Raw genomic sequence first — 68,429 nt, 5'->3', positions numbered from 1 at the left:
TAAAGGCCTTAGAGACCAGCTTGGTGAAGGTCACACTGCCAGGGGGCCCCCTAATCTCCAGTCCTCTTTATTTCTGGCGGGGGGGCGGGGACCACCAGGGAAAGAAAAAGTGACTTGTCATGAAGTTATGTGAGCCATGGGTGGTGGTAAATACATTTTTAATCTCTGGAAGTTGAAATTGAATGGAAGAGGCCGGCATTGGCTTTAAACGGTAACCTTCATGGGGCGCCTGCATGGCTCAGTCGGTTGAGCATTGGACTTCGGCTCAGGTCATGATCTCTCAGGTCGTGAGTTCAAGCCCCGCGTCCGGCTGTGCGCTGACCGCTTGGAGCCTGGAGCCTGCCTCAGATTCTGTGTCTCCCTCCCTCTCTGCCCCTCCCCTGCTCATACGCTCTCTGTGTCTCTCAAAAGTGAATAAATGTTAAAAAGAAAAAATTTTCAATGGTAACCTTTACATGTACGTCACACCTTAAACCCACACCGCCCAGCCTCCACTCTGCACGATGGGGGCAAAGTTTCCTAATGGTCAATCCTGGGTGTTCCGTGTCGCAAGAGGACTGCAGAACAGGTCCCTGCCGTTTTCCAGAAAAAAAAGCGACACTCCCTTACCACCCCTATGGACAGATTCTACCACCATTTCTCCCATAGTGTTTGTCCTGGCTGTATCGTTTTCTTTCTTTCTTTTTTTTTTTAATTTTTTTTTAATGTTTATTTACTTCTGGGACAGAGAGAGACAGAGCATGAGTGGGGGAGGGGCAGAGAGAGGGAAACACAGAATCCAAAACGTGCTCCAGGCTCCGAGCTGTCAGCACAGAGCCCGACACGGGGCTCGAACTCACAGACCGCGAGATCATGACCTGAGCCGAAGTCGGACGCTCAACCGACTGAACCACCCGGGCGCCCCCCAGTTGCCCATTTTCTGACTCCCCACCTGGATGGTCTGATGGCACCTCAGGTGGCCTGTGGCTCAGCAACTTTCCACCTCCTTCTTGATCCTGCTCTCTGCCCAATGCTTTGTTGAGTCCTGGTGGTTCCCTGCTTACAAGACCCCCACTGGCTCCCTCTGCTGTTACTGTGGTGCCAGCCACAACTTTCCACTTGGTGTCTCCACTCTCCCACCAGATAACGCTTCCTGAAGCCAATCCACTTTTTTTTTTTTTTTTATAATGTTTCTTTTTGAGAGAAGAGAGAGCGAGAGAGACAGAGCGTGAGCGGAGGAGGGGCGCAGAGAGAGGGAGACACAGCATCAGAAGCAGGCTCCAGGCTCCGACCTGTCAGCACAGAGCCTGATGTGGGGCTCGAACCCATGAGCCGTGAGATCATAACCTGAGCCGAAGTCGGACACTTAACCGACTGAGCCACCCTGGTGCCTCGCAATCCGCTTTTTAAATTCTGTTTCCCTTCGTGCATCTTCCAGTACTTGGCTCTCGAGCCACTGTTCACCTTACACAGCCCTCACTTTCTTGCCTCCAGTCCTTTGCTCATGCCATCTCCTCGCCCGGAAGGTTCTCTCCCACGACGCTCATCTCCACATGCCAATGTTCTGCTGAAGCCCGTGCTCAAACCACCGTCTGTGGAACTCTTAAAACCCTTAAAATTCTCAGTTTTCAAGTATAGGAACTGGGATCAGGAAAAAAAGTGAAATCCTCGCTCCGCGATCCACGTATCTCCATTACTTGTGGCAGGAGAGAGAGCTCATTCGCATTTCCGCTGGGCTTGGGGCGACAGCTCAAGGCAACGCTCCATCCAGCGCAACGTCTCTTTGCAGTTTCATGCTTGATCTTGCACATGTGTGTGTGTCATTCCATTTCGTAATACGTTTATGTTAGCATTAAAACATTTGGTATTATTTACCAGCTAAATGTTCCCCCCCCCCGAACTTTTTTTTTAATTTATTTTTTATTTTTACATTTATTTATTTTTGAGAGACAGAGAGAGCGTGAGCAGGGGAGGGGCAGAGAGAGAGGGAGACACAGAATCTGAAACGGGCTCCAGGCTCTGAGCTGTCAGCACAGAGCCCGACGCGGGGCTCGAACTCACGGACCGTGAGATCATGACCTGAGCCGAAGTCGGACGCTTAACCGACCGAGCCACCCAGGCGCCCCAAAATTGTATGATTTCTCTATGTGTGTCATGACAGGAGAAAGTTTCCAAAGCACCGTTCTGGCAAACTCTAAGTTCTGATCCATGCTTCATCCTTTTGGCCAGCCTCTAATTTTTGGTGCCTTAGAAAACAAAAAACAGGAGCGTCTGGGTGGCTCAGTTGGTTAAGCATCCGACTCTTGATTTCAGCTCAGGTCATGATCTCGCAAACTGTGAGCCCTGAGTCGGGCTCTGGGCTGACAACATGGAGCCTGCTCAGGATTCTTTCTCCCTGTCTCTCAAATAAATAAACTTAAAAAAAAAAAGTAATAGAATAAATGTTTGGTGGGTGAGTGAGTGAAAGACAGAACAGATCTTCTGGAAGCTGTGGAGACCAGCTCTAGGGTGATGAAAAAGCCGTGACAGCCGAAGAATGTGAGGAAAACATTGTGTATGTTCCGGCTATCTGTGTGGATTCCCTTTGGCCTAAAGAATGATACAAGGGCTCCACAGAAGGAGTCAACACCTTGAACTTGTCTGTGCTCGCAGAGACTGAAGAAATGATCCTGCATCAACTCCCGCCTCCGTGAGACACCTGGCGTGGGGGGAGGGAGCTTTCTGGGACACTCTACCCACTGTTACACTTCTTTGTCCACTGGCCCTAAAGAAAAATAGTTTTCAGCATGTTTAGAATACTTCCATCAAAGTTGGTCAGACTCCCCACGCTTCACCTATAAAGTTACATACTCAACAATCCCTCAGGGAATACTTTACACACGAGCGTGGAGTTAACCTCCAGCAGTGGCATCATCATTTCTGAATCTCGAAAATAATATGTGCTATTTGAACACGACATTGGTCGTTCGGTCTATTCAGCTTGCCCAGTGGACACCGGGAGCCTGATTGATCCAACCACTTTTAGCCATGTAAATGGCCCACTCAGCCTCTCTCTGGTCCAAATGGGGCAAGAGAAAGGGAGGCGAGAGCATGAATTCATCACAGGCAAGACCCACCCACTGAAGTTTAAAGAATACCACTGTCATGTAGTTTCAAAGTCAAGCCAGGAGAGGGCACAGAAAACTTCTGCTTGGTCGGCTAATAAGGAAGAGGAGTTTTAGCAAATGGACAGAGTGCTCCTTCAATCTTCTATCATGTGACGCATAGTTTAGGTCATTTAGTCTGATTTCATCAGCCCACAACGATTTTATTATGCAGTAGGCCACCTTAATGTGATCTTTGCACCGTTTAATTCTCTCTTGCAGAAAATGTTCAGATTTCTTTAAGGCCCCGGCAGTTTCCCCTGATTTCTTTCAGATGGCAGTCCTCTTTGCCTCTCGCAGGAAGTCAGCTGCTTCCGAATAGCACCTCTTCCCCTGCAATAGCTAACCTCTCCTGACTTCTTGGTGCTGACGCACAGCTGAAAGTACATCGTCAACCTGCTCCCGATGGTGCAAACGGTGTTAGACAAATGCGGGGCTGATTATTAACTATAAACTATATACCCTGAGTAAGTAGATCTGACTCAAGTTACTAGTGAGACTGAATGCTCAGTAATTGAGGACTAAAGGGGCTGAGGCTTAAAACCCAGGTTCCAGAATGATGGAAAGCTCAGGGACACGTGGGAAAATGCTATGGAGACAAACCCATCTGCGAACCAACTCATGCTAGGCAGTTCAGACCAGGAGAAGGTCATCATACATGTTTGGAGGAGAAGGATGGAAGCTTGAAGTACAGATAAGATCTCATACAACAAAGCATGTATGATACAATGTTTCCTGCAGTATCATAAAGTCAATGGCATGAGAAAGTATTTGTTCTGTTTCATTACGACTTACTTTTACATCCCAATTTCTGTCTGAACACTCCATGTATATTACCTCGTTTGTCTTTCCAATTACCCTACAGATAAAACATATTATCTATATTTGATAAGGAAACTGAAGTGCTCAGCCAGTGATGTCACAGTATAGTGCAAGGCCATTTCCTCCCCGGGATCCAGGATTAGAAATGGCCTTACCTGTTAAAGGTTTCAGTCAGAGTGGTTGGGAAAGAGTGAGTCTCACCATTTTTGGACAGTTAAGAGGATAAAAAAACAAAAACAAAAACAAAAAAAACCTCCCCTGAATTGACATCCTTCCACAGTTGCTATCAAAACTATTTCCAAGTTCCACTTTTGACACTGAAGATCCAGGCTCCAAATATTCACTTCATGACTCAAACCTGGTTTCTGGAATGATAGCCATCAGCTAAATAATTTGTTTTAGCTCAGAGTTCAAAAACCAGAATGAGAACAGAATTCGGGCTTTCTGATTTCTAATATCCTGTCCACTGCCTTGTGGATGGGTCAAATCGAACTTTTTTCTTTTGGTGTCACCCTTGGCTTGATTTTCTCTCTCTTTTAAAGTTTAATCTTGGGGGCCCTGGGTGGCTCAGTCGGTTAAGTGTGTGACTTTGGCTCAGGTCATGATCTCACGGTTCGTGGGTTCGAGCCCCGCGTGGGGCTCTGTGCTGACAGCTCGGAGCCTGGAACCTGCTTCAGATTCTGTGTCTCTCTCTCTCTCTGCCCCTTCCCTGCTTGCACTGTCTCTCTCAAAAATAAATAAACATTAAAAAAATAAATTTTAATCTTCCTTTTAAAATCTTTACTTCTTCTGATTACAAAATTCATACATGTGTATTGTACAAAGTGAGAGTCCATCATTGCCTACCCCTACCCAAGCAAGGTTGTATTTCATAGCATATAAGGCTTTTGAAAAAAATCAAAACTGGGCTTAGCTTATATAAAGTGGTTGGCAACTTCCTTTGTTTCACCTTAAAATGCCTTGGAAATCTTCACAATAAGCTTTTTTTTTTTTTTTTTTAAACCGCCTTATTTAGGTATAATTTATATATCACAAAATTCACCTATTTTTAAGTGTACAATTCAATGATTTTTTTGTAAACCTGTGCAACCATCACCACAACCCAGTTTTAGAACATTTCCCCCATCCCTAAAAGTTTTCTCGTGCCTGTAAATAAGCTTTTTTAGAGGGTGCATTTTTGTGGATAATTACAATCATGAATAACAAGTCCCAGAAATTTCCATTTTGCCTAGCTTTCACTTGCTGCTGGCAGGCAAGAAGAAAATTGCAAAAGCCCATCAACAAATGTTGGAAGAAAACACCATAAGCTGACCGACAGCTGTTTGCTCAAAATAGTTTATTCATCCACTCCAGCTTTTACAGAGTGTCAGCCAAGTATCAGGCTATTGGTTAAGTCTGTAGGGACATAACGACGGATAATAGCTGTCTTCTCCTGGAATAAATTGGGTGTGAGTTCAATAGCATGCAACCTAAGAGTTTCAAGATTCAATGGTTTTGAATCATAAGTGTTCCCGATGGGTGTGGTATTTGGATTTCCACTTCCAGAAGTCAAGAGAGAGAAACAGAGATGATTTCCTTTCCCACCTCAACCAACCAAACGAGGACAAAAAATACGAAAACAGTGTTTTTTTTTCAATACACCGAACGTATGGCCACAGCGGATAGTCATCCCGAGCAAGAACAACCAAATGGGGTGAGCCTTGGTACTTGCCCTGGTTTTTTACCGCGAGCTTATGGGCTCCGGTGCAGGGAATGAAAACTGAGGCAGAGCTCAGTGGAGTCCCCGAGTTGTGAAGGCAGAGCTGGGAGCCCAGGGTGACCAAAGCAGCTGGAGCTCACAGGCCAGAGTCACAGAGAGGAGAGCTACACACACACACACACACACACACACACACACACACACACAGCAGAGAGAGAGAGAGAGAGAGAGAGAGAGAGAGGAAAGGAGAAAGAGAGAGAAACCCAGAGATCTGTAGATGGCCCTAGTCTGGTATTCAACAAGTTCTGCTTTGCACGTTTATGTAAGAAAATTACCCAAGGTTGGGAAAAGAACCGCTTGAAAGGCTTAGAGGGAAAGGTGCTCACCAGGGTAGGAATAGTGCCTATTCCCACTAGCCAAATAAGAAAAACTTGTATAATTTATGGGGCATTGAGAATATTCATGAAAGTCTTGCCTCAGAAGGAATAATCAGCCCTAGAACTAGCACTGCTCCGGTCCTAACAAATCTGAAAAGCAAGACTCCAGGGGCGCCTGGGTGGCTCAGGCGGTTTAGTGTTGACCCTTGATTTTGGCTCAGGTCACGATCTCAAGATTTGTGAGTTTGAGCCCCGCCCGTTATCAGCTCAGAACCTGCCTGGGATTCTCTGTCTCCTTCTCTCAAAGTGAAGAAATAAACTTAAAAAAAAAAAAAAAAAAGCAAGACCCCGAAGAATCAATCTATTCCCAAGTAACTTCACTGCACCTCAGAACAAAGTTTAAGATGTAAAGGAACACAAAAATATCCAGCACGAAACACGGTAACACTCACGATACCTGGCACCCAAGCATAAAATCCCAGGCATGGAAAGAGACAGGTAAATGTGGCCCATAACGAGGACACAAACCAACCAATAAAAACTGACCCAGAAGTGACACAGATGTTAGAATTAGCCAAGATGGGGCGCCTGGGTGGCTCAGTCGGTTAAGCCTCCGACTTGATCTCGTGGTTCATGGGTCCACCAGTTCCAGCCCCGGGTGGGGCTCCGAGCTGACAGCTCAGAGCCTGGAGCCTGTTTCAAATTCTGTGCTTCCCTCTCTCTCTGCCCCTCCCCAGCGTGCACCCTGTCTCTCTCTCTCTCTGTCAAAAATAAACATTTTACAAAATTAGCAAAAACATTAAAACTATTAAAACTGTATTCCCTATCTTCAAAATATTGAGTAGCACCATGGGAAATTAAAAAAAAAAGATTATAACTGAAATTTTAGAGCTGAGCTACATACAACTCCCAAGCCCACGGCAAGTATATATAAACATTTTTTTTTTTTTAAACTATTTGACTCTTCACTTCGGGGAATATTTTTTTTTTTAATGGAAATCTGTTATCCTCTGGTCTGCAACTATTCAAGACACAATCTTCTCACCCAAGACGCATTAGCAGCGCACAGAGTCCCCACTGCCCATTTCCTTTCTGTGACCAAGGCAACAAGCCTAAGCCCTGACATAAGGCGCAAGGAAGCTTCGGGAAGCCACCCACGCCTGGGACTTGCACCAGGCCCCAGTTTCTCGGCTCGCCACGGCCTCGGTCACACCTCCGCCCCGAGCTGGAGTCTGAGCCAGTTCTCCCGAGCCGCGCTGGCCAAGGCGAGTTCACTGGCCTAACCCGGCGCGGCCCCGCGGCGCCTCGGCCGCCCCCTCGGTCTCACGGGACCACGAGCCCGCCCGACCGCAGGTCGCACGGGGGTGGGGATCGCCACCCGGGCTTCCGCCACAGAGGTGGCAACAGCCGCGAAAAGCCCCCGCAGGTCGCGGCACATCCAAAGCCCTAGCCGGGTCTGAAGCGCTGGACTCTACCTCCCGGGATAAACCCAGACCGCGGGAGGGTCGCCTAGCAACCAGGAGCCCAGAGCGCAGGACGCCAGGCATTGGCCTGCGCGTGTCACGTGACGAGGCGCCCCTGCCCACTGGGAGATTACGCTGCAGCCACGTGATGCGGCGCAGGTACGTTTCCGCAAGGCTCTGGGACCACGGTGGTGGTGGTTTCGCGGGAGGACCTCTTGGGGTTTCCTTCCCGGTGTCGCTCGAAGTCCTGGCCTTGCACGGCGTGGCCAGAGAGTGACCAAGCACGTAAGGGGCAGCAGGGACCTTTCCGCACCGGCGACGGTGAAGCGATAAAACGGTGCTAACTGCGCTCGTGAGGCTCCTTTGGTCGTGCAGGAGCATGTCCTGAGAGTAAGACTGGTCAGGTGCTGAAGTCCGCCTCCTGTGGGCACAGAAAAAGTTCTGTGAAGTTTGTAACATTTAAGAAGGGGTGACATGTAGGGATATCAAAGCTATTGAGTTGGACGATAGACGCAGCACTGGCTGGAAGAGAGATCTTGCATCTGGAGTAAGAGGACTTTCTTGGGGTGGAGGGTACGGTCTTGTTGAGGTAGTTATTGGAAAGGTACAACTTCAACTGAATTTAGAGAACTAATCCAGCTTCTCAGAACGAGGGGGCAGAGCCTCAGTATCCACGTCAGTTCCTAAAATCTAGGGCATGGGGGGAACCCCGTCGCAGGCTACTTCCGTGATCCGCACCCCGCCCCCCCACACCCCGTCCCTTGCACCAGGCGAGGCCTGGGGGAAAAATACATACATGTATCTCGAATACGAAGGGGGTTTAAGGAGATGACTGGGAGGGCCCAGATCTTTTTAAAACTGCCAGGGGGTTGGGGCGCTTGGGGGGCCCAGTGGGCCCAGTCGGTCTTCTGCTCGGGTCATGATCTCTCGGGACATGAGTTCATGAGCTCTGGGCCCCGAGTTAGGCTCTGTGCTGACAGCTCAGAGCCTGGAGCCTGCTTCCGATTCTGTGTCGCCCTCTCTCTTTGCCCCTCCCCTGCTCATGCTCTGTCTCTCAAAAAAAAAAAAAAAAAAAAAAAAAAAAAAAAAAAAAAAAAAAAAAAGATTTAAAGCCGCAGTGAGGTTTGGGAAGACCATTCTTTCCTTCTAACATTTCAAGCTAGCAAGCAGAAGACTTTAAGATACTATATATACTCTGGAACACTGACACATGTCTTGTGGCCATGCTTGATTCCTCTTTTCTTCCATACCTTGTGTTCAACTCCTATTGGATCTCCATCAAAATGAATTCAGAGTCTGACAGCTTCTCACGACCACTTCAGTTACCACTGTGGTCAGATTTCCCACGGTCTGTCCCTTGTCACCTGGGGATCTTTTTGCTGGATCTTTTTTTTTTTTAAGTTTTTATTTTCAAGTAATCTGTACACCCAGCCTGGGGCTTGAACTCACAACCCCGAGATCAAGAGTTGCACGCTCCACCCACTGAGCCAGCCAGGCGCCCCTGTTGCTGGTTCTCATAGTCTCCTCATGCCTTCCTCCACGAGTCAGCTAAACTGATTTTTTTTTTTTTTTTTTTTTTTTTTTTTTACAGTAAGCTCTGTGCCCAACTGGGACTCAAACTCAGGAGTCCCGAAATAAAGAGTCGCATGCTCCACCGACTGAACCAACCAGGTGCCTCAGTCAAAGCGATCCTTTTTTTTTCAATTTTTCAAATTATTTTTTTTATTTTAGCGCGAGCAGGGGAGAGGGGCAGAAGGGAGAAAGAGAACCTCAAGCAGCCTTCATGTTCAGCGTGGAGCCCAACGCAGGGCTCGATCCCACAACCCTAGGATCATGACCTGAACCGAAATCAAGAGTCGGACACTCAACCGAGCCAACCAGGCGCCCCCAAAGTGATCTCCTAACACACGCATTACGTCATGTCACTTTGCTCAAAACCCTTCAGTGGCTTCCTGTTTTCAGTGAAAGCCAAGGTCCTTACAATCTCTTGCCCCATAATGTGGTCCTGTGGGTTCCTGTCTACTTTCCTCCTCATTCATTGATTTCCAGAAGTGCTTTTCTTCATTCTGTTTCTTGAGCGGGGCCGGTATGCTTCCATATTTAGGTCTTTATACTTGCTTTTACCCTGTGCTGAGTATCCTTGCATTGTCCACATGATTTACTCCATTCCGCTTCATCCTGCTTGGATGTTACCTTATAAGACAGACCGCCCCCTGTGAAGTAGCAGCCACTGAATGCTCAAACTGCTCCCCCCAGTTACCAACACTCCCTACCCTCTGCTTCCTTTTTTTCCTTCTAGAGCGTTTATCACCAACTGACGCATCCTATATGTTCTCCATAGAATGAAAGCTCCATGTGGGGGCGCCTGGGTGGCTCAATCGGCTAAGCGTCCAGCTTCGGCTCAGGTCACGATCTCACAGTTTGTGAGTTTCAGCCCCGCGTCGGGGGGCTCACGGGCTGGATTCTGCTTCAGATTCTGTGTCTCCCTCTCTCTGCCCTCCCCCCCCCCCCCATTCACGCTCTGTCTCTCTCAAAAATGAATAAACGTTAAAAAAATTAAAAAAAAAAAATAAAAGCTCCATGTGGATAGGGTCTTTGCCTTGTTTCCTGCTGTACCTAGAACAATGTCTGGCATTCAGTAGGTGTTAAGAATTGTTGAAGAAATTAATGAATGGTCTATGTCCAATACAGTTCTATTGCTGATTATGGTGAGTGAACCCAAGTTGTTCCAAGTGGCTAAAAGACTTTGAACATATCCATGATACTGTAATGATTCTCACATTGGCAGTATCCACTAAGAATGTTTTGTATCTACTTTATATCTTAAAAGCTGACTCTGTACTCTTAGCCATGACACCTGAGATCCCTCCACAACTGTGATGCGGTGTTCCAAGAAGAAGGCCACTCAACGTTTGTCATGAAAAACTGGGAGCTTCCTGAAGGGCAAGAATAGAAAAGGTAAATAAATAACAAGGATAGATCAACAAACTCCTGGTCAAATGTCAACAGAGCAGGTGAAGTAAGCTGGTGTCAATCCAGAGGTTCTTGGGAAAATTTACTTTCCCAACCAAATTCCCTGAAGCCTAGAAATCTGGAGCTGATGATTGATACCTTTATTCCCTATTAAAATGCAGCTAGCTACCATAAGAGAGAGCATACCGAGTTTCATACCGAGTTCATTAGTACCTTAGTGTGAATTAGTCCAGCTCCCCTTTTTTTTAATGTTTATTTATTTACTTAGAGAGAAAAAGAGAGAAAACGAGTAGGGGAGGGACAGAGAAAGGGAGACAGAGAATCCCAAGCAGGCTCTGTGCTGTCAGCACAGAGTCCGATGCAGGGCTCGAACCCACAAACCGTGAGATCATGACCTGAGCCGAAACCAAGAGTCAGATGCCCAACCGACTGAACCACCCAGGCACCCCAGGCCAGCTCTTTTCTTGAGAGCAGGTTTTAAAAAAGGCAAGTGAGGAAAGCAGGACCCATGAGAACTAAGAGGAACAGGTGGAGAGAGAGTCCATGAGCCAAGGAAGGAGCATCAGGTTGAGCTTGCCAAGGACAGACTTTGGCCTGTTTTGTACTTCTGCCCAGGCCGACTCTGGTAATCAAAGTACATTTTGATCTCTAGCGACAAACTTCCGAGTAGGCAAATTATGGTGCTTGAAATTAAAGCCATAATCACCTGCAATGTTGTGACAACACGGAGTACACCATACATTGGAAATGAGGAGTTGACCTAGAATATGGTGGGACTGAAATGCTATCGGATTTTAGGAAAGATAAGCAGGAAAGGGAGGAGGCATTGCATTGTACATCTGCACATGATCCCGGCCTAAGAAACAGGAAACCGAATGAGAAGAGTTTTTGTGTTAAGGTAAAATGAGTAAAACAGAGCACTGTCTGCTATCAGTTGACATGCCAGGAATGGCAAGGTAAGAGAGGCTTCTTTGAGCAACCATGAACTGTTGATGAGGGAAGAATTCAAAGAACAATATATACCTGTTTAAAAAAAAAAACAACAAGTCACAAATATCAAGCAACTACTTACAGTGTTTGGGGAGTCTAGTCCCTATTGCAGGAGTTTTAAAACTCAACCAGGGAAATGCCTTTACCGATTTGTTTTTTCTAGTACAGAAGAATTAGGCAAGCACCCAGAAGCAGACAAAAAACATTGCTGGTGGCAACCATATGGTTTTGAAAGTCAGGGTTTTGGAGCAGACCCAGATGTCTCCACATGTAGTGTGCAGGCAGAACATTGGTGCTTTAGTTAAAGGTTAGAAATAGATGTTTTTCTTTTTCTTTTCTTTTCTTTTTTTTTTTTTAATTTTTTTTTAACATTTATTTATTTTTGAGAGAGAGAGAGAGAGACAGAGCATGAACCGGGGAGGGTCAGAGAGAGGGAGACACAGAATCTGAAACAGGCTCCAGGATCTGAGCTGTCAGCACAGAGCCCGACGCGGGGCTTGAACCCACGGACCGTGAGATCATGACCTGAGCCGAAGTCGGCCGCTTAACCGACTGAGCCACCCAGGCGCCCCTTTTCTTTTCTTTTCTTTTCTTTCTTTCTTTTTTTTTTTTTTTTTAAGTAGTCTTCACTCCCAGCATGGAGCCCAGTGCAGAGCTTGAACTCATGACCCTGAGATCAAGACCTGAGCTGAGATTAAGGGTTGGAGGCTTAGCCAACTGAGCCACCCAGGCGCCCCTAGATGTTTTCACTTGACGAAACTTCAGTTTTACAAAAGACCTACGTTACGTTACTTACTTATTTTCAGTAACCAAGAGAAAGCTGCAGAGGATTTTCAATTTCATGAAATGCTAATCCCTTCTTCATTTTACACCATCTCGATTTACAAAAGGCTTCAGAGAAACCTACTTTCAGATCACGGGGGACACCTGTGGTTCCCACCTCTGAGAATTTTTAGAAGAATAAAATGAGGTTGTCAGTGTAGCAACGTAGAGTAGTGGTTAAGACTATGGACTTGAGTCAGATTGCCTGGTTGGAATCCCAGAGCTGCCACTCACTACTTGTATGTCCTTGGGCAGGAGACTGACTCCTCTTTACACCTCAGGTGCTTCATCTGTAGAATGGACGTCACATCTCACAGGACTTTTGTGACGATCACATGACTCGGTAGATAAAGTGCTTAGAAGAACGTGTGGCACAAAGTTAGCATTCGGGAAAGGGTAGCAGCCATTTGCAAGATTCTTGACACACAGCACTCGTTGATACGTGGGAATCAAGGGTAACCCTGTTTGTCTAGGCTTTCTCTTGAGGTCCGTCCCACCCCATCCTGACGTAGAATTACAGATCACAGGGGCGCCCAAGTGGCTCGGTCAGATGAGTGTCCAAGTCTTAATTTCAGCTCAGGTCACGATCCCAGGGTCATAGGAGCAAGTCCCACATCAGGCTTCGTGCTGAGCCTGGAGCCCACTTGAGATTCTGTTTCCCTCCCTCTGCCCTATCTCCCGCTCACTCTCTTTCTCTCTCTCTCTCAAAAAAAAATTAAAAAAAATTTGTTTTAATAACTGGAAATGTCTCAAGCCATTTGTGGCCACAAGTAATAGAAATAGGAATCCACACTCTGAACCAGATCTCAAGAGGCAGTTGAGCAGAGTCCAAAAGGGGTGAGGCCCATACCTCAATATAATAAAGGCTTTATATGAAAAACCCACAGCCAACATCATCCTCAGTGGTGAAAAACCAAGAGCTTTTCCCCTAAGGTCAGGAACAAGACAAGGATGTTCACTGTCACTCACTTAAAAAAATAGATTTATGTATTTATTCATTCATTCATTCTCTACACCGAACATGGGGCTGGAACTCATGACCCTGAGATCAGTCAAGAGTCGTAAGCTCCACTGACTGAACCAGCCAAGTGCCCCCACGCTCGCCACTTTTATTCAACACAGTACTGGCAGTCGTAGCTACAGCAGTTAGACAACATAAAGAAAGAAAAGGCATCCAAACTGACAAGGAAGAAGACTGTCACTATCTGCAGATGACATGATACTGTATATAGAGAACCCTAAAGACTCCAACAAAAAACTGTTGGAACTAATAAATGAATTCAATAAAGTCACAGGATACAAAATGTACAGAAATCTGTTACATTCCTATACACTAGTAATGAAGCAGCAGAAAGTGAAATTAAGGGGGCACTTAGGTGGCTTAGTCAGTTGAGTGACTCTTGATTTCGACTCAGGTCATGACCCCAGGGTCATGTGATTGAGCCCTGCATTGGACTCCGTGCTGGGTGTGGACCCTGCTTGAAAATCAACTTCTCCCTCTCCTTCTCTTTCTCTGTCTCCCCCTCTCTCTCCTCCCCCCTATCCAACACCCCTCTAAAGTAAACATTTTTTTCTTAAGCGGAATTAAGAAAACAATCATATTGGGTGCCTGGGTGGCTTACTCTGTTGGGCATCTGACTCTTGATTTCAGCTCAGGTCATGATGCTAAGGTTGTGGGATCAAGCCCCGCATCGGGCATAGAGCCTGCTTGAGATTCTCTCTCTCCCTGTCTCTCTCTCTCTCCCCCTCTACCCCTCTCCCCTGCTTGCACTCTCCTTCTCTCTCTCAAAAAAAATTCTTTTAATTAAATTGAAAAAAAAATCACATTTACAATTACACCAAAACCAATAAAATGCCTAGGAATAGATGTAACCAAAGAGGTGAAAAGCCTGTAGTCTGAAAACTATAAAACACTAATGAAGGAAATTCAAGATGATACCAAGTGGGGCATCTGGGTGGTGCAGTCGGTTGAGCGTCTGACTTCGGCTCAGGTCACCATCTCGTAGTTTACAGATTTGAGCCCCGTGTCGGGCTCTGTGCGACAGCTCAGAGTCTGGAGCCTGCTTCCGATTCTGTGTCTCCCTCTCTCTCTGCCCCTCCCCTGCTCACGCTCTGTCTCTCGAAAATAAATAAAAACATCTTTAAAAATTTAAAAAAAAAAAAAAAAAAGGTGACACACAAAGATATGGAAAGGCATCCCAGGCTCATGGGTTGGAAGAGGAAACGTTATGAAAATGTCTACACTACCCAAAGTAATCTACAGATTTAATGCAATTCCTATCAAAACATCAATAGCATCTTTTACGAAACTAGAGCAAAAATTCTAAAATTTGTATGGAACCACAAAAGACCCTGAATAGCCAAAGCAATCTTGAAAAAGAAAAACAAAACTGGAAGTGTCACAATTCCAGACTTCAAGTCATATTACAAACCTCGAGTAATCCAAAGTGTATGGTACCGGCATACAAACAGACACATAGACCAATGGAACAGAATAGAAAACACAGAAATAAAGCCACCGTTATATGGTCAATTAATCTTTGACAAAGGAGGAATGAATATACAATGGGAAAAAGACAATCTCTTCAACAAATGGTATTGGAAAAACTGGATGGCTACATGGAAAAGAATGAAATTGGACCACTTTCTTTCGCCATACACAAAAATAAACTCAAAATGGATTAAGGACCTAAATGTGAGACTGAACCTATAAAAATCCTCGAAGAGAGCACAATAACTTTCTGACATTGGCCACAGCAACATTTTTCAAGATAGGTCTCCTGAGGCAAGGGAAATAAAAGCAAAAATAAACTATCGGGACTACATCGAAATAAAAAGTGTCTGCACTGCAAAGGAAACAATCAACAAAACCGACAGGCAACCTACTGAATGGGAGAAGGTATTTGCAAATGACATATCCAGTAAAGGGTTAGTGTCCAAAATATATAAAGAACTGATACAGCTCAACACCCAAAACACAAATAACCCAATTAAAAAATGGACAGAAGAGGGGCGTCTGGGTGGCTCAGTTGGTTAAGTGTCTGGCTCTTGACTTCGGCTCAGGTCATGATCTCACGGTTCATGGTTCAAGTCCCGCACTGGGCTCTGTGCTGGCAGTGTGGAGCCTGCTTGGGATTCTCTCTTTGCCCCTTCCTCACTTGTGTGCTCTGTCTCTCTCTCTCAAAATAAATAAGTAAAATTAAAAAAAAAATACTTAAAAAAAAATGGACAGAAGACATGAACAGACATTTCTCCAAAGAAAACATACAGATGGCCAATATGACACATGAAAAGATGCTCAACATCACTCATTATTGGGGAAATGCAAATCAAAACTACAATGAGATATCACCTCACACTTGTTAGAATGGCTAAAATAAAAAAAACACAATGGGAATGCAAGCTGGTGCAGCCACTCTGGAAAACAGTATGGAGGTTCCTCAAAAAACTAAAAATAGAACTACCCTACGACCCAGCAATGGCACTACTAGGCATTTATCCACAGGATACAGGTGTGCTGTTTCAAAGGGACACATGCACCCCCATGTTTATAGCAGCACTATCGACGATAGCCAAAGTAGCCAAAGTAAGGAAAGAGCCCAAATGTCCGTCGATGGATGAATGGATAAAGAAGATGTGGTGTATATATATACAACGGAGTATTACTTGGCAGTCACAAAGAATGAAATCTTGCCATTTGCAACTATGTGGATGGAACTGGCGGGTATTATGCTAAGTGAAATTAGAGAAAGACAAATATCCTATGACTTCACTCATATGAAGACTTTAAGAGACAAAACAGATGAACATAAGGCAAGGGAAACAAAAATAATCTAAAAACAGGGAGGGGGACAAAACAGCAGAGACTCATAAATGTGGAGAACAAACAGAGGGTTGCTGGAGGGGTTGTGGGAGAGGGGATGGGCTCAATGGGTCAGGGGCACTAAGGAATCTACTCCTGAACTCATTGTTGCACTATATGCTAACTAACTTGGATGTAAATTAAAAAATAAAAACAAAAGTAAATATTAACAATTAACAATTCTAACTTAAGAGTTCTAATTTCTCCACATCCTCATCACAACTTGTCATATCTGTCGTGTTGATGGTAGCCATCCTCATGGATGTGAAATGGTACCTTGTTATGGTTTTGATTTGCATTTTTCCGATAGCTAATGATGTTGAGCATCTTTTCATATTGGCTATTTGTATATCTTCTTTGGAGAAATGTCTTTTCAGATCCTTTCTTTGCACATTAAAAAAATTGTTTTAGGGGTACCTGGGTGACTCAGTCGGCTGAGTGTCCGACTTCAGCTCAAGTCACAATCTTGCAGTTCGTGAGTTCAAGCCCCACATTAGGCTCTGTGCTGACAGCTTGGAGCCTGGAGACTGTTTAAGACTCTGTGTCTCCCTCTCTCTCTGCCCCTTCACCCCCCAAAAAATATTTTATTATTTATTATTTTTTTAAAGCAGCCTTTATTTATTTTTCTTCAATTTTTTTTAATGTTTTATTTTTGAGACAGAGCATGAGCAGGGGAGGGTCAGAGAGAGAGGGAGACACAGAATCCGAAACAGGCTCCGGGCTCTGAGCTGTCAGCACAGAGCCTGACGCGGGGCTCGAACTCACGGACCGTGAGATCGTGACCTGAGCAGAAGTCGGACGCTCAACCGACTGAGCCATCCAGGCGCCCCCCCCAAGAAAATACTTAAAAAATTTTTTAAAACTTGTTTGCCTTTTTATTACTGAGCTGTAAGAGTTCTTTATGTATTTTAGATGTAAGTCCTTTATGAAATATATGGTTTGCAAATATTATCTCCTGTGATGGTCTTTTCACTTTCTCAGCAGTGTCCTCTGAAACACAAAAGTTTCTAATTTCGATAAGGTCCAATTAATCTGTTTTTTCTTTCCTGGCACCTTTTGGTGTCCTATCTAAGAAGGCTTTGCCTAATCCAAGGTTACAAAGATTCACTGTTGTACTTTCTTCTACGAGTTTCATAGTTTTAGCTCCTTCATGTAAGTCTGAGATCCATTTTGAGTTAGTTTTGTATGTAGTGGGAGGTAGGGGTCCACCTTCATTTTTTTCTTTTTCTTTTTTAAAAAAAAATTTTTTTTTTTAACATTTATTTATTTTTGAGACAGAGAGAGACAGAGCATGAACGGGGGAGGGTCAGAGAGAGGGAGACACAGAATCCGAAACAGGCTCCAGGCTCTGAGCTGTCAGCACAGAGCCTGACGTGGGACTCCAACTCATGGACCACGAGATCATGACCTGAGCCGAAGTCGATCACTTAACCGACTGAGCCACCCAGGCGCCCCCACCTTCATTTTTTCACATGTGGAAGTCTAGTTGTCCCATTTGTTGAAGAGGCTATTCTTTTTCCCATTCTATTATCTTGGCACTCTTGTTGAAAATTAATTGAGCATAAATGTGAGGGTTTATTTCTGGACAGCATGAACTCTTTTATTTATTTATTTATTTATTTATTTATGTTTATTTCTTTTTAAGAGGGAGAAAGACAGAGTGTGAGCAGGGGAGGGGCAGAGAGAGAGGGAGACACAGAATCCAAAGCAGGCTCCAGACTCTGAGCTGTCAGCACAGAGCCTGACGAGGGGCTGGAACTCATAGAATGTGAGATCATGACCTGAGCCGAAGTCGGGTGCTTAACCGGCTGAGCCACCCAGGCGCCCCTCACACCATATTTGCATCCTTAAGTTGCTCCCTATGACATCACCCTGTTTATTTCTTCTATAAAGTCTGTGCTTTTTGTGTTTATTTATTCATGTGCGTTACTGTCTGCCACCTCCACTCGAATGTGCTGTCCATGAGGCAGGAACCTTATCCATCCAGTTAGACTTTGAATCCCTCTGTCTTAATGATACTTTTGCACACAGTAGGTGCTCAAAACCTGTTGAATGAGTGTATGGGTAACTTAAGCTATCTTCTAACAATTAATGAGCAGAATCTGCAAGTTGGGGAGTTTCAGAACTGTTTAGCGGTGTGTGTAGCCTGGATTTGCAGATGTTGGCTTGCATTGGGACTATGTATTATTTATTTATTTTACGTTAGGACTTTTTATTTTTTATTTATTTATTTATTTATTTTTAAATTTTTTTTTAAATTTTTTTTTTTAACATTTATTTATTTTTGAGACAGAGAGAGACAGAGCATGAACGGGGGAGGGTCAGAGAGAGGGAGACACAGAATCTGAAACAGGCCCCAGGCTCCGAGCTGTCAGCACAGAGCCCGACGCGGGGCTCGAACTCACGGACCGCGAAATCGTGACCTGAGCCGAAGTCGGACGCTCAACCGACTGAGCCACCCAGGCGCCCCTATTTTTTATTTTTTTATGAGAGAGCACAAGCAGGGAAGGGGCGGGGGGGTGGTGGGGGGACAGAGGATCCGAAGCAGGCTCTGTGCTGACAGGCTGACAGCAGCAAGCCCGATGTGGGGCTCGAACTCACGAACTGCAAGATCACGAACTGAGCCAAAGTTGGACGCTCAACTGGCTTAGCCACCCAGGTGCCCCTTACGTTAGGACTTTTTAGACTGCAAGTTTGGGACACCAAAATTCAAAATGGTTCAAGAAAAAAAAAAATGTATCTATTCAAATGCCCGTCAGCCACAAAATGGATGAATTGTGGTATATTCGCACAACAAAATATTATACAGCAATGGGGATATACAAGCTATAATTACATGCAGTGATATGAACAAGACACTTGCTGTTGAGTGAAAGAAGGCAGACACAAGACTCATGAGTCTGTGCTGTTAGAAGTCAGGGAAGTGGTCACACTTGCAGTGGGGGCAGAGTTAGTGATTGGAAGTGATGAGGTTTTGGGGTGATGGGGGGCTCGTGGGGGTCTGGAGCCGATGGCCAAGAAACAATTCTTGAAGACGTCTTCGGTGCAAAAACGTGATTTTATTGAAGCATAGAGACAGGACCCATGGGCAGGGACCACGGAGAAACTTGTTATATACTTGGGAGTTGGGAGAGGTAAAGTCAAGGGGAAGTTTTCAAAGAGATTTTCTTTTTTTTTTTTTTTTTAATTTTTTTTTTTTAACGTTTATTTATTTTTGAGACAGAGAGAGACAGAGCATGAACGGGGAAGGGGCAGAGAGAGAGGGAGACACAGAATCGGAAGCAGGCTCCAGGCTCTGGGCCATCAGCCCAGAGCCCGACGCGGGGCTCGAACTCACGGGCCGCGAGATCGTGACCTGAGCCGAAGTCAGACGCTTAACCAACTGAGCCACCCAGGTGCCCCTGAAAGAGATTTTCATATGCTAAAGAAGAGTCACAGGATACTGGAGGCCGAGTTATTGTCAAGCTAAGGTTTAACCCTCCAGCAAAGCATTAACATTAAGACAGTAGGGAGCTCAAGTATTTGTTAATGGGCTGCAGGTTATAAGGAAATTTCATTTTTATCTGCCATTTCCTCCTTGCCTTTGTTTCCCACATCACCCCACACTGAGCTCTGCACTGGGTGTGAGGCCTGCTTGAGATTCTCTCTCTCCCTCTCTCTCTACCCAAATCTTGCCCTCTCTCTAAAAAAGATAAAATAACATAAAAATACATGGAAGGACACACACCCCATCTCCTCATAGAAGGAATGTTATGGACACATCGTAGGAAGAACGTATAAGGTGTATACGTATAAAGATATTGCCTTGGCCATCTTTGGAAAATAAACTCTGTCACCCCTGGGCACCTGAGCACCACTAGAAAAATCATGTAACAGAAAAATTCATCAATTCACGATTCCAACCTCAGCTGCATCCTCGACGCCACCTGGCAATTCGGCGTGACTTCTCTGTCCAACTTGCTTCAATTTGCAACGGTTATTTCAAATCTTCCCTGCCGTAGCAGGCACTATGCAGGTTTCGCCTCACACCCGTTGCCAAAACCTTTTTCTCCTGCCCATGTCCTTTAAAGAGGTGAGGAAAGCTAAACACTCACTTTCCTAGCCTTGCGGGCGTCTGCGTGGCACAGTTCTGGCCAGCGAGAGGTAATCAGAAACCCGCCGCAGGACTGCCGGGCAAGCTTTTGCCTCGAACGAGAAAACGAGGCATGGGGTGGAGGCAGCCAGCCGTGTTGTGACTCTCAGGGAAAGGCCAAAAGATTTACAGAAATACAGGCCCCGGGATCACTGAGTCACCGAACAGATGCGGCTGTCTACCTCCAGGCTTCCTATCCTGGGAGAAAAATAGACCTTTCTTTGCTTAAGTCGCTGACAGCCAGGTTTTGTGTAGCCCATACACCCACTCTTCTCAACCCCCTGCTCCTCCAGAGATGACCTTCCCTCCTCCAGAGAGAAAAGTCTCCAGCGGGTCATCGACTTTCTCGCCAGCCAACCTACCTACTTACCTGCCTCCGCAGCCATCCTGCTTCCTCCTTCCCTCCTGTTATAATAGAAGAGGGGTCCCTACTCCATGGATAGGGAAGAAGCGGGTGGTAAGCAGGGAGGTGCCGCTCTTGCACCCGTTTTGGTTTTCTGACGAAGCCTCATGTTCTGGGCCTCTATCCACTCATCAGCTAGGTGGCCCACCACAGGCCACGACAGGAGAAAATACTTCGTGGGGTGGAGTCTAAGCCGTGCCCAATATTGTCAGGTGTAGGAAGGAGACAGTCCAAGTAGAGGGAACACTTTACAAGGCAGAGGAATGGAGCCGTGGAGGAACTGAAAATCCCAACGTGGCTGGGAGGGCAGAGCGCAGGAAGGGGTCAGGGGTCAGGGGTCAGAGTAAGCCCGGTTCTATAGACTAGGCAGGGTTACGATTTTGGTTTTAACCCTCAATCATTAGCACAAGAAGTGGGTTAAGCTCTCTGAGCCTCAATTCCTGCTTCGTAGAACACGTTTTAGAACTCTCTGCCTAGTTGTCAGTCGCCTATACCAAGCTGAGAGTTCTCAAGGGCCAAGAAAGACCTACCTTTTTACGCAGTTTTTGTATCCACCTGGAAGGCGCTTCATAAATGCCTGCCGGATGAATGAGATTGTGGAATCCGCCACAGACTTCAGCTGTTAACCCCCTCAGTTGGTACATTTTTGATTCTCCTCGTTCCTTTCCTTCTCTCTCCTTTTCTCGCCCTTCCTCCTCCCTCCCTCTCCCCAAGCCCCTCCAATCCTCTCCCAGCTTCCCGCCTCCCTCTTCCCGGCCCGCCCCTTCGCCGCGTCGCGACGGCAGAGAGGGCCAGGCGGGCTTTACGGCAGCCGCGTTGCGGCGGGGCGGGGCGCCGGGCGGCTGGCGCGCTTGGCGGCAGCGGTGGGAGGCAGGCCGGCAGGCAGGCAGACGGAGTCGCAGGCGGGTGGCGGCGGCCGTGCTTGGTAGTGAGGGCGGGAGGGAGTGAGTCACTGAGCGTGTGTGAGGGAGGGAAGGAGCAAGCGGGCGAGCGAGCAGCCCGCGCCGTCCGTCCGCAGCACCAGCCAGGCCCCGCCGCCGCCCCGCAGCCCAGCGCCGAGGCCGGGCCGAGCCGAGCTGGGTCGGGCCCGGGCCATGCTGCTCACCGTGTACTGTGTGCGGAGGGACCTCTCCGAGGTGACCTTTTCCCTCCAGGTCGACGCCGACTTCGAGCTGCACAACTTCCGCGCGCTGTGCGAGCTCGAGTCCGGCATCCCCGCAGCCGAGAGCCAGGTACGCGGGGCAGCGAGCGGGGTCTCTCTCCAGGGCTGACCCTCCTGCCTTGGGGTCTCACGCCCTCCCTTTGCTGCTGGTGGGGAATTGGGGGTGGGGGAGCGGGATGGCCTCTCCCAGCTCGCCCCCGCGTCCGGGAGGGAGCTGGGATCGGTAGCTGCCCCCACACACTCCGAGCGTGGGGTGGGGTGCCATGGGAGGGAGCGGAGAGCCTGGCCGCAGACGCACCCACTGCAGCCCGAGGGGCGCGTGGACTGTTGGGCGGCCCGCCCCATCTTCTGGCTCTTTGGCCCCTTCTCCCCTGATAATCCCGAGTTTGGGGTGTTGTGGACCTAAGAAGGAGCTCCAGGTCTGCAAGAGTTCATACATTCTACTTCCCCGACCAGAAATACCAGTTTGGATCGCTGTGGTAGGTTGGTGTTCATCTGGTGTTCTGGACAGAGCTCCTGCTTAAGCAACCGTAATTTACCTTTAAATGTAGAGATCTGCACTCCTAGTGAAGGAAAAAGTTTGAGACTTGCATTACCTTGTTTTGAGGCATTTGGAAATGCCCTGCACCTTTTTCCCTACCACATGGCATTTCTGATTAAATTCTCTTAAAAAAAAAAAAGGTAGTTATTCGTTCAGTTCAAGCTGTTTGTTTCTCTGGTTTCTTCGCTGGTAGTAGGCCAGACTCCTTCTTTATTTCAGGCCACAATTGAGAGTTTGGGTGGGTTCAAAGTTCAGAGCTTTATGAGGATATTTTCGTAAAAATGGCCCGATATCTTCTCAGTGTGATTTGCTTGCTTGTTTCATTTCCCTACCATGCTGGAAGGAAATTCAGCTGCTCTTACATTTATTTGAAATGAGCAACATAATTTATTCTCAGAATGCCCTGAGCTGCCACCAAACAGAATCGGTGACGATAACTCTGGCCTTTACAGGAAAACATTTAAATCTCAACTTGATAAGTGGACCGTGGAGGACATGGTCTAAACGTTGAGAAAATTATAGAAGTCCTCCAGGGCCCCAGAATGTAAATCCTGATTTTCTACTGCAGTTATGAAATACTTCCAAAAACTATTGCCCAACTGCAGCGTGTTCTGCCCTTTATTGTGATAAACAGATGCGTCAATATTTTGTTCAGAAGTGAGTATGATTCCTTTACACGATGTGAACTTTAGAACCTTGGCATAAAGCTGAGTATCAAGAAAGAATAGGTTTCAGGATGCAAAGTGTCACATACACAGACTGAAGCTGCAGAAGCTACAAAGAAATCGGTAAAAGGAATTTTTTGCAAATGTTTTCTAAAAACTGAGGAGCCAGTTCCCGCCCATGAATCCCTCACGTGAAAAACTAGGGAAGGACAGTTTAAGTAAGGAAGTAAACACAATTCTGAAATTTTTGAAGGTGGCATTTTCAATTGCTCTCTACCCTCCGGTTCTGTTACCCTGGTTATAATCACCAGCTGGCGGGGGGGAATAAAAAAATGAAAATGTAAGTTGGTCTCATCGTTATTTGGGCTTGGGAGAAGATGAAAAGCGGCATTGCCTCTCTTCCTGTCCTTTTTGAGACGGGCTGTAACAAATTTAAAGGAAGAGACCGATGGAAAAGACCGTTCTATGTATGGTCCAGGCAGGCACAGTCCTCTGTTAGCTCAGGATGTTAGGAGTACCTCACTAATTGAACAGTTAGGCTAACTCCACAAATTCTTTCTTATTCATTAGGTCACCATTTGGGCATTTACTTCCTCCCAAGCCAAATTAGCATATGGAAGCCTGGGCTCCAACTTCTGTGAAGCCTGTATTACCCAGCTGTAAACAGCTCCCCTGTTTCAAGTTTGTTCCGTTGGCTCCATTGTAACCTAACACAGTATCTATTTTAAGATGTCTGGTGGTCGGTTGTCTTTTCAGTTGCTTGCCTTGCCCATGAGGCAGGAACAGGATCCACCCTAGACACACACTTGAGTCATTTCCGTTCGCCAGATCATAACGGTAAACATCATTATAGTTTTACCTACAAATACATCACTTACTCGAGGCCCCCACTCCCACTGCTTCACCGCCCAGGTTCTCCCATGTTACTCCTCTTCCCCTCCTCGTCCTCCTGCTTGCTCTGCCTCACTCTTGTTTACCTTCTCTGTCCTCGTTCCTTCACCTCCATTTCCAAAGGGAGTTTCTTCTTTTTCTTTTCTTCTTTCTTTCTTTCTTTCTTTCTTTCTTTTTTTTTTTTTAAGGTTCCTGGCTGTTCTTTCCTGTCACGGTGTGTCCAAACCACGGATCTCCAGACTTTTTCAGTCAGGTTTCCCTTCGCGTACAGTGTTTTGGAACATACATCTTTGCGATACATATAATCAATTATAAACATGAACTAATGTTATATGCATTATATACATGCGCACATATGTATGGAATAACCGTAAACATCAATGAGTGAAGTAATAACCTTATGTCCATTATAAACAACCATAGGATAGCGTTTAAGGAAGGATGAACTAAAATAAATGGAAATGAACATTCTAATATTTTTCTGTTCCCACATCTTTAAAGAACCGTTTCGCCTGCCTGCCCCACATTGGGGATCACTGGTTTAGAATTCACACTTGCACATCAGCATCAGTCGTGCATAAGTACGCACTTGGAAAAGACGTTACTTTTTAACAGCTCTAGTCTGATTATAGTAGTTATAATGTGATGATAACAAATTTAGAACAGAAACTATCTCTACTTGTACATGTGATTAAAGCTGGGCATGTTCCATCTCTTAATACAAGTGTGGGCTTGGAAGCCGGTCGTGGCTCTGTTTGATGCTTTGATGCAGAACTTGGCTGGGCAGACTTCAAAGAATTATCAGAACTTAGCTTCACTTTAAATTAATGTCTTTGTATTTTTGAAACATCATTATAATTTACCCCTGTAGGTGGCATGTGGTCAAAACGTGTGCAGAATGTGTAAGGACTCTCAAAAGGCATGTGTAAATGCCAAGTAATATAGCAGTAACCGTATGATCCTGGGAAGGCAGCTCTGTACACAGCGTGATTTGTCGTTTGTAAAACACTATTTTAAAGCAGTGGAAACTGAAATTTTCTATTGTAGCTGCTTTTGACATACTTATTTTTGCAGGTAATTTTCGTGAATTTTTTTTCTGATAAATACTGCGTATTCGTTTTAGAGAATTTGTACCTTATAGGAAAAGGTAGAGAGAAAAAGTTATTACCATATCACCCTGGAAACAACTGCAGTTTACTTCTTAGTGTATCTTTTTCCCTAAGCTTTCTTCCTTTTCTGTGGTTACAGTGTAACTTTTAAACATGATGCCCTGAACTGTACCAACAGTTTCAACTTTCTTTGTTCAGTCAAAGCTACATTGTCAGCATTTTTCCCTGACATTTCAAGTTCTTCAAATTTATAATTTTAATGGCCATGTAATATAGATGTACCGCAGTTTATTTAAAAATTTGCCTATTGCTGGGCATTTGAATTGGGGGAATTGGAAGCAGTTATTAGTAACATTTCCATGGATATCTATATTTAAGGCTTGGTCCCCATTTCTGATTGTTTTCTCAGGATGTATTCTTAGCTATGGAATTGCCAGGTCTTTTGAAAGGCTTTTAGTAACTGTTGCCATATTGTTTTCCAGAAGGGTTGGAAAAGTCAAGCTGTGGCATGAGATGTATATGTAGATCACTTGGCATATAGTAGGCTTTCAATTAATGATAGTATTAGGGAGTCGTTCAGATGTGAGTCCAAAGATTCTGTGGCCAGTTGATGGTCCTTACTGCTAGAAATGTATTGTTACGATTTCTGTTGATTGAAGACGAGAAGGCATTTGACCTCATGCTTAATGATGGAGTTGTTGGTCTTGGAGTTGTTTTAGTCTATTGTTAAATGTCGATTAAGCTTAAATTTGGTCTCTAGGGTGCTGCCTCTGGAGTAAGCACTAGCAGTGTGCCAGTTTCGCAGCTTGAGACTTGTAGATGTGTAAACTGTCCTGTTGTGTGTCCTCATAACTGGCAGAACCAGAATTCTTAGCTTTGTGGCCTTTGAGTTGGATATTATGGTGGAAACCATCACCAATGCCTTACCGAAACTCTTTGTTTTGACTGGTGGAAATGTGAAACCATGGGTCTGATGATACACTCTTGTTGAGCTGGAAACTCATTCAGATTTCTTATAGGACTTGAGCTATACAATAATCGTCTTTCTTAGACTCTTAAGCCTGTTTTAACAAAAAGAAGTCGGTTCTTTGTGGCTGTTATAATTTCAGCTAAGCTTTTGTTTATTTCATTTGCGTCCTTGGACTAAAATGGAATACGCCTGCTGCTTTGTCAGAGTGAAGAATGTTTTGCTCCTCACCCACATTCTTCAGTCTAGTATTTTTAGGAAATGGGGCAAGATAGCAATGTTCCACATGACATGTATGTGTTTGGTGGTAGTTATTACCAGGATCTTAAACTTTTATTGTTAGATCGGGCTGTCTTTATTTTAAAAAGTTTTTTTTTTAATGTTTATTTATTTTGGGGGGAGAGAGAGAGACAGAACACGAGCAGAGGAGGGGCAGAGAGAGAGAGAAACACAGAATCCGAAGCAGGCTCCAGTCTGGGCGGTCAGCACAGAGCCTGACGTGGGGGCTCGAACTTACCAACCCTGAGATCATGACCGGAGCCGAAGTTGGACACTTAACCGACTGAGCCGCTCAGGCGCCCCCAGGCTGTCTTTATTTAAAAAAAAAAAAAAAAAAAAAAAAAAAAAAAATTTACAGCATCTGCTGAGGAAAGACTATGTCCACTGAACACCGTGGAGTTTTTACATGGAAGTCCTGAGTGAGGAGCCGCCACTGGTCCTTCCTCATGTTCAGGACACATTGATAGGCTGAGCGGTGCACAGGGTTTTGGTTCCCCTGGTGAGCATAGGCCCTCAGTGGTGACAGATGGCTTAATAGCCCTTGTTCAGGTCACCAGCTAATTGAGCTGGCTACATTGGACTTCGGTTTGGGGCAGTTGTATGTGGTTCTTAGGGAAGATCTCCCGCTCTTGGAGTCAGGCAGGTGTTCCAATCCTAGTTCTATTCTTTTTCCTTTTTTTATGTTCTTATTTTTTTCTTTCTTTATTTTTTGGTACAAAATAGATGGTTTTATCAAAGCACAGGGATAGGACCTGGGGGCAGAAAGAGCTGCCCTTATCTTCTTAATAGCTGTGTAGTCTCAGGTCACCACACTCTGTTTCCCTGTCTGCAAAATGGGAGGAATAATGCCCACCTAGAAATGAGAGGGCGTAGGATGAGGCGGGAGACTGTGGGAACCCGTTCCGATTGAAGTGCAAGCCGTGGTAGTGTCTGCTGTCTTAATATGGCCCTCCAGGTAGCATTGCCAGCTTGAAGACAAGTCTTCTGCTGGATAGGAACATTTTGATGCTCTGCGTTTGATTTCCTGTTGTAGATAAATGTTCTTCTATAAGTACAGTTAAAATGTGTCAACCGATTGTGTCTCTACATATACTGATGGTTGAGTTTCTGAACCTGGAAAATTAAGGAGCGGGCCGTGGACCACTCAGTACCTTTGTCGTAAGGTGGCTTCGCTGTGTTGAGGCCACCTTGTGAGAGCCGCCTGCGTGGCATTTCTGTTGTCATGCCTCCTCTTGCTTGGTGCACACCTCAACTGGGACACTTGTCCCTTCAGATTTATGGTAGCTTTCCCAGCAATTCCACAAGTTACCATACGGCTCTCGGGTTGTATTGCAAACAGTCTGTGTTGATTCTCTTGTACTTTCGCCACGCGATATGTGGTTACGTGAGGGAGAATAGCAGAGTGTGAGTGGATCGATGGAGTGACAGTCCAGTGGACTGCTGGAACGTGTTTTAACTTTGCAGGTTGAGGGTAAGAACCAACGATCCATTTTCTAGTACTGTATAGAACTTAGGAAGTGTAATCGGCCCTATGAGCTCTGAGTCCTGTTTTTTTGTGCACCCCCAGAAGTATTTGGCTTTGGAAATTCAGTTTCCTGTTGGTTCTACTTCTCATGTCAGTGTAGATTCTGAGAGCAGATATGACAGATCATTTTTCCCAGCAGAAATCTGTATTTTTCAGGTTGCGTGTCAGGCAGTCTTCTTGCAAGAGCTATGAGGACATGTGAGGAAGCACTGTAAAATGGTAGAGTAGCAGACCGACCTGGAAGGGACAGCTGTAGCGATTATCTAGCCCCAAGTGCTTGCTTGACAAACGGAAATGTGAAGCCAGGACCAGCGGAGGGACGCGGCCACTGTCAGAGCCAGGACAGGACTCAGGTTCCTCAGCTTGCACGTGGCCTGGTGCACAGCAAATCTTTTGAAAGAAAACCTTCAAAGCCTGAGTTTATTCTGAATACCCCTCTACAGTATGTAATAGTGCAGGATAGGTTTTATGTTCCTTTGTGGTTAAACTATAGTATGCCCTTTCTCCGTTTTTTTCCTATAGCACAGTGTTTCACCTGCTTTTATGCTCTCAGGTTTTTTCAGTGTTTGATTGCACATCAAAAAAATGTTTTTATTAGTAGTACATCCCTGATCCAGTAGAAGAGAAGGAAGAATGCAGAACAGGCAGTATTTGGAAAACTTTTAGACTTGCCAGTGTGCAAGATCATTTAAAAATGGATACATTGGGATGTGATATACAGCTTGGTGTCTGTAATTGACAAGACTGTATCCCATACTGGAGAGTTGCTAAGAGAGTAAATGTTAAAGTTCGAGTCACAAGGAAAAAAAAAAAGACATTTGAGCTACGCAAACAAAACAAATTCCTGTCCTCAAGTAGCTTCCATTTTAGTGGAACAGAAAGACAATAAAGAAACAGATATTTAAGGAGCTCCTGGGTGGCTCAGTCGGTTAAGCGTCCAACTTTGGCTCAGGTCATGATCTCATGGCTTGTGAGTTCAAGCCCCGTGTCGGGCTGTGTGCTGACAGCTCAGAGCCTGGAGCCTGCTTCGAATTCTTTGTCTCTGTCTCCCTCCCTCTCTCTCTCCCTCTCTCCCTCTCTCCCTCTCTCCCTCTCTCCCTTCCCCTCTGTCTCTCTTTCTCCCTCTCCCCCCCCCCCCGCTCTTGCTCTGTTTCTCAAAAATAAACAGTAAAAAGAAATAGATACTTAATATGAGAGGGTTTTTAAATAGGGTGGTTAGTGAAGGGCTCTGGAAAGGTTATATTTGATCAGAGACCTTAAAAAAGAGTGGCTGGGAGGGCGTCTGGCTGGCTCAGTTGGTAGAGCACATAATTCTTGATCCTGAGTTCAGGCCCCATGTTAGGCATAGAGCTTACTTAAAAAAGAAATAGCTGGGGAAAGAACATCCTTCAGGTAGAGAGAAGAGCAAGTGAAACAGTCCCAAGGGGGAAATTGATCACATTATTTAGGGAGCAGCAATTACGGTATGAAATGAAGTCAGAGGGGGAGCCAGGGACCAAATTGTTGGACCTAGCAGGTAACGGGAAGGATTTAGGCTTTTATTCCAGGTGTGATGGGAAACCATTGGAGGGTTTTGAGCAGGCTGGGACTGACATCTGGTGAAAAGGGACACTGTACGTAGTCTTCCTGCTTTCTTCCATGTTATTTCTCAGTGCTTCATATGGTGAACTCTTTTCTGGTTGTAGATCGTCTATGCTGAAAGACCCCTCACAGACAACCACAGATCGCTGGCTTCCTACGGCTTGAAAGATGGGGATGTCGTGATTTTACGACAGAAGGAGAATGCAGACCCTCGACCTCCAGTGCAGTTCCCAAGTAAGACATTCCTGACACAGGCATCAGGAGACAGCATAGTGCAGTGGGTCAGAGCTGTGGACTAGCTTCGGGTTCAGACTGCGGGGTATGGAGTCTGCCCCTTGGTTGCTCTGTATCCTTGGCTGGGTTGACTTCCCTATGGCTGTTTTCTTAGCTGTGAGAATAGTGCAGCCTTCAGCACGCCCTGGATAAATGTTCGCTTCTGTTGTGATCGATGAGAACTGTATCCTGGGGAAGGACTTAAGAGGCCATCTATGCCCGTGATTCCTGACTGACTGTTGCTGCTTCGTGTCTGGCCCTCAGCTAGCAGGCCTGTGTGGGACATTTTACAGTCAGCCAGGCACTTGCATGCACATTGCACAGGATCACGGTTGTAGGGGAGGAGATTCCTCTTTATAATTTGTTATCATTAATAGACAAAGCTCCGGTTTTAAGTAATGTCTTCAGTGTTACATAGCTAATAAGCGAAGGCATGGGAACTAAAACATGGTACTTTTCCCATTGTACTGAGCTTTATGAACAGTAGGCAGCTGGACCACCAGATTCTGCTCCTTGCCCACCAGCCGTGTTAATCATGTGAAAGGAAGCTTACCTGTCTCGATGTTCTATCCGGAATAGGGGTTTATAGTCTGGAATCTGTGCTTTGGGATTTAGAACGTTTGTGTCCCTGAAATAAATACGCACAGTTGCGTGGCTGAGAGCATGTGTGCATTTGATAGGGAGAGGGTCAGTAGCTTTCTTTGGATACTCACAGGGGTTCACGATCTACAAAAGTGGCCAGGGTTCTGATGTGGACCCCTTTAATGAAATGTAATAGTGTTTTCCATTCCCTGCTGTCTTCAGGTAGATTTCTTAAATACTGCTTAGTCTCTAGGTCAGTGGGTTTAAAGTTTGTGGTTCCAGCTGATGACTGTCTGCGTGATGATGACCCATGCCAGCTTAGAACACAGTGCATCCGTTCAGCCCGAAACTGGGGCTGTAAGAGACCATCAAGCACTGTTCCTCCCAGATCGGGATCACATTAGTCCCTTGGGTCTACTGTTAAACTTTAGAAAGAGTTGTGACTTGAACATGTCAGTCAAAAAAAAACCAAAACAAATCTTCCTTTGGTTAATTTGGTGAAATTGTTAGTTCTGGAGAATTGCTGGTTGTTTTTTTTTTCCCCGTACTGTCGCATGTGGACAAGAGAGCCAGTCTGTGGGGGAGGGGAGCCATCTGAGGGGAGCAGATCTAGTCGTTCAGGTAAACAAGTTTTTCAGAATTACTCTGAAGCGAATGGACTCTCAAGATAAGTGTTACCATGGTTAAAGATAAAAATTTCTTACCCTGCAGAGAAGGTCCACCCATATCTGTGTTGCTGGTTGGTATGGATTAACTCCCTCATGCGCATGTGTGTATACACACACACACACACACACACACACAAGCTGCCAGCTGAGGTCTGTTGGAAGGAGGTGGCTAGTTGAACCCATGCTAAAGAGGCAGAAAATGATACTTGAGTTTAAGGATTCCCTTCTTCTAGGGGCGCCTGGGTGGCTCAGTCGGTTAAGCAGCCGACTTCAGCTCAGGTCATGATCTCACAGGTCATGGGTTCGAGCCCCGCATCGGGCTCTGTGCTGACAGCTCAGAGCCTGGCACCTGCTTCGGATTCTGTGTCTCCCTCTCTCTCTCTGCCCCTCTCCCGCTTGTGCACGCGCGCTCTCTCTCTCTCTCTCTCTCTCAAAAGTAAATAAGCATTAAGGAAAAAAAAAAAAAGGATTCCCTTCTAGTTGATTTCCCAACAGCTTCAGGATAGCCTCAACTGGAAACAGGAGTGACCATCAGGCACATTTTTGGGATTGAGGAGATACACATTCGCTCAGTTCTAGCCCCTAATTCTGTCTCTGCTCTACCTTTTTTTTTTAAGGTAAAATTCCTTTTCTAGGTAACCGTTTTGTTGAGATATCATTCGTATACCATACAGTTCACTCATGTAAGGGGTGCAGTTCATTTTTAGTCTATTCCCAGTTGTGCAGCCATCACTACAATCAATTGTAGCACATTTTTATCACCTTATAAAGAAGCTGGACCTATTAGCAGTCATTCCCCATCTGCCTCCAAGCCTTCTAGCCCTAGGCAACCGTCCGTCTACTTTCTGTGTCTGTATTTTCCTATTCTGGACATTTCATAGAAATGGAATCATATAATACGTGGCTCCTTTGTGTAAGGCTCCCTTTTATTTTCCTTTCGTTTTAATAAGGTCAGCTCAGCCTGGATTATAGAACCCAGGAGTTGTAGCCTCTAAATCTGTTCTATCTTTTGGTGACCTCAGCACCGAGAACCTGAGCAAGTCCCTTTTCTTCTGTTTGTCTCTCCTGTAAAACGATGACACCTGCTAGCTCCCTGGTGGTGTGAGAGGAGTTAGCCGTGGTGCGCAGATGAAAGTGTAAATTCCAAGAACGAGTATGTTTAGCAGAGACTTGTAGAATTCTACATCTAAAATTTATGCAGTTCACTTGGTGTGTATAGTATTCTTTACCCCAGGTGTCCGGGCCCTTTGAGAAATGTCAAAACAAACTAGGGTTTTTCTCAAGAATTACATCCAGATTTATGTGGTTATGTTTATTAAGACTAGCTTTAATTTGTAAAAAATACAAGTAAGTAGGGGCTCCTGGGTGGCTAAGTCAGTTAAGCGTTCGACTTCAGCTCAGGGCACGATCTCGCAGTTCGTGGGTTCAAGCCCCGCGTGGGGCTCGGCTGACGGCCCGGAGTCTGGAGCCTGCTTCGGATTCTGTGTCTCCCTCTCTGCCCCTCCTCCGCTCACGCTCTGTCTCTATCTCTCAAAAATAAATACACATTAAAAAAGATACAAGTAAGTAAAAACTTGTTATGTCTTCTGGGATATTGTAGAAGCCAAAAATCTAGGGTCATTACCATGGACTGCACCCCTTTTCTGTTCTTGGTTGTGGGTTCACTCAGACTGCAGTCTTTACATTCAGTCAGCGTGAGAGAGCGCGGAGGAAAGGTCAGATGTCTGCAATTACCATTTGCCATATACCGTTCACCAGCAAATGTTCCGCTGTGCCCTTCAAATGCTTGTGTGTCACCGGAAGTAAACTTTGAACCGATTTTCCCCAACAGACTTGCCCCGCATAGACTTCCGTAGCATAGCCGTGCCTGGCACGTCAGGCTCCCGGCAGCGCCGGCCACCAGGAGCACAGCAGTCCCACTCATCTCCCGGAGACATAGCTTCATCTCCTCAGGGCTTGGACAATCCAGCCTTGCTCCGAGACATGTTGCTGGCCAACCCCCATGAGCTGTCCTTGCTGAAGGAGCGCAATCCACCCCTGGCGGACGCTCTGCTCAGTGGAGACCTTGGTAAGCTTATCAACGTGGAAGACTGGCGAGCGGACCTGAGGGGAAGTAGTGGTGTCGCGGCAAATTTGGAGAAACTCCAGCAACTGGGGTGTTCAGCCCGCCAGGTCACGTGATCTCTCGAGCACCCCAGTTGCTCTCCGAGAGGTAAAGTGACGCTGATGCCAAAGGCGGAGTTGAGTGGCGGTCGTGATCCAATTTTGCAACAGCACAGAGCTCTGAGATCCAGCTTGACCAGCCTCCTCCACTGACGGTTTTTTGTTCCCCCAAATTATTTTCACGTAACCTACTGCGCGTAACCTAGGGACTGGTATTCTAACCTGTTCGGTGGGAGCCTCAGTTGAAGAGAGCACCGGTAAGCCAGCTGATGCCGGGTGAAATGCTCTTAGGGACAGAAAACCTGTCCGGTGCCATCAGCCTGTGTGGCAAAACGGAGCCCTCTGACTCTCACCCACCCCGAGATTAACGATAGTCGGTTGTCGCCAATAGCTCGTTGCTGTGTTTGAGCCATTCTTGAGTTAAACAGAATGTTTGTTTTTAGTCAGCTCGATGAATAAAGTTTTTCTCCGTAAATTTCTCCAGTTTTACTCCTGGGTTTATGCAACTGTGCTGATTACATTTTAAAGCGTAACAGATGCTCCACAGCTCATTCTTCAGCTGACCCTTTTTTAAACTGAGGTAATAATTACCTAACAGAAATGCGCAGGTTTTAAGTGTACAGCTCATTGAGCTTTGGCAAAGTCCTGGAGCCGCCACCCTAGTCAAGATGAGAGAATATTTTTCTCGCTCCCGAATTCCAGTATGTCCTCTGCTGGTCAGCTTCCTCCCCTTATGGGCTACTGCCGTTCTGATAATCGTGTTTTCAGTCTCCGGGTTAATGGAATCACACAGTATGTCCTCTCTCATGTCGGGCTTCTTTTGTCAGCTTAATGTGGTTTAGGTTCCTTCATGTTGTGTGTATTGATAGTTCGTACGACCATTATCTCGGTGTCTTTAATTCCTTCCGCAATATATCTAATCGCCAAAGACCGTGATGACGGCACGTAGAACTTGATACATTTAAATACACCCTCATTTAAGAAACAGCGAGACTAAGGTGGTTCTTGTGACATACATTTTATAGCAAGCAGTATTTTCTCTTTCCTCATTTTCCTGCCTGTTACTCACGAGGTCCTGTAGGTGGACTGACAATAGTTTGCGTGTAACGTCCCTGGTCTAAGGCAGGGGGTGTTCTCAAGGGAGTGGCAGGAAAAGCGGGGCTGTAGTGCCCTGTGGGTCTTGTTGTCGTCCCTCATCGAAGCGTAGCTGACACAGGGTGTTGGCGGTAGAGTCACGGGGGCACAACACGGTGATTCGTCATGCCCACGCCTCGTGCTGTGCCGCTGCAGGTGTGGCTGCCCTCTGTCCCCACGCAGGGCTACGACGGCACCACCGACTCCATGCCCTGTGGTCGCGCTCTGTTTTAGTTCTGCGTAATAGGTTAATGGGGGCAGCGGGGAGGAGAGGAGTGGGGTCACTCATCTGCCACACAGATGGCTGTTTCTGCCGATTTAAATTGAAATGCTCTTACCTCTGCGTAGAAACAGTATGACGGATAATTTCTTACCGGAATAAATGACTTTTGAAAATACTTGATTTCTTGACACTGAATTTAGGGGACGTAGTCTTGCCTCAGAAATAGCAAGTAAATGTAATTGCCCGTTTAAAATAATTCTTAGGCATCCTTTCTGCATCTTGTATAGTTGTATTTTGAGAAACGATTTGATCTGGAAAAGTACTAACAGAGAATGGAAATAGCGTGGCACTCAAGATGTCCCCCTTGTTGTTTTTGTAGAGAAATTTTCTAGGGTCCTGGAGGGACAGCAGCAGGACCGAGCCCGGAGAGAGCAAGAAAGGATTCGTCTCTTTTCTGCCGACCCTTTTGATCTTGAAGCTCAGGCAAAAATAGAGGAAGATATAAGGTAATGACTCTTTACCTAAAGAGCAAGCTTTAGAGAATCCAGATTTCCCAAATGACAGGTGACCTGGTATCAGTCGGGCATCTGCTTTGAGGCAGCGTCCTTGTTTTGTATCTGAGATAGTAATTTCAGCCTTTTAGGTCACTCTCCTCTTCCGTTCTCCTCGTGTGTGGATTTAACGTTACAAAGTACGGGTACCTAACTTGGGGACTTTAATGAAGACTCCCGGACTGGCCTACGGTGCATCATTAGAGCAACCCCATCAACCTGGGGTCGGTGACCCCAGGACTGAGCAGAAGCTCCAGTCCGGTGAGACCGTTAGGCTGTCTGTACAGGCTGATTGGAATCTCAGTCCTTACACACAATACACGAGCCCTAATTAAACCCAGGCTTGAGCATGATTGGATTAGAGAGCCCTGTACGGATGGGCCCTTGTAGTCCTGGGTCTGTTTTCCTTCTGCAGTTCTTGAGCTGGCCTCCGTGGATAAACAGACTGCCAGACACATTTCCAGCTCCAGTTTCCCCAATGCTGTGGCTCGCACCTGGGGCTAAGGTAACATCACATAGGAAGCTTTAAAAATGCAGATGGCTTGTGCTCTGTTCCCCAGTCAGCCAGATGGATCAGCATCATAAGAGATGGGGCCAGAGCAGGTATAATGATGCTAATGCCAACCTCAGTCACATCGTGAGTCACAAGAACGATGCTGGTCAGTGGTCAGTCCGTTAGAATGAAAGCACAGCTGCCCCCCACCCCCATGTCGTGTTTGTTGCGAACGGTGAAGGCTTTAGCACAGTAGTCCCTCACCTTACCCGTGGTTAATTGCAGTCCAAAAGCAGATACATCAGAAGGTCAGTAGTAGCCCAACAGTGTCACAAGGCCTGTGTCATTCGCCTCAGTTCATCTTATTACGTGGGCAATTTAGCATCTCCCATCATCACAAGAAGGGTGAGTACAGTACAGTAAGGTATTTTGAGAGAGACCACGTTCACATAACATTTGCCACAGAGTATTGTTCTGTTTTATTACTGTTGCTTATCTCTTGCTGGGCCTCACTGATAAATTAAGCTTTATCATAGGTGTGTATATATAGAAGAAAACATAGTGTGTATAGGGTTCAGTACTGTCTGTGTTTTCAGGCATCTGCTGGGGGTCATGGAATGTATCCCTTGCAGATAAGGGGGAACCACTGTATAGCTAAGAAGAACTGTGTTCTTTGTCATAATCTTTGGTTACTTGAATGAAGCCTGACTTGGTCATTACATTATACTGTCAGCTTAGAAGTCAGATAATGGTTATTTTATCTTTTATTTCTCTGACTACATTTGAAATCAGGGACATTTAAATTGTATGCCGGAATCAGTTGCTAGCCCTTAGCCATTCACTTGTGTTCTTGTTGATTAAGTGTCCCCATTAATTGCGTCAGTATATTAGTATATGAATATTTTTGGGAAAAAAAAAAGCAAAAACATCTCACTAATTAAATCTACCCAGAGAAATAGGAAGAAATTTGTGTTCTCTGAACTTGACCACATTGCAGTTGTAAGGGAACCTGACATAATTCTCAAGAATAGATGTGTTCAGGGGCTCACTCAGTTGAATGTCCGACTCTTGATTTCAGCTCAGGTCATGATCCCAGGGTCATGGGCTTGAGCCCTGTGTTGGTCTCCGTGCTGAGCACAGAGCCTGCTTGGGACAGTCTCTCTCTCTTTCTCTGTCTCTGTCTCTCTCTCTCTCTCTTTCTTCTCTCCTTCTCTCCTTCTCCCACCCTCCTTCTCTCCCTGCCCCTACTTTGCCCTCCCCCCTGCGGCCACACTTTCTCTGTCTCTCTCTTTCTCAAGTGAAGGATTATGGACCAGAAATGTCTCAAGTAAGAGATATAAAGTCTCTCCCGTAGAGTGATGAGAGAGAAGTGAGAATCCACACGTGGTGCGTGTGGCCTTGCGTGCTCGCTCTCTCTCTAAAAAAAAAAAAAAATAGATGTGTTCCATCCAGAAACAGGAGTGGTGGGTGGGTGGGAGGGTATTGTAGCCGAACCCTGACCCTGCACTGTTGGCAGAGTAGCCATGAGATGAGGCATATTTGTGTAGCTCGAGGGGGGCCGGGGAAGTTAAGGAAATGGGATAACGCGTACAGTCTTTTCAAGAAGACCTTGTGCCTCTGAAGAGACTCTCTACATACGTACGGAGCCCAGAATAGCCAAAGCGACTGGTATTATCTCAGAAGATTTTTTGCTGAAATTTATCTTGGTTGGAGTCAACGCAAGGTCAGGAGTATACAACTAATTTTAGTTCATCTCTAAATTTAATAATGTGACAAAAGAGAAAAGCTGTGTAGTTCTGCCAAATGCCTTTTGAAGTTTTATTTGGTATGTTAGACCAGCGATTCCTCAGCGTATGTATACATGGGAGTATAACAGCTCGCATGTTTCCCCAACTAAATTAAACGAGGGTGCCTTGGACTTTCTGAGAAGTTTCATGCGTTTTACAGAATGACTGCTAAAACCAGCAATTCATTTGAGGGGGAGCATTACCGCGAAAAGGACAGGCACTGCAGTTTAGAACAGGGCTCCGCAGACTTCGTCCGCAGAGAGCCGGACCGTGAAGATCGTAGGGTTTGCAGGCCGTGCTGTGTCTGCCACCAGCACTCCCGTCCTCCAGCGCGGTATCAGAGCGACCACGGATGACCCCACAGGATGGAACGGAGTGGTGTGGCTGCGCTCCCGTAGAAGTTCGCAGGTGGCGGCCTGTAATGTGCTAGCCCGTCGCCTACGGTTATAACTTCTCCCCAATCTTGGGCCCTGTTCTGTTAGTATCTCAGTCTTCAGGTACGTTGCCCAGCGCCTGCCCTCGTTTCCATTAATGTTGGTCGTGTTTGGTGATGTTTTTAAAAGGAGGTTGGGAACGGAGACAGGAGATGTAGAAGTAAGCTGGAACTCCCTTTTACATCCCTTTCTCGTTTAAGAATTAGATTCTGTCTAATGTTTGAAGAAATGGTTTGCTGGACCAAGTGAACTGTGGGGTGTGTGTGTGTGTGTGTGTGTGTGTGTGTGTGTGTGGTTTTCCAAGTGATAGCCGGGTAGCTAAAGAGGTGTGTGCGTTTTCCCAGCATCTGCTCTTTTGTTAACATTGTGTCGTAGATGCCGTATCCCTCTCAGCAGTCCTGGAGTAGGAGTCCACCCCCTCGCTTACAGGTAGAAAACCCAGTCTTGGAGGTGAAGCAGCGGGTGCAGCAGGGCGGTTGAAACCTCTGTGTTTTACCTTTGCCAACCGTCTTTAACGCACTGGATATAGGACGTATACCCAGACACCCAGTAAATCCCCGTGAAAACGGAAGCATTCACGAGATTCTGACATTCTCCAGAATTAAAAGATTTTGACTCTTACTCTCTCGAGATTCAGTTTCCCGTATCTGAGCTTGTAAAGGGAGCAGAACTGTTTGACGTGAAAGTCATTTGTGTGCCTTTAGATTTTCTGCCAGCTGTGTCTCACTACCTCACCTGTTGCAGGGGAGAGTGCCAATGTCCATTTCCAGGGCTCAGCTGCTGTAATAGGGGCAAAAGATACGGACACATCTGGTGTGTGGTTTCTTTTTTTCAGTCAGTGAAAGGGAGACTTTATCGAGGCACACAGGCTCTGGGGTTCGGGCAGGGGGCCGTCCCGCAGGCCAAGAGCCGCTGGAAGGGCCTTATCTGACCTTCCTCTCGGGGCGCAGGTCATTGCTGTGACCACGCTTCTTGTGGCAGTTGACAGCGCAGGGGTGCAGGCGAGCAGAGCTCTCACGGCAGGTATCTTGTTGCAGTTGTATTTCTGGGCCGGCTGGCGGAGGGAAGGCTGGAGGGTGCCACCCCCCGGCCGAGCACCGAGCACCGGGCGGACTCTTCCTGGGTATTGTAGCCATCCTCCAGCTGTTTGCCCACAGAAATCAGAAGCTGCTGCTCAGGCGAGATGCCCTCCTGGTCTCGGACTGTAGCCTAGACATTCTCACTGGTGTCACTGGGCTCAACCTCAAGGGTGGTGGTGTCGCCCATCAGGGTCTTCACAAAGATCTGTGTCTCTGCGTCTGCCACTCTCGTGGAAGAGAAAGCCCCGTCTGTGTTTAATACTGTGACTCCTGAAACAGATGATGATTCCACTCTACTTGGTTTGTTACAGGCAACAGAATATCGAGGAAAACATGACAATAGCTATGGAAGAGGCTCCTGAAAGTTTTGGCCAAGTGGTGATGCTTTATATTAACTGCAAAGTGAACGGACATCCTGTGAAAGCCTTTGTTGACTCAGGTGACGTCTCTGTCTTTGTCCATGTGTCCGACATTCTGACCTGACACAGGGAGAAGGGGAGACTCTGCTTTAACCCTGGTAAAGATGGCAGCAGTCCTCCAGGCTGCCACCTGACCAGCCCAGGGGTTACGTCACTCGCCAAGCTTTGTGTGTGTCTGTTGTCACAGGTTTATTTTTGTAATCTTTTTTTTTTTTTTTTTTTTTTTTTTTTTTTTTTTTTTTTTTTTTTTAAGTAAGTAAGTAAACTATGCCCCAAACGTGGCACTTGAACTCACAACCCTGAGATCAAGGGTCGCACGCTTTACTGATTGAGCCAGCCAGGCACCTGTAATCATTTCTTAACTGGTTTTGTCTTTCGCAGGATCTCTTTTAACTTCCTACCTCCCCTTATTTGGCATCCTGAGTTTTTCGGATATCTCTGTGGGAAATTTGGGAGTAAATGGGTTCAGCAGAAGGAGCTGTAAGAAGCGGCTGCATAGAGTGTAGGTCAGACAGATAGTTCAGCACGGTCTGTGCACCAGCGCTTTGCCAGGAGCGATGAGGAGGGGGAGCGTGTGTGTTGGGGCTCTCGGCCTTAAAGAACTTAACAGCCAGGTCAGGAGACAGGGAGTTTCCCACTTGAGGATTCAGATAATCCCTGTACCAGCTGGCACCTTTTCTCACCGTAATAGCTCTGTTTCTCAGTAAGATCGCACAGAGCACCGTGCGGGTATGGCTGAGTGGTCCTATGTGTCTTAATTCTGTGCAGTTCCCTCAGGCTGTAAGATAGGATGAGTTCCTAGAGTAGTAGAAGCCTCTGCTCAAGTAATATTTTCCTCCGTTTGTTCATCCACAATTATTTGAGCACATGCTAGGTTTCAATTGTCATTAAGAGTTTGTATCTTGAGGGGGCACCTGGGTGGTTCGGTCGGTTAAATGTCCAGCTCTTGACGTCAGCTCAGGGTTTGATCTCAGGGTCGTGAGTTCAAGCCAGACATTGGGCTCCACACTGGACATGATGCCTATTTTTAAAAAAAAAGTTTGTATCTTGAGATGCATACATTCTTGGGAGAAGCAAATTTGCCGATTATTCGGTTTAAAAATGTCTGTTGAATGCTGTAGGCAGGGCACTTGTGCTGAGTGGGAGTTAAGACTCACTAACTGTAGCCTAATGGGGCTCCTGTGAGTGAGAGAGACAAATACCCAAGAGACTCTAATATTACCACACTCAACATTTATTGAGCCTCTGTTGTATGCCAGGCAACGTATTAGGTGCTTAATATAAATCATCTCAATTTCAGTTAGTCCTGAGGAAATCCCTGTGAGCTGTGTTTGACTATTAACCCTATTTTGTAGGTAGGGAGGCTTAGACGTTGAGAGGTGGTGTCCCTCTTCAGGTAGACAGGGTCACAAGGAGCAGGCTGTGGGTCCAGCCCCAGATCTGTTTGATGGCAGATTCCACAACAGCAAAAATCCGATGCGTGTTGGGTACACATCGAGACCACATTCGCACCACGACTGGGGTGCTCAGGCATGGCTCTGAACTGAGCTGTCTCCATGAGCAAGAGGATGGGGCTTCAAGCCGAGGCTTGAGAGAGGGCAGGGGAGCGGTGAAAGGGACCCTTCTCGTGTCGGGCTTGCTTACTTTACATCAGTAAATAGCTTCTGTGGGGTAGAGTGAGGAGAGGGGAAGAAAAGAGGAAAGTTGCCTTCTCCAGTTTTCTCTTCCTTCACTTTTGCTGGGCCTTCTTGAATCTAACTTTCCTCGAGTGCCAAGAGCTTTCGGTGTCCGTGAAGTGTAAGGTGCCTAATGAGTAACGCGAACAGGGAGTGTTGGAACTGAAGGAGCGGAAAACTCACTGGGTGAGGACAGTTTTGAGCTTGGTCTTAAAGCGTAAGTGGAAATCAGAGAAAGTGAAGGCAGGGGGCGCTCTGCAGGAGGGTCAGCGCGAGTAAGAGGCAAAGGGAACAATTTCCTCCTGTCAAATTGGAGGGTTTTGAACAGTCAGAGTAGAAGTCTGATATTTGAGTCTGTTTGGGCTACTATAAAAATACTGTCAACTGGGGGGCTTATAAACAACACAGATTGATTTCTCGGAGTTCTGGAGGCTGGGAAATCCACCGTGAAGATGCAGGCAGGCCCAGCGTCTGCTGACCTGCTTCCTCGGTCACAGATGTTCTCTTCTGGCTGTGCCCTCACGTGGCAGGAAGAGGGAGGGAGCTGTCCGAGGTCTCCTGGGCAGGGGCACTCGGCCCATTCCTGAGACTTTCACCTTCGTCACCTAATCACCTCCCAAAGACCCCACCTCCTAATCCCATCACGTTGAGGGTCAGGTTTTAACATAGGAAATTTGCAGGGACACAGATACTCCGTCTGTTGTAGCAGGAAGTAGTTTGGCCAGGACGAGGTAGGTTGTGAAGCTGTGACAGTGTAGCTGGAGGCTAATCTTATTAAAGAGTAGAAGCCATGGAGGATTTGTGAGCAGAGGAATAAGTGATCTGAAGAAGACGATTATTTGAGGAAGACCAAAGATAGTTACAGATCTGGAGAATTCCGTACCCCTCAGGGGCAGGACTATTTCCTTGCTTTAAATTATGCATCCACAGAGTGGTTTGGAAACCAGAGAAGTTGTCCATTAGCAAGGGGAATAGGGTGTGAGCTAGGCTGATTGCTATAGTTAGAAGAAGGAAGGTCAGAAATAGAAATTGCATAAAACTTACAGGGTTGGAGCAGAGTTTGAGAGTGGGGAGAAGACTGAGGCGCCTGGGTGGCTCAGTCGGCTGAGCGTCCGACTTTAGCTCGGGTCGTGATCTCACGGCTCGTGGGTTCGAGCCCCATGTCAGGCTCTGCGCTGACAGCTCAGAGCCTGGAGCCTGCTTCTGATTCTGTGTCTCCCTCTCTCTCTGCCCATCCCCTGCTTGTGTTCTGTCTCTCTCCCTCTCTCAAAAAGAAATAAGCATTAAAAAAAATAATAAAAGCTTTAAAAACAAAAAAAAGAGCGAGGGGAAGGCTAAAGGAAGAGGAGTCACGGGGGCTGTCTGGGCGGCTCAGTCAGTTGAGCATCCGACTTTAGTTCAGGTCATGAACTTGCAGTTCGTGGGTTCGAGCCCCATGTCGGGCTCTGTGCTGACGGCTCAGAGCCTGGAGCCTGCTTCGGATTCTGTGTCTCCCCCTCTCTCTGCCCCTCCCCTGCTCATGCTCTCTCTCTCTCAAAAACAAAATAAACATTAAAAAAAAAATTTAAAAAAGAGGAGTCACAAGTGAACGGTGTTAAGTTTTATGTTGTAAGAAAGTAATTCCCTTGGTAAAGAGAGAAATCCAAAGTGAGAATTACTGGGGGAGAAAAGAGCTTTATAGCCCTGTTGGCTTTGAGATGGAAATGTTGAGCACACGGGCATGTAGACCAGAATCTGTGAGAGAGATCAGGGCTGTAGGTGAAAACAGATGTGTCTGTGTCCTGTGCTGGCCTGCTCCGGCTGTGTGGGTGAATACACGTAACCAGGAGAGAAAAGACCCTAAATGCCTTCTTCCTGAAAGGAAACAGAGTGTGATTGTTGGAGCAGAGATGGGGAGTTCAGATGTAATTTTTTTTTTTTTTTGAGAGATGGTGGGTTTTACATGGTAAATTATAAAGTCCCCACATTTGGAATAAAAATAATCTGATAAGATGTTTAGAGATACTTGATGAAGATTGACCCGAGTATAAAGGAGTGCTTAACTGAGCACTTAACACATTTCCATCTGTAGATGTGGGTTGACTTTCTGGAAGTCCTCTCCGGGTAGTTTTGCTTTCTGTCGGTAAAGTTTTAAAACGTCATCTCATGAAACAAATTTAACGAGACATTCAAACAAAATATCCTTTCCGTCACTATCAGGTTTCTACGCTGTGTTTCCGATACCAGCGTGGAACTGAAAGTTGAATGAAGCGTGGCAAGAACGGCTAAGGGCTAGACTAACCCAGGTGTGAATAACCGTCCACAGACAAAGGTCTCGGGGACTACTTGCTTTCTGCCTTGTCCTCAGGCTGCGGTTTTTAATCTTCCCACAAACGTGGATTTCATTTTTATTATCTGATGTTTCCCTCTGCTTTCAGGTGCCCAGATGACTATTATGAGCCAAGCTTGTGCAGAAAGGTGTAATATAATGAGGCTGGTGGACCGTCGGTGGGCAGGGATTGCCAAAGGAGTGGGCACCCAGAAGATTATTGGAAGGGTACATCTAGGTGAGTAAAAGGCACTATGGGAGTCTTTTCAGGGTAGTGGGTGTTTCAAAATTTGTTTTGTGTAGGCATACCTGATCTAGCAAGCCTGATCCCCAGACACGTTAAATCCTGTGTTCTGTCAGAGTTAACACACGTACAGGTTTTAATTTGTTACAAGAAATCAGTCCCTACGTACTTCTATTTTCCTGCTCCTTTGAGACCGCGTTCAACTATTAGCTCTTTTCTTGTGGTGCTCACCTCCATATTTCGAAATAACATGTTTGTCGTGCTGTCACTGACAAGTAAATACTGTGGAGAGCTGAGCCACCTAATTGAAGACGATTGCTTTTCTCTTTGTGTTGTTTGTCTTACAATTAGTAATTGTCTTCTTTTGGTCATCTGGTATTCTAAGTGTTCCTCAGTCCCCAAACACTTACCTAGTTGTGTAGATCTCCTTTATACAGTTCATCCTGTTGAAGATTCTTCTAGAGACTGGACCAGTGCTGTAGAGCTGCTTCACAGCTGTAGTTTTAGGATCTCTCTTGACTGGGTCCCAAAGGCTGCTTTCCTCTTGCTTTTAGATGGGATTATGTGAATCCTCTGTCTCGCTCTTTGTAATTTTGCTCCTCAGTTTATTGGAGGGTAGCTTCCAGAGAAAGAATACAAGGGAGGAAACGGAGTCCTTAAATATCAGAATTTGTCGTTGTTGTTTTCCTATATTCTACCAGTCTGGCTAAGTGGGAAGTCACTTTGTTTTCCAGTTTTTGTCAGTGCTGCTGCGGAGAAGCTGGCTGCTGTCTCAGTTCTTGATCCTATATTTGAAAGGTTTCTTTTCCATTTCTGAAGCTTGCAGAATCTTCTTTGACCTCAGTGTTGTGGAATTTCAAATTCACAGTGATGCACTTGGGTGTAGATCTGTCTTCATCCACCGCACGGGGTACCTTTCACTTCCTCTCCCCCGCCCCAGGATGTTTGCTACTCGGTGGGATAATGTCCTATCCTAGACTTGTCCTGTAGTTTCCTTTCTTTCCTGTTTCTTTCTTTCATGTGTCCTGGGTGTGGTGGGTGTTTGTGGGATTTCCTCAACATTGCCTCCCAACCTTTCTGTTACGTTTTGTATTTGTTTGATGGTTTTCTCAGATATCTGGTGATCCTTGGCATCTGCTCATAGTGAAGACTGGGACACCAAAAGGCTGTTTGGAACATTACTTGGGTAGGCAGCCTTGGCGATATTTGGTGATCTGGAAGTTGGAAGGGGGGAAAGGGCTAGAGGCTCAGTAAACTTAAGCTTAATCCCCCTGGGATTCAGTCAGGTTCTTGTGTCTTTGTCTCTCTCCGTGTGCACCTCTGTTTCACTCTCTTGAGAAAATAAACCTCTAGTCTATTGTTGGGGTGAAAGGAGATAGTCACCTGGCTGAGCAGAGGTTAAGAGAGAACCGCAGGGTCTAACTGTGCCTCCTACATAGACCTGCACCCAGTCTTGCTACTTTGGACTCACCTCTACCCCTGCCTGCAGAGGTACTGGTTCATGAAACACTTGGGGGTTCTGTGATGTTAATTGGCTTGCTTCCCAGTTTTCCTCACTGCTCTCTGCTGCTTTCTGTTCCAAAATTACGTTTCAGTTGTCTCTTCTGTGTGTGTGTGTGTGTGTGTTTATTTATTTATATTTATTTTTTGCCCTTAGTGATTTGTACCTTAAAAAAGATAAACTTTTATTGTAATTTTTCAGGAGTAAATGGAGATAAATACATGTGCTCAGTCCTTCCTCTGTAACCAAATTTTTTTTTTCTTAATTCCTTAAATCCCTTTAAGTGAGACTCAACCACCAAGTAATCTCCTTCTGACCCTTTTCCCTTGCATTTTATTCTTGTAAAAGGTGGTCGTATAATGTATAGAATTTCATACTCTGTTTTAAGAAAAAATGACATGTTCGCAGTGTTACTATAATTTTCATAAGCACCATGCAGATGCATGGGATTCTCTTATATGGGTTTAATGGTCAACTTTTAGGATAAATTTTTTCCCCCAATATTTTGTTACTGTAATACGGCAGTAGATTTTTGTGGGGTTTTTTGGGTGCACATTTTAATTTTTTTTTCCTTACTAAAGATTCCTGTCAATGAAACTACTGAGTCAAAGGTTATGAACACCTAAAGGCTCTTGATGTATTTCTAATTTGCACCAAGATGGCTTTTCCAGCACTTCGTCAGTATTCATCTTAATGTCCTTCTCCAATCAAGTATTACTAATTTTTAGTCCCTGAATTTACAGATTCAAAAAGTGTGGTTTTTTTATTGTAAGTTGCTCTTCTCTCATTGCAAGTGATCATTTCTACCCATTTTTCTCTCTCTTTTTTTTTTTTTTGTAATATAGTTGTCTGTTTATTAGAGTCTTTTGTTTCTTTTATTGATTTATATAGAATTGGGGTAGTTTAAATACGTTACTGTCACGTACTTTCCTACACACAGTAGGACTGAAATACCACAAACTGGTTTGCTTCAGAGTCTGGGTTTGATTTTCCATGGTTTTAGGTAGGAAGATAATAGGATGAGGCAAAGTAAGTCTCAGTCCCTCGTGTCTTTCCTTGTGGATGGACAGGTCGTAGCATTTTGCAGCTTGGCTACGACAGCAGGCCGAAAACCTATGATCATAAGGGAAATCTAAATAAAGGAGAGCTGTGTCATGGGTGGGAAGACTCAGTGTGTCAAAGGTGAGAATTCTCCCACATTCATCAGCAGCAGTCATTGTGGTACCATGAAGATCTCAGTAGGTTTTTTGTGAGACCTGATGTGCTCATTTAAAATCAGCCCTTTATTGTAGGAATAGGCAAGATAACTCTGGAATGACTTCCCCTTCTAGATGTCAGGACCAAAGGACTAAAACAGAAACAGACCTGTGCTTACGTGAACCTTGATAAATGGCACGGGGCATCTTACAGAGCGGAGGGAAGGTTTCAGGAAATGATGCAAGGCCAGCTGGGTGTCCCTGTGGAAAAAATGAATTGGAAAACGGACCCTGCCTCACATCACACACAGATGTCAGTTCGGCGTGGGTAACAGACCTAGATGTTAAAAGCAGTATCAGAGCTTTTAGAAGAAAATATAGGAGAATATCTTGCATGCAGAAAAAGAGTTCCTTAAAAGTTAAGAAGGAGATTATTTGGTAGATTGGGCCACATTACGATTCAGAATTTTTTATCAAAAGACATCATAAAGGATGTGAACAGATGCAAACTAGGAAAGAGTTTTTATAACAGTGACCAATAAAGGATTCGTTTTCAGAATATATACAGTGTGTGTGTGTGCATGTGTCCATCCTTCAATTCGGTAAGATGGTATAAACAAACTACAGGAGCGATGCACTCGGGTGGCTGGGTTGAGTGTCCGACTTCGGCTCAGGTCATGATCTCGGGGATTGTGGATTCGAGCTCCACGCCTGGCTCTGAGCTGTCAGCATGGAGCCTGGAGCCTGCTTCGGATTGTGTGTGTGTGTGTCTCTCTTTGCCCTTCCCCTGCTCATACTCTGTGTGTGTCTCTCTCTCAAAAATAAATAAACATTAAAAAATTTAAAACAATTACAGGGGTACCTGAGTGGCCCAGTGTCCAACTTGGGCTCAGGTCATGATCTCATGCTCCATGAGTTCAAGCCCCACATTGGGCTCTGTGCTGACAGCTCAGAGCCTGGAGCCTGCTTCAGATTCTGTGTCTCCTCTCTCTGTCCCTCCCCTACTCACACTGTGTCTCTCAAGAAGATGAATAAATGTTAAAAAAAAAAATTACAGAAGCAATAGAACAGGCACTATTGAATAGGAAACCCAAATGGTTAAGAAATACATGAAAAGTTACTCATTATTAGGGAAATTTAGTAAGATTTTCAATCTAATAATACTAATTGTTGGTGAGAATGTGGAGCAGGAGGAACTCTGATACACTGCTAGAAACATTTTGGAAAATAATTCAACATCCCCCAGCAAAGTTGAACCTAATATCCCCTAGAACCCTGTAATTCTGTTTTCTGTGGTATATATACCATTAGAGAAACTGAATGCACACCAGGAGAATACTCAGGGCAGCATTGCTTATGACCACAGAAATTGGAAGTGACCCAGAAAGTCCCAGAGCAGTAGAATAAATCAGTTGTGGTATATTAGGCATTACAGTACACTAGGGATTTTTTTTTTTTTTTTAAGTTTTATTTATCTATTTTGAGAGAGAGAGCATAAGCAGGGGAGGGGGAGAGAGAGGGAGAGAGTGGAGCCTGATTCAGGGCTCAAATCCATGAACTGTGAGATCATGACCTGAGTAGAAACCAAGAGTCAGATGGTTAACCGACTGAGCCACCCAGGCACCTCTAAGTTTGTTTTTGAGAGAGAAAGACAGAGAATCCCAAGCAGGCCCACTCCAGTTACCACAGAGCCCTGATGCGGGGCTCAAACTCATGAACGGCGAGATGATAACCTGAGCCAAAGTCCAGAGTCAGACGCTTAACCAGCTTATCCACCCAGGTGCCCTAAAGGATAATTAAAAATGAAAGAAATAGTTACATGTGCAGGGATCGATCTCAAAATACTTCTGTTTTTTTTTTTTTTTAATTAACTATTTTTAATGTTTATTTTTGAGGGGGGGAAGGGGCAGAGAGAGAGAGGGAGACCCAGAATCTGAAGCAGGCTCCTGGTTCTGAGCTGTCAGCACAGAGCCTGATGTGGGGCTCGAACTCAGGAACCGCGAGATCATGACCTGAGCCGATGTCGGACGCTTAACCGACTAAGTTACCCAGGCACCCCTCAAAATACTTGAGTAAAAGATTAGCGAGTGGTAATTCAAAAACACAAAACTAAATAGTATGTCACTTAGAAATCATACAAGACTGTGGCTCTGTCGGTTAAGTGTCTTACTTTGGCTCAGGTCACGATCTCGTAGTTCATGAGTTCAAGCCCCACATAGGGCTCTGTGCTGACACCTCGGAGCCTGAAGCCTGCTTTGGATTCTGTGTCTCCGGCTCTCTCTGCCCTTCCCCCGCTCATGCTCTGTCTCTCTCTCAAAAATTAACATTAAAAAATTTTTTTAAAAAATCGTACAAGACTCGGGGCGCCTGGGTGACTCAGTTGGTTAAGTGTCCAACTTCAGCTGAGGTCATGATCTCACAGTTCATGAGTTCGAGCCCCGTGTCGGGCTCTGTGCTGACACCTCGGAGCCTGAAGCCTGCTTTGGATTCTGTGTCTCCGGCTCTCTCTGCCCTTCCCCCCACTCATGCTCTGTCTCTCTCTCTCAAAAATAAACATTAAGAACATTTTTTTAAAAATCATACAAGACTTCGGGCACCTGGGTGACTCGGTTAAGGTCCAACTTCAGCTCAGGTCACAATCTCGCAGTCCATGAGTTCAAGCCCCATGTTGGACTCTGTGCTGACAGCTCAGAGCCTGGAGCCTGCTTTGGATTCTGTGTCTCCCTCTCTCTCTGCCCTTCCCCCACTGATGATCTGTCTCTCTCACTCTCAAAAATGAATAAATGTTAAAGAAAAATTTTTAAAAAATCATACAAGACTCGTAAGAATCATTTAAAAAGCTAAGAATGATTGATACAAAAGCCAGGATAGTCGGGAGGGTTGGAGAAGACCCGAAGCTATGAGCAGTAGAACATAAGGAACCTCTGAGTTTTGTGTTTCCTAACCGGGGAAATAAATGCATAGGTGTTTGTTTTATTCTGCTTTATTTATTTTTTATTTTTCTTACATTTATTCATTTATTTTTGAGAGACAGAGACAGAGCACAAGTGGGGGAGAGGCAGAGAGAGAGGGAGACACAGAATGTGAAACAAGCTCCAGGTTCTAAGCTGTCAGCACAGAGCCCGATGCGGGGCTCGAACCCATGAACTGGGAGATTGTGACCTGAGCTGACACCGGACAGTCAACCTACTGAGCCACCCAGGTGCCCCCTTCATTGACTTTTAAACTGGTCATTGGGTTCACTGGATTTTCATACTTAACTCACCTGTTTCATGCTTTGCCTTGGCTTTGACTGATTGCAAGAAGCAAGGCACAGAATGCAATCTTTCCAAAGATTGCATGAGGCTTTTGAAGCAAAAATCCGCAATCCCTTCTCTTAATATGCTTTAGCTCAGGTTCAAATTGAAGGAGATTTCCTGGCGTGCTCTTTCTCTATACTTGAGGAACAGCCTATGGACATGCTTCTGGGACTGGACATGCTGAAACGGCATCAGGTAATTAAGTGCTTCACTATCTTTCTGCACTGACGTTTTGTATGTTACATGGGTATGATTGCATCATTTCTCTTGGTTATATATACTAGAAAACTGAGAAAGCATGGCTTTTGAGACTTGGAAAGATCCCTAATTAAGGATGTCATCATACATGGTTTGAAACGATTTATCAGTAGAAATAGAATCTCTTCTTGTGAAATCTCTCTGAATCTGTTAAATCCCGCCATCTGTTTGAGAGTATAATGGGCAACTTGGTTCTCTTGTGTTACTTTCAGTTTCTGATTAGAACTCAGGTAAGTTTTGATGGGTTTGTAGCGGGATCTAGAAAACACATGATGATTTTACTGCTAGTATGAGTTTAGTAAATCCTTCACAGCTTGTCAGTGCTTAAGGAAGAAGGTGTAGATAAGATGCGGGCAGTGGAAATGTTTGTTTAGTATGGGGAGAATGAGTTGTAACTATGTTCGTTTACAATCTTTGTATTTCCACTCTGAAATCTAATAATTTGTTTAAAGATAAACTCTTCTGATTGAAGAAGCAATTAGTGTCCACTGGGTGATAAAATTTTCCCAGTAAGGTTTTGTATCTAGGCAATATTTTTGTTTTAATTTTTTTTTTAAACGTTTATTCATTTTTTGGTAGAGACAGAGCGTGAGTGGGGGAGGGACAGAGAGAGAAGGAAACACAGAATCTGAAGCAGGCTCCAGGCTCTCAGCTGTCGGCACAGAGCCCAACGCGGGCCTTGAACACACGGACCGTGAGATCATGACCTGAGCCGAAGTCGGGCGCCCAACCGACTGAGCCACCCAGGCGCCCCCATATCTAGACAATATTTTTATGTCACTAATACTGTTTTTTGTGGGTTTTTTTAATGTTTATTTATTTTGAGAGAGAGAAAGAGAGCAGGAGTGGGAAAGGGCAGAGAGGGAGAGAGAATCCTAAGTAGGCTCCACACTGTCAGTGCAGAGCACAACTCAGGGCTTCATCTCATGAACCATGAGATCATGACCTGAACTGAAATCAAGAATCGGACGTTTAACGGACTGAGCCACCCAGGTACCCCTATGTCATTAATACTCGTTTTAATACCGAAATCCTATAAAACATATATTGCATTAGTATTCTAATCAAGGTGCAGAATTTTAAGTAGAAGGGGTGAGTGAATGCATGTATTAATAAAACCTAATTTATTAACTTGTCACTCTCTCCCCATTTTTTAGTCATGATATAGACCAGTAGTCTTCAGCTTTACAGATAGAAAACATATATGTGTGTACTGTCCTATGTTAAATAATTAGAAAAATACACAGAAAAGGAGGGTAGTTCTAAGTACGAAATAAAGATTGCCTTGGGGTGCCTGCGTGGCTCCGTTGGTTAAGCGTCCAACTTCAGCTCAGGTCGTGATCTCACAGTTCGTGCGTTCTGTGCTGACAGCTCAGAGCCTGGAGCTTTCTTCAGAGTTGGTGTCTCCCTCTCTCTGTATTAAAAAAATAAGAAGAAAAAAAAATAAAGATCGCCTTGCCCATATACCACTTTTGAGATGATTGGTACTTTGTGCAGTAAGCACAATGTAAATAGTAATGTGAATGTATAAATGGTATGTCTCAGTTTTTTAAGAAAAAATCATCTCTGTATGTCTAAAAAGTGGGGCTGCTGATTATGCTTGGCCTTTTTCCCAATTTTGTACAGTGGATGTGTATTACATTTAAATTCAGAAATGAACAGAGGTTGGGTTAGACAAATATGTATAAAACTACATCATATAAAGATGATTCTCCTATAAGCTTTTTTTTTTGATTCTGCTATAAACTTTAAATGTTTCAAAAAATACTTAAATATTAGGGGCACCTGTGTGGCTCAATCTTTTGAGCTTCTGACCCGACTTCAGCTCGGGTCATGATCTCCTGGTTTGTGAGTTTGAGTCCTGCATCAGGCTCTGTGCCGACAGCTCAGAACCTGGAGCCTGTTTCGGATTCTGTCTGTCTGTCTCTGTCTCTCTCTGCCCCTCTCCTGCTCACTCGCTCACTCTCTTTCTCTCTGAAAAACAAACGAACATTAAAAAAATACTTAGATAAAACTTAAATATTTAAATTCCGGATAACTTTTCTGCATGGTGTTTTATCCGCTATCATCCGTCTTTGGTTTCTTCCTTCTAAGTGTTCCATCGACCTCAAGAAAAATGTGCTCGTGATCGGCACGACAGGCTCACAGACCACCTTCCTGCCCGAGGGAGAGTTACCGGAGTGTGCCCGATTGGCGTATGGGGCGGGGCGAGAGGATGTGCGGCCAGAAGAGATTGCAGACCAAGAATTAGCAGAAGCTCTTCAGAAATCCGTGGAGGATGCAGGTATTTGCAGTGGCCATGCTCTGGGATAACTTGCTCGTTGTTGTCAGTGAGCCGGGGAGGTTGGAGCTTGAGAGGGTGTGGGGACCTTTTCAGTTCTTAATCCATGTCATCGTGCTGTCACGGATGTGTTCCTTGTCCTCTCTCAATACGGTAAAGAAAAACTCGGTGTTTCAACAGATCCATTGCTGTGTGCTAGGTACCTTGGGCAGTTATTTGCTTAAGCGCATTTTGGTAGGCTTCCTAAAAAATCTTGTTTCCTTTTTCCTAACACAAATTCTTGCAGCAAGCAGACATTTCCTTTTAGTTCTGCAGTTTCCCTGAACATTTATTTTCCTTTCCTTAGGCCCGCTTCCTTTGAAGGATAGCATTGTCGTCCTGACTAAGCAGTCCTGACCTTTTTAATTAATATCTACTCAAAGCGCTGCTACCAGAGACAGAGGAACCAACAATAAGGAGCATAACTGAACGCTAATCAGAATACAGGGTTTATGCTATTAATGAGATCGCATAGTGTGTTCTTGGGCCAAATTAGAACCGTCTGCAAACCCCTGACACGGGGATTCCTAATTCGCTTCTTTGTGAGTCTCAGTTGTCTTGGTTTAAGTCTAAAGACCAAGCCAAGTTTTCTTGGGTAAGCTGGAAGGACACATTCTCGATGAAATCCTACCTCCATGTGATCATTTTCCCCATCTGTTCTAAAACCGTGACTGTGGGATGCATTTTCTAGAAACTGAAGAGAATTAACTTTTAAGTTGGGGTTATTTTCAAGTCTTGAGCTATATTCATCAGTGACTAATACCACATGTTGTGTTTTCTGATACAGTAAAATGTATTAGAGCTACAAGTTCAGGGAATAGCTTTCTCCTAAAGACATAAAAGATAGGAGCTTATTAAAAAAAAGAAAAAGGCAGCCAGATTTTGCCAGTGTTTTTATGGAGAGCACCCAAGGTGTAGCCCTGAGCCTCTTTAAATTAAAATGGGTGTGGGTAGCAGATGGACTTTTCCAAGCCGGCTGTGTTCAGTCTGCTCCTTGACACCTTTTGGCACCTTTGAGTTGTACATACAAAATACAGCCTTGGTTGTAGGAAGGGGAATATTCTGAACAGCCATGGAATGAATAGTTTTAAGCTTCCCTGCAAGGCAAGCTTGACTGAGTTTGACATACCCGCTTAGGAGGTTTTACCTGTTTTTAGTAACTTGTCAGTTGAGTCATCATTCTGGGTATTAATAAAATGAGGATGTATTACCATCTTGTGAAATGTCTATTTTCCCCCTACAATGTGGTGTTTTTATTTGAGGAGCACTGGCTGATGATAGCAATGCTTTCTAACCTACTAACAGTTACCCTCTTCGGGTAATTACCTTCTTGTAATAAAAAGTTAAGGAGATGAAAATAGAAACCACAGGTGTTTTCAGGCATAGTGAACAGAATGTGGCAATTCAAACGATTACAAGGAGGGGCTCCTGGGTGGCTTAGTTCGCAGAGCGTGCAGCTCCTAATCTCGAGGTCGAGAGTCTAGCCCTTCGTTGGGCGTAGAGATTACTTTAAAAACATAAAAAAATAAGATAAAAAAATAAAAATAGTTTTCAGAAAAGGATTAAAAGGAAGTGGGTTTTTTGCCCAGAGGATGATATTTTTTTAGTGACGATACATGGCTTGTGCTAATTTTTACAATATTTATTTAAATAGTGAATGAATTCTACATCAGGTCTGTCTTGTTTGGAACGCTGACTTCCCAGTATCTTCAAAATCAAAACTCTGGACATAGTAGGTGAAAGTATTTTTGCCAAAAACCGTTCCTTTGGTGGATACCTTATACCATAGTATCTTTTATCTTTTCTATCAGCAGAAAAATAAGTCAGAACAGGAGCCATATCTGATACATTTTCTAAACACTGACTAGAAGAGAAGTTAAGCCAGGACGATCCACTTTCGTTTGTTTTTCTCCCAAAAATAAATGTCAACTGAGAAAGAAATTGGGAAAGTGACTGTCACAAGTGTTCGCTCACCTTGAAGATTGCCATAGCTTGTAATCCCATCCATGGGTCTGCTGTTTCCACCTGTCTCACACGTCTGCCCATGAGTTCCATGTGTGTGGGTGTGTGAGATGAATTCCTTCCCAAGTTCTATTGAAGATCTGTTGAAGTTGACACGTTGTTCTATGTATTGTGAGAGAATTAAACCAACCAAACTACAGAAGCATTCCCCAACTTTGACTCTACCAGCTCCTGATTATAAGACGGCAGAGGAATGGAGACAATAACCCCGCATGCTGTGTGGTTTGCGTTGTTAACCCAAGTTTGCTTGTCTGTTTCCTAATTCAAACAGAGCGTCAGAAGCCATGATGCATGTAGTGTGTGTGTGCTGCAGCTGGAGTGGGCCCCAGACCAGGTATTTATAGACGCCACGTTCAGCCTTCCATCCAGTTATCGTCTGTGCTCTGAAAGTCTCTGTGTCCGCCGCAGTTTTGGAACTTAGCTTCTGCCATCCATGTCACCTCGTCTAATCTGGTTACAACCAGCCTGTATATACATCCGTATGTTGGCATGCGTACACATCGAAGTATAGTTTCCTATTTATAGTTTCGTCAACTGTTGTGGAACAGTCCAAGGAGGGGAGGGAGATCCCAGTAAAAGCCAGGTCCATCTGGCCATTGTGAATAGAGCAAATCAAGAATATCAGCCCCACAGCATGTTGTTGTTGAAGATAACTACACCGTTAGGGGTTTCATGAGCCTGTTTCTTCTGGAAAACTGGAAGTTCCTTTTTCATATCCCTGCACACAACTGCCTAGACTGGTAGAAGGGCACTTCTACCTGAAAGAAATTTTCATTCCGCCGAAGACGAAATCGGGGCTTCGGCCAGGTAAACTTGTCTGGGGGCACAGGTTCAATAACGTGGGCAGCGCTGAGGTTTAATTCTCCCTGAAACGGGAGTTAAGACTTGACTCTTCTCTCCCTAGACTCGCAGGGTCTCCCCGGGAGACGCTCTGTTCCCATCTCCCTGGAGTGTAAATTTGGGAGACGGCAGCCTGAGTTTACTGGCTGATTTATCAAGAGGAAAAAAGGCAACTCCCAGCCTCGGGCTTTATACGGGGTTGCAGGCTGGTTGTGATTAGATACCTAGCACTTAATTTCTTCGTTTTTTTCTTTTTCCTTAGAAAGATGGGGTAAAAGTAGGCACAGTTTAATTATTCTTAATATCCATTGTTCTCATCCCCTTCTCCTCACCCGTAGTACTGAGCCTGTCCCCTACGGTCAGCACTTAGGCCAGTGAAGTCTCAGCTCTTGGAGGACTGTGTGCTGCTTTCTTAGCACAAAACACACACTGAGGCCACGTTCTCCTTGACCTGACACAGGGATTGTAACTGGCGTGCCAGTGCCCGAAGGCCATCATCACATGCCCCGTGCTACTTAACTCGGATATTTCACTGTGATGCATCTTTTCTGTTCGCATCAACTCACAACTGAACCTCTTTCAGAGTCAGCCTTAGAGATTGATAAATAAAACTAATAACTGTTTCTAGACACTAATGGATATAATTTACACTGAAGCAAATGCTGTTTTCCTGTTGACCTCTAAACTATATTGTTTCACCAGAAGTCAGTAACTTCCCAACAGAGTCAATGCTTTATCTCATTGTGCTGTTAACCGGTGTCGGATTAGAATGATTTAGAGCCATTTGAATCTGGATTGCTTCCTGACTTCTTAAGATCAAGCCCCCCACAATGGATGGCAGTCAACACGAAGCATTTGAGTCTGAGAAGCATCTGCCCTGAGAGATTGTATCGTGAAGTAGTTTTTGCTGCCACCCGTTGGCATTTAATTAACAATCTTCTAGTCACTGCATAGAGGTCAGTGTTCGTATCGGTGGCAAAAGGAGAGTTGGAATTGATGTTTAATGGCTTCGTGAGGTGGTGTTTGAGCCTGCCACCCTTGAGTGCCCAGTCAGTTGTATTGAGTCTAAATGGTCATTGCCTGTCTGAAAACTATTATGAACCGTCCGCCTTTGCTGCCAGGACCCTACCCCCTTTCCCTGCCCTAAAAGACTTCAGTGTCCTCACTTAGTTGTACCATGTTAATGTGATAAAGTAACTGATAAACCTTTCTAAGGTTGCCGTATTTGGCAAGGTGATGATTGGATCTAATCTGTTTGCTCTTTACCTTTATTTTTGTGCTTTGAGTCCTTGCTCAGACAGCTGTCTCATGATTTGGATCATGGGAGTTTGGATAGAAATGAATTAAATAGAATATTTGTTTCTCTGTCTCCTAGAGAATCCCGAGCATATTCTCCTTTCTCTTTATAATTCCCACTCTGTTCCAGATATAACTGGTTTTAGTCTTGTCGTTTGAAACGCTAAAAGTGCATTGATGTGAGAATCACTCTAGTGCAGAGATCCTCAAAATCTGTAACATGCTTCAGAACCACCCGAGGAGCTTTTTGAAAGTGCAGACCCTTGGGTTTACTCCCAGGGATGGTGCCCCAGAGTGTGCATGCTTAGCAAACAGGATTTCAGGGCAAGTGATAGAACACACTCGGAGAAACTCTTCTAAGAGGGTCGGACCCACAGAGAATAAAGATACATGAATGTCCTTCAGTCTTGAGCACTAACGCAGCCATTATGTGGATGTTTATTAATGGTACTTAAAGAAAAATACTGAATTACAGTGTACATGTTTTGTTAAGAACGTGCCTATCTCTTATTCTGATGCTGTGATGTTGAATTGTCTACCCCAGTGAGAATGGTTCTTGTATAAGTATCAGTATAAGACAAACCCAAGTTTAAGGGCCTGATTTTGTTCTGTCCTGTTGAGATTTGTATCATCTGAGAAGTGATTGGCCTTTGTAATCTGCTAATTAATCTCTTTTCCTTTCCCTTTTGTTCCATGTAGAGAAAAGTGGTAAAGAAACTACCTCACTGGGAATGTCATCCTTACCAACTTCAGATGGATTTAACCATCCAGCCCATCCTTCAGGACAGAGTCCTGAGATTGGTAATCCTATGAGTCTTGCTCACTCTGTCTCTGCTTCAGGCTGCCCTTTCGAGCCCAGTGACCCTGACAGCATTGAACCTAAAGCTCTAAAGGCTTTGAAGGCTTCTGCCGAATTCCAGATAACCTCTGAAAAGAAAGAACATCTTCCTCCACGGGATCTTTCTGATTGTGCTTCTTCAGCAGACAGCGCTCCAGCCATGCCTCTGCAGAATTCATCCGAAGAAGCCATTGTTGCAGAGAATATGGAGAAATCTGCTGAAAGAAGCACCCAGGGCCTCAGATCTCCTCTCCACACAAGACCGCAAGCTAGTTTATCTGTCACGACTGCTAGTGTGCAAGAACCACCGGGGTTTCTAGGTGAAAAGGGTTGGCATCCAGAAAGTCAGAACCCGAGTCAAGGGAACGGCCTTCAGCAGCACAAAGAACCAGGGAATGAACAGCATGAGGTTGTACAACAGAATGCTCTACATGACCAAGAACAGGAACATCTCTGTAACACAGAGGACTTTGAACTTCTTGGAGAAAGGCAACAGAATCCACAAAGAAGTGTTGATTTAGAAGCTACAATGAAAGAAGACAGGCTACAGCAGAATGTGGACCTTCCAGGTACAGAGGAAAATACTCTACCTTCAGGATGCTGTGGCTGCCCCCATTCAGAAACACTCATGGAAGTGGATACAGTTGAAGAGTCCCTAGTGGCTGTGCCTAACTCAGCGGATGGTCAGAATGCCAATGTCAAGAACATCGGTGCACCCGATCTCACCTTAGATAATCCCCTGATGGAAGTAGAAACATCAAAATGTAACCCTTCGTCCGAAATTTTGAGTAATTCAATTTGCACTCAGGATTTACAGCTCCCAGACAATAACGTTGAAATGTCTGGAACAAATAAAGAAGATGGGGATTGCTCCCCGTCTTTAAGTCTCTGTGGCAGTTGTCAGCCTTCTGTGGAGTCAGCAGAGGAATCCTGCTCATCTCTAACGGCAGCCTTGAAGGAACTCCATGAACTTTTGGTCATTAGTAGTAAACCAGCTTCAGAAAATACATCTGAAGAAGTTATCTGTCAATCAGAAATGGTAACTGAGGGCCAAACAGGTGGGAAGGACCTTTCTGAAAGATGGACCCAAAGTGAGCATGTTGTAGTTACCCAGAACGAAGAGCGTTCACAAGTCTCCTTTCATCAGACCGTAACTGTATCGGTGAGGGCAGAAAAGTTAACAGACACTTCAAATGGTGCTGGAGTAGAAGATGTAGAAGATATTAATGTCAGGGATCCAGGTGATGGCCTAGTAACTGATAAGGAAAGTGTCCCCGAGTCTAGGGAATCCGAGAACAAGAGCAGTTCTGACGCTCTAGCCTCAGCAAAAACGTCTAATCAATTACACTGCACCTTAGGTGTAGAAATCTCACCCAAACTTTCAGCAGGTGAGGAGGATGGTGTCAGTCCCACATCTGAGCAAACGAAGTCCTGGTCCAATTTCACGTTGGTTGAAGATCTGGGTCAGGGCGCACAGAATCCGGTGACAGACGGGCCTGAGACACGACAGGATGTCTGTCCTGAAGCCGCAGGGCCACTTGTTGACTTTGAGCCGCCCACCAGCCACCCATCATCAAGTCCCTCCGTTCTTCCACCACTGATTTTTCCTGCTGCAGACATTGACCGGATTCTCCGTGCCGGCTTCACTTTGCAGGAAGCTCTTGGGGCTTTGCATCGAGTTGGCGGAAATGCAGACCTTGCACTTCTTGTTTTGCTCGCAAAGAACATTGTAGTTCCTACATAACCAAGGAAAAGTGGGCTAAACCATCCTCCATTCCCTTAAAAAAAAAAAAAAAAAAAAAAAAGCTATAGACACACAACACACACTCTCTCTCTCTCTCTCTCTCTCTCTCTCTCTCTCTCCCCCCCTCTCCTCTCTCCTCTCTCTCTCTCCCTCTCTCTCTCTCTCTCTTTCACTCACCACGTACACAGTATATGTAGAAACCTGCAAGCAGAATGTTGAGCCAGATTTTTTTTAAAGATTTTTTTCGGCCAAAGTAACTTATCTCTTGTCTGATGAATTTGTCTATTCTATTTGTTAAAATTTGGGCCTTTTAAATGTATTGGCAGTATGTGCATACAAAAGCTTTTTATTATCAAGATGATGTATTCTGGAATAAAATTGATGGTTTTGTGTATAGCATACCATTTTAGAATGAGAGTGAGTGCTTTAAAAAGCAGAAGCCATGAGAAACCCTACCACCCATGCAGCTGAAAGCAGATCACCTTCCCTCTTTGGCTGTGTCTGTGCTGTAGGCAGGGTATGGCTTGTTGGCTCAATTGTCCATTTACAGACTTGATCACATGGTGTGGTGTTTGGAATTACACTTAGTGCTCTGTGTATTGGTGATGCATCAGTTATAAGAGGAAGTTGAAGAATAATTGAGTGATCTCTCCTAGAGTGGTATGTTTTTATTTGTGTGGTTAGGATTTGGCAGTTTTATGGGGTGAGTTGGGAGGATTTAAAACTTGGGCTGCTCTGTACGCGACAGGCTGCCGCATGAATTGCCAAGTATTTTGGGGTGGGGGGGAATCAACATCAGAATGGAACGTGGTGCTACCCAGATAGAAAAGGGAAAAGCGTGTAATTCTGTTTGCAAATGTTTGGTGATGTTTCAAGGACCGGGAGTGAAAAATAATGGCCTGAACGCTGGAATTTACTAGAGAGTGGGTTTGCGAGCATCTTACTGATCTCACCTCAACCCTTAGTGACCAACAATGAACCCAGAGTTCTGCTAAGGGGTTGATTTGCCTGCAGTTCATTTCCTTTCTAAGCTCATCTACTGGGAAGTGCTTCCAAAGCTCAGTGTGAGCCGCGATCGGAGTGAGATATTGTGAAGTGTGATAACCTTGTCGCTGGTTCATCTTGGTGCTTGGAATGGTCAGCCTGTTTGGTGAGTGGCCTTTACGGCAATGGAAATAGTAATGGCAGTTCCTGACTCAAGTGGCCTTGGTAGAGATTTCCATCCCTTTCTTTCCTCAGGAGTTTCTTTTTTAAAGCAGGCGGCGTCACATTTGTGTTTACCATGTCAAGGTAGAGTGGGGCATAGTGTATAGATGTATTTATTGTGGCCTTTTTTTATATGAGGACTAGCCCTTGGAAATCATTGTCCTGTGGGCCCCACTGTGCAATAATCCTACTGGATAGATTTTAGGTAGTTTTTCCCAGAAAATAAATTATCTTATGTACCCAGCAGGAATCTGAAATCTTGGTTTTATTGAAAAGAATTTTGAGAATGACTCCTGATTCCAAGCTAGAGTTTGCAATGTGTTTGAAACAGATGCTTCGAAAGGGTGATTCGTGAACTTAGTGTTAAATGATTTTGTGTGAAGTCTTACTCTCTTTGCAAGCTTATTCTTTCTTTCAAAATTCAAGTCATTGAGCACAATCAAAACGGAGGCTCATATCTCAGGAGTTTTTGACATTTTCATTTGGGGGCACTTAGAGACCTTTCTCTTCTGTCCTGTTCCGTCTCCTTTTCTTTTTGCTGTGACGTTTGTATGTATGTTGTGAGTCTTCAGTGATGTGGCGGAAAGTCACATAGATTCATCATGATCCTCCGAAGTTGGGAGATGGTTGGCAGAAGGAGTTGTGGTTTACTGTTTTCACGAGGGCGCTCCGAACAGCAGGTCAGCCAGGTTGTCTTTAAGATGTTCTTTGAGACAATCACATGCTGCAGACCCTTTTGCCTGCCCCACACCAAAGACGTAAGATGCACTAGGAAACTGCGTGTAGGATTTCTGTCAACCGACTCTTAGAGCTGCGGCCATAATTAAGTAGTTGGTGCTATGAGGGAAGCAAAATCCAGTAGCAATGCAGTGGCCCCTGTATTTGCTTTATGGGTGGTAACTGGGAATTTATTCTAAGCTAATAAATCTTTAGGGTTATAAAGTGGGGTGGGTGTGAGGTGGGGGAAGTTATCAGTGACAACAGACCCCTCCCAAGAGGCCTTCTGGGTGAAGACGGGCCTCCTAGTCTTTCTGAGCAGTGGCACACTGCTCAGCGGCTTGGCCACTGAATTTTCACAGTGCGGAGATCTGGGAATCCATCCTAGGTAGAATACAGAATATCAGTGTGGAAGAGGTTTTATTACAATAGCTTTTTACGTATGTATATTTATTTTTAGGAGAAAATCGAATAGGCCTATAGTTGTACATGTATTCTCCTTAGGAGTACCTTGAATGAATGAGCTGAACCCTCTTGCCAGATAGCCTTGTCCTTTTTCATCATTTATTTTTCAGTGTATAATTGCTTTGGATCCTTAAAACTTTATTTTCCTGTCCCATCATTTGTATGAACGTAAAGTCGCTGACATTATTAGGATTTTGAATAATTTTAAATCACGCAGTTCTTAAAACACAAAGGGAATTAAGGAACACGACACTAGTGAACTTTGTCAGTTTTACTAAAAGTGCAGAGATTCGAGATTAACTTCTCTAAAAACGAGGTAAAATCATTGTGAACTCCTCTGGTGGCCAACAGAACTGATCCTGGCCAGCCATCGACAGTAACGGGCCACCTTTCTGGATAGCTTCTTTGCCGTAACCAGTAACGGACGGTTCTGTGGTCAGTGCTCCCCTCCAAGGGTGGTCTCTGTTTACTCACCAGAGAGAGGAGAAGGTTGTCCTTCCTGGAGGACTTCTGCAGTTTACCTTAAGTTGATTTCCATGGGTAGGAATGTGCTTGGTGACCAGACAGCTGTGCCTAACACAGCTGTAGATTTTGCCCACTGAAGCTGGGAAGAAGGATTTCCACTTGTACCTGTGTAGGCCCCCGGGCCCCAGCCAGCAGCCTTCATCCCTCAGTTTGGGCTTTAGGCGTTAACATCTAAAGATTACCAGTGGCTTGGCAAAGAGAATGGGATAGGTGGTGGGTGGGTGTTAAAACTGGTCTGCCTTGGAGCCTATGAAACCTCCCAGCGCTCCTTGTCTCCATATGTACTAAAGGAAGACACAGCCCGTGTGGTTGTTTTTTTTTTTTTTTTTTTTTTTGTCCAAAGCATTTCTCTAGCAAGAGGGTTGCATAAAAATGGAAAGACACATGAGACTTTGTGTCACCAATTTTGATAACCAGTTAAAACTGGAATCTGCCTGTTCTTCCCTTAGCACAGCTTTCTCTCTCTAGTAAAAGCCATAAAAACTTCATTGGTTTAACCATCAGCTCATATGTATATATACATGTGTGATTGACAAATAGCCTACAGTTAATTTTACATAGAATGAAAAGCAAGCAATTTTTCTATTTACAGATATATCCTCCACATACGGTGGCTTTTATCCCACCATGTATATAAAAACAGCCTTGCCGGTAACCAGCCAGGAAAGTTGCAGTGCGTCTGATTTCCTTTTCCTACCTGTTTGCCACCTGCAGTGAGAGCAGGCAGCATAATTGAACTGCTGTGTGTTTCAAACTTGTTATCACCGGTAACATATCCTAAGAGAAGCTAACTAGATTATGCATTCTTCCAATCTCTAGCACAAATACCAAAAAGCCAAATTTCTCCTTTGAATTTGGTTACTTAGTATAGTCTGTGGCTGAGTTAGAAAGAAACCGTTATCAAGAGTTTCCCTTCCTAGAAGATGAATGTTAACATTTTAGGAGTTCCATAAAATAGCTTTTTTCCTGGAAGAATTAAAAACGCCAATTCCTCGAAGACCAAGTAAATTTAAAGCGTGTCCTTGAGAACTGTGGAAATGTAAATTCATGGCTCAAGCTCTGTATCTTAGAGGTCCCTCGGTGTTAGTGAGGTGTTCCTAGGAGTTCGTTAAGATTTTAGGGGTAAACCTTTGAAGTACTTGATTTTCTCTTGTGCCTTAGTTTCTCCAAGTAGCAGAGGCATCACATTTTGGTGGGGAGTGAAAGTGGAAATATCAGGGAGAAAGTTTGAAAATGGCCTTCCTAGAAATAGAGGGCATGCATGGAGTTGGTCCTAAGACTCACCTTCGATTCAGAATTATCCTGCACCAAATCATTAGATTTCCTTAGACGGAAAAAATTCCAATAGGGCTTTTTTGCATTGGGAGTACCAGAAAATGGTTTCTAGATGTTTATTAGATTTTTCTTCATTGCACTGTCAGTATTGTGGTGGTTAAGACACAGAAAAAGTTTGAGAAAATCTGGTACTCTTGAGGCCTATACAGTATGAGTCTTTGATTAAGAATTCATTGATTCATGGGGCACCTAACTGATTCAGTCGGTGGGGCAATGTGACTCTTGATCTCGGGGTCGTGAGTTCCAGCCCCATGTTGGGGTAGAGTTGAGTTTAAAAAAAAAAATCGATTGATTCAAACATTAAGTGCCTGTGTGCCAGGTACTGGTGAGTACTGAGAACACAGGGGTGACTAAATCAGATTAGGAGCCTGTCCTCATGAAGCTTTGTCTAGTAAGGAGACATGAAGCAAATTTTAGCTTTAGGAGAAGGATCTGCTTTTGCCTATTAGCATGGTTTTATTTTAAAAGTCATACTAGAATGATTTGGTTCAAATTCAGAGAGTGGGAAAATCAGGCTCAAAATGGAATTCGATGCTTATTTAGAGCTTAAAACTGCTCTAAAATGTTTTTTTTTTTTTAATTTTTTTTTATGGAATCAGAAACCAACAAAAAATGTTCAAATATTTATAGGAATACTTGAAGAAATCAGTATAAATTATTTGCAAGTAATTTATGCTGCTGGGGTGGGGTGGGCAGGGTAGAAGTCCAAGGTAAACGGGAGAGATCCCAAATATGTAGCCGTGACCATGAGCTTTCCCTCCCATCAGGGCATCCTTCCACGCAGGGTACAAATGTGGAGTGTGCCGGGGTATCCTCTCCCTGCCCGCCCCCCACCTTGAGCATGGCTGCTCTGGAATACTGACCATCTGGTCCCGCGGGACTTAGAGGATTCTGTGGCATTTGCTGCTTTAAAACAGCTGAGTGCAAAATGTGGAAATGAGAATCTAGAGCAGAAAATGAAGCAAGCGATAGTTCTGGGACTGGGTGGTGGGCAGAATTATTCACAAGAGGATTCGAGGCTCTACCAAATCTCTCAGCAGGATCGCTCCATCAAAAGAAAATTCGTTAGCCCATTCTTTAAAATGTCACCACGTATGTTGTAATCCTGAGGCATACAACCTGACTGCTAGTGACTTCTGAGGCTTACCATTAGAAAACTCCCAAGTTCATCGGATACTTCTTGGTGATTGGTAATTTAGATCCTCTGGGGGGCTGTAAAAGGTGAGGGGGATATAGCTGGTAAGTTTCAGGGCACAATGTTAAGGAATAAACTCTACAGAGAAAATGGCTCAAGGGTGTAGGAGTTAGAGAATGTTTCTTTTACCTTAAAAAGTTAGGCAGATTATCGAAGACGTGGGGTGGGGGTGTAGAATACAAAATTAGAATTTTTACAGAACTCTATTTCTCTAAATATGTACCATACGAAGGTTCTCATTAGCCGACTTGGGGACGGGGCATGCTGGCTTATTTTTCCCTGGGAAAATCCGTGTCTGGTGGGAAATGATTTTGTTTACCAGGAGCTTGCTCTATATGCAACGTTGACTGAATGCGTCTGTGGTTTAGAGGAAGGTAGACCTCTCTTAATCTCCTACCAGAGGCAGTCAGATGAGCCATTTGGTTTCCAGATTCCTTCAGCCTGAGATGACCTGATGCCGACCAGACAGTTTTCTTTCCCTGCAGGCCCCACAGCTTTCTGAGTTTATGCCCCCTATCTGGGACCTTTCTCTCTGAATGATTATATCCCATTCTCTGTTCTCTCCATCACCCTTTTCAGATAGTTCTGGTGATGCACTCAGAGCAGTTCAACATACTGGTCATACTTGCTTTTCTCACCGTGCACGTACAGCGAAAATGGATTATGCTCATTGTTACTCAAAGTCCCGTCTTCATGGCGAGTTGAGCTAATGGCCTTTGCTCTCAAGGAAGCCTTGTTTACCGGTTTTGTAGCCACACTTGGCAAATCTTAGCAAGCAGAAACCCTTCTCGAACCCTTTTATTTGTTCTTGCAATTGCTCATGTATTGCTTTTCTGACTTTTCTTTAAGCTTTGAGACTACTGCATCTTTAAAAAGCTAGGCAGATTGGCAAAATAGGCTTGCCAATAGCTTAGTCACTCCATAGCGCTTTGGTTTTGAGAGTTGGGAAACTCAGAACTTAAGGGAACCAAACTCAGGAATCCCACAGTTGGCTGCACTGTGCCCTTGGTTTAGGGGCTGGACATAGGACCTGTCTGCAGCTGAGTGAACTAGATGCATTTGGGTTTGAGTTTTTGTCACATACTGAAATGTTAAGTCAGCCCTAAATAATCAAAACACTTTATTTTTCTTTTTTTAATAGGAACTTTCTGAAGAAAAAGTGATGTGTAAAACATTTGATATTTAATAAGACAATAAAGTTTTTATCATAAGACTCTTGTTTGATCAGTTTCTTTTAAATTGAGATGGTCACTTCACTTGAGTCCTGATCTGTGTCCCTGCCCCTTTGAACAGCTTGTACCCGGGCACCGTGATTCGTGAGCCAGCTGCCTGTACCTCAGAAGAAATGGGTTATGCCCAAGCCCTTAAAGTTAACTTGCAGATGACCACTACAGGGGCACGGCTATCTGAGCATGTCAGAGACTGTGCATTTGTGCCTGTGTGGGCAGCCGATGCCCTGGAACAGACATAACGCCGTGGTAGGGTGTCGTGGTTAGATTAGCCTCTAGAGCCAGGCTGCTCTGGCACTTACTGGCTATGTGACTTCGGGTAAGTTTCCTAACCTTTCTGTGCCTCTGTTTCCTCATCTGTAAAATGGGGACCTTCTGGATGGTCTGTAGGGATTAAATGAGTTAATACTTTCAGAACAGTACCTGGCACATACTAAGTGCTCATTAGGTATTAGCTAGTAGTATTGTGTCCCGTAAGGGGTTTGAGAATGCGAAATGCAGTTCCCAGAAGTTGGGCGGTTCCAAGAGCCAGATGTGGCTCTGCCCCGTGCAATCCGTCATTCAGGGTCCTAGGCTGCCAGGGCTCTGACCTTTTCAACACGTGACTTCCAAAATGACCTTGGATATCAGCATCCACTGACGGGAGAAGAGAATGAGGGTTGTTCGTGGAAGTTTTTCTACCAGGCCTGGAAGTGGTGCGATCACTCCTGTATCCGTTTCCCTGGCTTGGTATCCAGACGGCCATACCGAAGCGCAAGGGAGGCCGTGAAGTGCAATCTACTCACGTGCCCCACGTGACGAGTACAGTTAGGGTCATCTAGCAGTGTTTCAACTACTACCCAACACCCCCCAGGGAGATGGCTCCATATACACATATCCAGGTACTCAACTGACTTCAGTCCAGAATCCCCTGTGATCCCCTGCCCTCCTTCACGTCTTGACTGTGGCTTTTTATTGTTTAGCAAACTGAACTTGAGATAAATTATCTTGCTCCTGCACCTTGGGGTGCAGGGACAGAATAAACCGCATTAGCAAATCCCTTAACAGAAAAGAGAACAGGAAGTGCAACCCTTGTGAAGGGGTTGGGGAAACTCCTCTGCTTAAAACTCCAATTATCTTCAGTGGAAGGAACTCCCGTATCCATTGTCCATGGTCCCATCTGAAGCAGGTGCTAGGTCTCTACCTTCCTTGGGAGCTACACAGCTCTCTTGGCTTCCTGTTGGCACAAGTCTAGAGGACTGGGGGTTGGTCTGAAGGCTTGGAAGAGAGGCTGTGGCTTTTGAACTCTGGATTTGTGGTTTCTTCGGCAAAACAACTTCCTCCGTCACCGTGGCCTTCTGATTATCTGCTCCAATCAATCCTCCGTTACCAGTAACCACACTCAAGAGTTCTTTCGTGTACACAGTCCTCAAGCAGGACTTCATTTCCTTATACAACCCTGCATTCAAGGCCCCAAATTTCTTAGCTCTATTCCTTTCCAGTTTGGCTTGCGACAAGCCACTTCTTTCCTGAACTTTGGTCTTTCTCATAGTGTAGAACTCAACACACAAACATGAGTTTTCGACCCTTCCTCGTAGACCTGAACTTGGGCTATGTGTTAATGTAGTCAACCATCCAAGCTGCCACGGGAGAGTTTTAGTAGATGTTTTGCCACTGAATTTTAAAGGTCTCCTGTTTTTCTAGCCTCCCTAGATCAGTTTGCTTCCTGACCACCAAGACAGGGTCTTTTGGGTTTTTATGGTGACTATCCCATTTCAGTACCAAGTTCTGTATCAGGATAGGCTAACCGCTGTAACATACTCAACCCAAATGTAAGTAGCTTAACACAATAGAACCTTATCTCTCCTTAACTAATAGTCCAAGTCAGTGGAGGCAGGAGGGCTCTTCACACTGTCATTCAGGAAACAGGCTTTCAGCATCTCTGCCATTTTCGCCCTGCTTCCAAGGTTGCCCTGGTCTACATTCGATTGGAAGATGATAGAAGAGAGAGTCGAGCTCAAGTGGTTTGTACAGGCCAGACCTGGAAACGGTACCTGTCCCTCCCTACACACAATCGATGAAAACCACGTAACTGGCCACACCTAGCTGAAAGACGAAACGTAGAGTAGCTCTGTGCTCGATAAGAGATTAACTAGCCCAGTTTTTGTCTCGGAAAGAATATCTGCCTTCTAATGTCTGCTCAGGGGACGGAGTCTCGTCTTGACTCCCGGTTACATATTCACAAATTGAGACCCCTCATTCTGAACTACTGAGAGTCAATTACTTGTTGAGGGTTGCAGGATGATCTCTTTTCTATCCTAAAGCTTGTAAATGCCGTGTGTTTCATTTTTTTCCAAAAGTGTTCAAGTAACATAAGATTAATGATTTTGAGATTAATGAGTAACTTGGAAACACCTTTGAGGGGTTAGCCAATGTGGAGTCATTGCTTTGTGTATGGTTTGTATTGTGGGGTCTTCACTTGAGAAGATTTCAATGGACCTGGACCAGCTGGTATGTATAGGGAGGAGTTTAGACAAATCCCCTCCCTTATCCTGTGACCATCCCTTGCCTGTCTAATAAGAAGGACGACAGCTAGTTGGAGGTGAGAATTATGTTGCCATTCTTCAGATCTCAATCTTTTGATAACCATTTGAAAATGGTTATAGAGTGATGCCAAATGTGAGACATAATTAGTTACTAGCAGAAAGAATTATGGGTCCTTGGCACAGAGAAAGGCGAATTCACTACATCTTTATGAAAACAAAAAACGGGGTAGCTGGGTGGCTCGGTCGGTTGGGTGTCCGACTTCAGCTCAGGTCATGATCTCACAGTTGGTGAGTTCGAGCCCCGCATCGGGGTCTGTGCTGACAGCTCGGAGCCTGGAGCCTGCTTCTGATTCTGTGTCTCCCTGTCTCTCTGCCCCTCACCCACTCACACTCTGTCTCTGTCTCAAAAATAAAGAAAACATTTTTTAAAAATTAAAAAGAAAAAAAATCGAGCTAGAGTGCTTTGGTTCCTCCTAGGGAGTTACTAAAAGCCGACATT

At 45.0% G+C, this 68,429-nt stretch overlaps 1 protein-coding gene and 1 pseudogene across 6 annotated transcripts; one reads left to right on the top strand and one right to left on the bottom strand.

The window, feature by feature from the left end:
- The first annotated feature begins 21,567 nt into the window (after positions 1 to 21,567).
- LOC125913074 (protein DDI1 homolog 2) lies at positions 21,568 to 61,981 on the top strand. 6 transcript variants are annotated; one of them, XM_049618025.1, is made up of 10 exons: positions 21,568 to 21,897; positions 29,490 to 29,619; positions 32,740 to 32,976; positions 34,808 to 34,934; positions 39,084 to 39,211; positions 43,285 to 43,413; positions 49,507 to 49,610; positions 51,768 to 51,957; positions 54,287 to 54,349; positions 56,851 to 56,936. In XM_049618025.1, exons 1-9 carry the CDS (start codon positions 21,760 to 21,762, stop codon positions 54,301 to 54,303), a joined length of 1,200 nt encoding a protein of 399 aa, XP_049473982.1. In that variant the 5' UTR covers positions 21,568 to 21,759; the 3' UTR covers positions 54,304 to 54,349; positions 56,851 to 56,936. The 6 variants fall into 6 exon arrangements, with proteins under 6 accessions (XP_049473982.1, XP_049473976.1, XP_049473975.1 ...); XM_049618018.1 differs by lacking the exon at positions 54,287 to 54,349 and having other exon boundaries at positions 21,574 to 21,897; positions 56,851 to 61,981; XM_049618019.1 differs by lacking the exons at positions 32,740 to 32,976; positions 54,287 to 54,349 and having other exon boundaries at positions 21,573 to 21,897; positions 56,851 to 61,981.
- LOC125913076 (ubiquitin-60S ribosomal protein L40-like) lies at positions 38,617 to 39,073 on the bottom strand (annotated as a pseudogene).
- Positions 61,982 to 68,429: the final 6,448 nt, after the last annotated feature.

This window comes from Panthera uncia (genome assembly GCF_023721935.1).
Source record: "Panthera uncia isolate 11264 chromosome C1 unlocalized genomic scaffold, Puncia_PCG_1.0 HiC_scaffold_4, whole genome shotgun sequence".
Classification (NCBI taxonomy): Eukaryota; Metazoa; Chordata; class Mammalia; order Carnivora; family Felidae; genus Panthera; species Panthera uncia.
Note: the sequence above shows the minus strand (reverse complement) of the source record. Positions and strands in the feature narration are given on the sequence as shown.

Coding starts and splice junctions, on each gene's coding strand:
- LOC125913074 (XM_049618018.1), top strand. CDS start 21,760: ATGCTGCTCACCGTGTACTGTGTGCGGAGGGACCTCTCCGAGGTGACC. Junction 39,212..43,284: donor GAAAGCCTTTGTTGACTCAG/GTGACGTCTCTG, acceptor CTCTGCTTTCAG/GTGCCCAGATGACTATTATG. Junction 51,958..56,850: donor GAAATCCGTGGAGGATGCAG/GTATTTGCAGTG, acceptor TGTTCCATGTAG/AGAAAAGTGGTAAAGAAACT.